We start from the raw sequence: 72,089 nt of genomic DNA, 5'->3' as shown, positions 1-72,089 counted from the left end.
CCATGAAAGAAGCATGTGGGCACATAACATTTTATCAACAGTGAAAAAATGGAGAAGAAGGAACAGGGTGGACACCTGTATACTGTGACTGCCCCATGTGTATTAGGGCAGAGGGGCATTTCGGTGTCTGTGGCCTAATTCCCACAAGAAGGGAAATGACACAGAACTGGGGGGAATTGGTTGCCATGTAATCTCCCCTAAGAAGAGTCTCCAGTCTGATTTCCCTTCACATCTGAAGACATGGCTCTGGAAAGCTCATCTCTAACCACTATGTCACAATTCCCAAAGGTCAGTCCTCTCCCACACTCAATGAACATTCCACACCACAGGTTCTTGACACCCATATCTCCACACCCATGCCCTCATTTGCCACCATGCCACCACAACCTCCCACACAACACACACGTTCAACCCCATGCCCGTACGGACTGGACAACTCCTCCCCTTCCTCTTCCCACTGCCAAGCTCTAGCGCCCCTTGTATTCTTGGATACAACGGGCTTTGCCCCTAGTTAAAATATATTGTACAAATCTAGGATAGTCTCCTGTTTGTTATTAACACTGTATCTTATGACAGTAAAATGTTAAGAATAATTACTAAAACCATTTTTTTTCTTGCACCTATTTTAAAGGAAATATTGAAAGGATAATCAAGTCCCATGGCACCAGCTGCTGGACCTGGTAGCCTACAAGGGTCTCAACAGCTCTGGGGGATTGTAAAAATGGGTAAATTCTCAAATAACAGGTAGGTATGATTGGTGAGTGGTGTATAACTGTAAGCTTGTAGGCTACCAGATAACTGTAGACCCTTGTAAGCTACCAGATACAGCAGCTGGTGCCATGGGACTTGTCACAAGACTGATGCTGCAATCCTCTCAAGTAATGTGTTTGGAATATATATATATATATATATATATATATATATATATATATATATATATATATATATATATATATATATATGTTTCAAATGAACAATATTTGGCACAGTTCATGGCATGTATCATCATGTATAGGGCTGCCATCTCATGGTGGGAGGCCTCTTGTTGGCATCCTGCATTACTGCTGCCACTCTGAATGGAACTGATTCTGTGACAGCTCATATGCTCTTTCCCCAGCAATGGCTTTGCTATATCACTTCCAAGGAAAACCCAAACATGATGTTGCGTAATTCTAGGGATTGTCAGACATTCTTTGCTAAAAGCATAGATTCCTAGAGATCCCCTCCAGAGATGTGTAGTTACATGACCAACCTCACATCCCCACACATACCATTTTCCTACCCCAACCCTCTAGCCAGTTTCTAGTCTTGGCTTGGCAACCCAGATGAGCAGGCAGCCTATAGGTGCTGCCGGTTTATATTTAGACCTTACTGATTATTGAGGTTACTGGGAATTGCAATTTTGTTTGACTTTCCAGTTCAATGCAAATCAACTGTGATTTTCAAACTGTGATTTTCAGTTCAACTCAACTCAACTGTGATTTTGGTCAGCCCTGACAATGGTCTGCATGAAATACATTTATTTGTAAAAATACAAACATTTTTAGATGTCCAACAAAGATGCTCACAAAGGCCTATAATGCACGGCCGCTGAAACGGTGGCATGGAGAACGTGGAGGAGGAAGAAGCGAAGCAAATTGCTTACGCACGGGACAGAACTCAACAGCGGCAAAACCCAGAGTATCCGATTATGCACGTGGCTACTCTGGAGCCGCTTCTGGTTGCGCCCTGGTCCCAGGAAGCTCCACTTTCTTCCGCATCTCGCTAACGTGGCTTTTTCGGCAGCATACGTTGACTCTGCGCCCGGTTGCCGCCTGCAGCGTGCATAACTGGTGATTTTAGCCGCCGCCATTCCGCCCCGAATGTGGACCTTCCAATCCGTGCATAATGGGCCAAAAAGAGCAATCGGGTCAAGGACCAGTCACTAGCCAAGAGTTATACATGACTGAGCCAGAGATTATTTTGTAAATATTTGCTATAGTATTTCCAGTGATTAATTCAAACAACCTTTTCAACTCTTTAATATTATATGAAAAAATCTTGTTATCTTTTCTATAAATTTTGTCTTTCTACCATTCCGCTGACATTAGGCAATCAAAACTCTTTTTTGTCCCAGGTCGGATGGCATACAAATATATTTTGATGGCAAATTAAACATATCATCAATGTTTAAAAACAGATAAAATTCAGATACATCAATTATTTGTATTGTGGAAATAATGCTTTAGAGACAAAAAGGGAGTCTTTAGTTTCAGTACCATTCTATTATAGTAATGCTTGTAAGAGTCTAGGTGTGGCTCTAAGAAACTGACCAATCAGGAGATTAATGTGCCCCCCCCATGTCATTGCAACACAACTTGGGGTTACTTTCCACATTAAAGTATATACCTTCAAATGGGTAGCCATGTTGGTCTGAAGTAGCACAATAAAATCAGAGTCTAGTAGCACCTTTAAGACCAACAAGATGCGAATAGTGCTTGCACTTGAAAGCTCACACCCTGAATAAATCTTTGTTGGTCTTAAAAGTGCTACTGGACTCTGAGTATATACATTGCGATTCTTGGGAGAAAAATTAGAGAAGAAAGGAAGGCATTCAATTTAACGCCATACTGACACAAATTCAGTGAAAATCAAAAGTAAGCTGTGCACGCAGAACAGGCCTTGCTTAGATTACAGTTCACCACTCTTGATGACTACACCATGCCGTCTCTCACACCATTACTGCACAAAGGATGCAAAGCCGCACTGCTGCCTGGGTTTCGGGGCTAGTCACGGTGAGTCTTCCCACGACTACAAGGCTAGCATTTGGCCCGCTTCCACCTGTCTGTCCTGGATTTTCACTACTGCATGAGGTAGCTGATGGCCAGGAAGTGGAAACTTCCTGCCGTTTGTTTAAGATGTCAATCACTGAGACATGGTAATAGTGGCAGTTTTCTCAGTATGAAATGGAGGAGAGGAGAATGATGAAAACCACTTTGGGTATAAATGAAGTAACAAATAAAATATATAAAATGCAGAGGAAATTTGTTTTGAAACATTCCGTTCCCACTGGCAGTTTGAAGTGTTACAGCCCAAATTACACAGAACTAGGCCTCAGTCTGGTGTTCCAGGCCTACTTGTCATACTTGTAAAAACTGAGGTTCACTGAGGCTAACAAGGACCATCTGAGGATAAAGCCTTTGAGAGTTGAATACACTCCATATAGCCAAAAAAGAATCACGCCTCTTCTTAGCCTTATTGGTTCAGTAGGTCTGGCAGAGGCTAAAAAACACTACATACCAGGGGGTGGGGTGTGTGAAAAGTGTGCATGTAAATATCTACAGGGAATCTGTTATGTAAGAAGGGTTATCTGTTTTCTTTCAGGGAAGAAATGGCTTTTAAAATATGGAGTGAGGATTTTATTCATTTAGCAGCAGTGTCCTAAATGTTCTTCCCCTGGATTATTTCAACAACATATGCAGCAGTTTTATAACTGAGGGCTAAACAGCAGGTATATGTTTTATTTCACATGTCTACCCCTAGCTAAAATCACTCTTCAGCTGCGTGCAAAAGGAGCCATCCCTCTCTCATGCTGTACTGCCGATATTGAAGCTGGGAAAGAGGGTAAGGGTTTGCAGCTGAAGTGAAATAAAGCATAGGGGAAAGTCCACTATCTTCTTCAAAATGCTGGTTTTGCTAACAGACAAACCCAGTTCTCCATTTCACATGCAAATAGAGCAGCTGTAAGATTAACATTAGGGTTGGGCGCTTTGGCCCCCAAAACAACCGTTCACTCCCAACGCAGCCAGCGCCATGCTGTGGGGAGGGAGGGGAAGCACGCAGCGTCAGTGTGCCTGCCGGCGCTCCGACACCTGCACCTCCCCTCCCCTCCTGTGGTTCGGAGCTGGCTGCGCTGGGAGTGAACGCCGAAGCACCCAGCCCTAATTAACATCCTGAGTCAAAGGTATGCATGGCAGGAAACCTAGCAAAACGTGTGCCCAAAAGACTTTAAAAAAAAAATTCTGCATGTGAAGTGGGTTTCGCCGTGGAAAAGTCACCGTAATATTGTTGATTCTGCACAGCATTTAAAACTAGCTTTAAAACGACTTTATTTTAACAATGGTCATGAAAATGCCTGCTTTTGCATGTATAAACACTAGCATGTTTTTGATCTCCTCCCCTTTGCCACCGTACACCAGTGGGGGAAATGGACAGCCTCTAGTCCAGTGGTTCCCAATGCCATGACCCTTTAATACAGTTCCTCATGTTGTGGTGACCCCCAACCATAAAATTATGCAGGTGTTCTTTCACAGAGATTAAACCCAAACTGACCAATGGTGTGAAGATCCATTGTTCATTTTTGTATATAAATTGTTTTTTTCAAGGGGTACTGCTGGAGCAGCTGGCGGCCAAACATAGGCGTATGGAGGAGGAGGGGAAACAGCGGTGGCACCCTCCCTGCCGCCAAGCTGCTTGCCCTGCCACGACCCCTGTGAAAGGGTCGTTCGACCCCCACAGGGGTCCCAACCCCCACTGCTCTAGTCCCTCATCCACCAATGGAAGCTTGAGGCATCCCTTTCTCGATGGAGATTCTCCCACCTCTGCTATGACAACATTACAACAGCAGAAATTAATTTATTAATTCCCTCAGAGGCATTTGCAAGCATTTCAATCCACTCTCTATGAGGAACAGCATACCTTTGAGGGGGAAAGGCTGTAGTGTTTTCAAAAGGCTGTGTGCCCCCACAAAAATTTCTTGTTGAGGGCTCCATTGCCATGAACTAAAATTCCCATAAGGCCCTGCAGCAGCATGTGCCAGAGTGGTGGTCATGTGACATCGCAGCTGATTATGGCCTGCCAATGAGCATCTAGCACAATGAAGGAATTGCTGTCCCCCATAATTTGCCATCATAAATCTGTCTTTCAAATGCATAATCCTTGCAGATAAATGAGAGTGTGATTTAAAAGGGTCAGCATGCTGACTTCGGTGAAAACCTTTACATGCATAGTAGCTCAAAGTCTGTATAGTCTGCTCTGACTGGGAATAGAGATCAAGAGTCTGCACCAGTCTTTTCCTTCTGTATTGCACCAGTCTTTCCCTTATGGAGTGGAATTGCTGGTGTCTGAACTTAAATACATGCACAGTACATGGTTTGCTGCTGACTTACAGCCTCAGCTCTTCACTGGAAATTAAGATGCATGATCCCAAAAAGATTATTAAATATAATTGAATTTTACATTTGCCGGCCTAGGGTTGCCAACCTCAAGGTGGGGCCTGGATAGGATTGCAGGATACCCACTGGGGAAGGAAGATCTCAAGCTCCTGTTACCCACTGCCACCCTAGCAGCTGGTGGGAGAAAAAATTAAATAGCACCGTCAACACAATGGTATTATAAATGTTCCAATTAATACCCAGAACTGATATCATGCCTTTCTAGGAACTGCTTGAAACTATAACAGGGATTCCCACCAAGGGGTCTGTGGACTGGAGGTTCGTGGGAGTTCTGAAGTGGCATGGTATGTGTGTGGGGGGTGGGAGTGGGCTGGGCTGTTTTCTCAGCTCTTATTCTTTCTAGCCTACATGTGGCAGAGCCACTGCAATAGTAGTAAAGGCAGGGGAAGGAGGCAAAAGGAGGCTAGGGGTATGGCTGGTGATGTCACTAGTGGGGGTGTGGCAAAATGACATCACTCTGGGGCTTTTCCATGTCTGAAAAATTATTTTAGGGGCTCCTCCATGTTCAAAAGGTTGAAAAAGGCTGCTCTATAGTAACACCAAAGAGTTTCTGGGGATTTCTAGAAAGGTATGACATCAGTTCCAGAAATGATTTAACAGCAGTGTACTAATGGTGGCCCCCTGTGCGTTTCCCAGATTCTGTGCAATTGCACTTGGATGGCAACCCTAGGTCTGGACTTCTCCTGGGGTTCTTCAGGCCACATGAATCAATTCCTGTGGAGGAAAAGACAGCTCTGGATGGTGGACTCCATGGCATCACATCCACACTGAGCTCCCTTATCTCCCCAAACTCTGCCCTCCACAGGAACTTCTCCCAAATCTCCAAGAATTTCCCAAGTCAAAGGTAGCCTCAAAAGTCTGCTTACATAAACTCTGTACAAGGACAAGGCACTCTGTACATGTTCAAATGAAATCTACTTTTCTTGTCTTGCTTAAAAAGGGACATTGCTGCTAATGGTGGTACAATGGGATGCTGAGCATTTTCAAATCATTGATGACTCATGCACACTGACTATGATGTTCCCTGAGCTATTCTGGGAGGGCAGTATACAAATTCAATAAATCATCATAATAATAAGCTCAACGTTGCATAGCTGGTGTTACATCCTCAAAGCAAATCCTCACAGGAGCTGAGCTGGCAAACTGTTATTCATTTCAGGACATCCAGGGGGTTTCATTGACCCAGCTGACCTCAGGCCAAGTCTTTTTATCTCCTATACTACACTGAACGATATTTTAGCTAGGTTATTTTTATATATTTGGTGTTTTTTTTAAATCCAGATAATCATGGATGCTCCAGAAAAAGTTACAGTATCTAAAAACAATCTTTAAAACAGCACTGCGTATGAAATTAAGCAACTATAGATTTACACTTGTTTTATCATCAGGTCACATATTATTAGCAGTATTTGGATGTTAAATTATCATTGATCATTTGTTCCTGTTTCCCTGGCATGCTTTAAAAAGTCATTGGGGGGGGGGGGGATGTAGCAGTTGCTGCTGTGCTCCTGCGATGAAATAGCTGCCTAGAGCACCCTTTTCCAGGTAGCAGCTTCCAGGATCCCTTGCTCAGAGGGAGAGAATGTGATGAAGACACTGTCTTTTGTCTCAGCATTGCCAAACAATGGTGAGCAGTAGCAATATAGTCTCCAGTGACGTAGCAGCATCATAATAAGCAGAAGACCCTTCTGTAGTTTAACTGGAATGACTTGTATATATTCTAACCATCTTGCTTCTAAAAGAAGTCTGTACTTACTGACATCTGTCAATAATTAAACATAGTTCCTACTTGTGGGGGAGAAGCTGAGGAACTCATCATTCTGTGTCTGTTCCCTTCCACCTTGCATCCTTATTGACCAGAAGTCAAATATCTGAGAAAGTAGTGGATGCATCTTGATACTGGGCCTGGTTAGGGTCCCAATTGTGAAATTTCTCACATTTTAGAGGTGGCTCCTGGGGAAAGCAGAGTTTGAAGAGGGAGTTCAATGGAATTGTCATGCAATTGTCATGAGCTGCGGGCCCTGCGGGATTTACCAGCTTTCTGTAGGGCCTCCAAGACGGAGCTCTTCCACCAGGTTTTTGGTTGAGGCCAGGGCCAGCAAATGAGAGCCAGCATCCCCCACCCCCCCTGGGTCTAGCAGGTTATATCTCCTCCCCATCCTTCCTGCCGCTCTGATAGCAGGGGGTGGGAATAATGAGAGTTTTTTCCCGCCATGTTGGGATTGTTTTAAAGTCTTTTAATGGCTATTTTAATGGGGACGAAGACTACTGTTACCCACCACGAGCCTACGGGGAGTGGCGGGAAATAAATCTAACAACAACAACAACAACAACAACAACAACAAGGTTTGCCCTCTGCAGTTGTCATATCCTCTGGAGCAGGGGTAGTCAACCTGTGGTCCTCCAGATATCCATGGATTACATTTGCTGGCAGGGGCTCATGGGAAATGTAGTCCATGAACATCTGGAGGACCACAGGTTGACTACCCCTGCTCTAGAGGAACTGATCTGTGTAGTCTCTATATCATTTGTAATACTGGAAGACCTCCAGCCTGCCCACCCCCAGCCCCAGTGATATGTAACTCTAGGCCACATGCGTGTAAACAGATGCACATAATGCCAGAGTGTCACTTCCCTTTCATTCCCCCATAATTTCCTGTACTGTCAAAAATGTTTTTAATGTGTGTTACAGTTATTCCATAATACTATCAACAAGATCTGCTATAAGATTAAATATCTGCTATAAGATTAAATATCATTTTTAAATAGGAAAGTGTTTATGATCATTTTGCTAACCCATTCTCTTTTGGAAAACAGTGCAAGCTATTGCAGAATAAATGAACAGCAGGCTGAAAAGAGCCTTTGGCGACATGTAGCAGCAGGGGTCAAATAAGGAACCTTAATATAAGATCATGTGCTGCAAGCAAAACAAGCGTTCTTGTTTTTCCACTATGGAGTGCCAGAGCTACAGACTCCATGGATGGACTTCACTTAAAATCTGACCTTCATATAATGTTGGTGGAAGTGGCCTCTTGGAATTCCATTTCTCTACATTTCCTTTTTTCTATATTTTTCAGGTCACTGCCTCCTTGGTTCCATAAACTCATTCCCAGCGCCTCCTACCTTCCCAACCCTATAAAAAAGCATTATTTACATTTACATAACCCACTAAGGAAAATAATAATAAAATTCAAAGCAGTTAAAGTTAATTGTATACTTACTCAAAATCCAATTTAAACATTTTAGTTATTTTATTCAGCAAAAGTTATGAACTTGATCCAGTGATACCAGCTTTTCAAAATCTGATAGTCATTTAGCAAAGATCTTAGATACCGCATTTAGTATCTATTTCACTGTTCAGTAAATTCTTAATGTGGATATATGCTGTATAAAGTGATTCAAGTTTCCCAATTTCTAGTTTAGACACTTAGCAGGAGTCTTAAATTTAGAGTTGATTTCCTTGCCTCTCTATCTGGATAACCACACTAAACCCATATTCCACCAAATATGATGTTGGAAGTGCTTCTTAACCATTGTCTGCAGTGCAGGATAGCAACCAGCAATTTCCTTCAGTATCCAAGATGGGTTGCCATATTTCTCTGTCTGCAGCAGTAGAAAAGAGCAATAGTCCAACAGCACCTTAAAGCCTAGCAATACTTGTGGCAGGGTATGAGCTTTCATGAGTCACTGCTCAGGTCCTGGAAAGGCTGCAGACAGCTGTTAGGGAACTCACCGGCAGGGGAAGCTCTCACGCGACAGGGATCTGCAGCCTCCAAGCCTCAGAGGGAAGTGGGAGGAGGTGAGGGACAGAAGGCGATTGGCTGGCCGCTGGACAGACTGACATGCTAGTGGGAGGAGGAGGCACTCAGGGGCGGGACAGCTGCCCTGAGTGGGTGTCAAGCGCTGAGTGGCACATAAGCCATGAGACACGCTCCTCCTCCAAGGCCTTACCAGAAATATTAAGTGAAACAGATATTCAAATGTTCACTCATACAAAAACCCCTGCAGATCAGTATCTTGTATCCCACTTTTCCCTTCTAGGTCAAAGAGATTTGGAAATGGGTACACCTTGCGACAACCCATATTGTATTAGAATTGTTAACGCTGAAATAAACAGAGAAGCAACTGCAAATTCATTTCATTGAATTTTGAAAATAGTTCTGCTAAGTAAACTAGGTCATGCCTGATCTCTTTGAGTTCATCGCTAATCAAAGTATACATGTCTTTAAAAAAAACACTGCCAAAAGATTGTTAAAACATCTCACACAGTTGCCTTCTGATAGCCAGCAAACTTCAGTATGAAGTAAAAAACATTCAACATCTTTAACATTCTCAACATAGAAATCCTGGAACAGTCTATCATTCAGAGCATGGGCTTTAATTTTATTCACTGAAATAATTACAGTGGGTAATGACTTATGCAGTTGATCACTATTGGCAATTAGATATTGAATGGTAAAGATATCTGGCACTGTTTTTTTAAAATAAGCAACACACCCCTCATAGCAACTAGACATTGATTTTGCTCCATCAGTTGCACAAGCAAGTATGTTAGTACAGTATTTGCTGGCGTATAAGACTACTCTTCCCCCCTGAAAAACATGCCTCCAAGTGGGGGGGTCGTCCTATACGCCGGGTGCACTTCAGTTGGGATAGACATAGCTGCCCATAGTGGCCCATAGTACTGTAATGTAATGTAACAAACTCTATATTTTGAGTGGAAATGTTGGGGGGTGGTCTTATATGCCCAGTCGTTTTATACGCCAGCAAATATGGTAAACAGAATTTCCTTGTCTTTAAAGGACAGCTCAACAACATGAAATATTGACTCACCTTTAGTATCTGCTCTTAGTTACCTTGCAAATAACAACTCTAGAGCCAAACTTTCGTCTTTTATAAAGTGCACATGAGCGAGAAACAAAGATTCACTGCCTAGCAAGTTTGACTCATCCATCTGCAGTGCAAATTCTGTTGTCCTTAGTATGCTGTACAATGTATCATCCACATTGGCAGTCATTTCATCTATGTGACTTTGCATTAAAATTGCAGAGAATTGTGGTGACTGATGCAAAACAATACTAAGAACCTCACTAACTACTGTGCAGCTTTCCAGATTCAGTAATCAACAATGAAATGTTGTATGAAGCACACAAACCATCAGTAATTTGTCCACTTTGGAGACCACTGCTGTACTGCACGTGGTTTGGCTTGCTTTCACTGCTCTGTAAGAAGTACCCAGTCTATGTTTTGTAGTTGCATCATGATCTAATTTACATTGGCTGAAATGTGGAGGGGGAGTAATGGCTTTTGGGTTGGGGGGGGGTTCTGTAGAGTCTCTGTCTCACTAAAGAAGGGGACAGTACCTTTCTGCAAACAGTGAAGAAGCTGGAGTGGTTTCATTAGTCAGAGTGCTAGACTAGGAACTAAGAAACCAAACTTTGTATCGTACTCTGCCATGGAAGCTCACTAGGGGACTTTGAACCAGTCTACTTCAAAGTGTAACATAGAATCATAGAATCATAGAGTTGGAAGGGGCCATACAGGCCATCTAGTCCAACCCCCTGCTCAACGCAGGATCAGCTGAAAGCATCCTAAAGCATCCAAGAAAAGTGTGTATTCAACCTTTGCTTGAAGACTGCCAGTGAGGGGGAGCTCACCACCTCCTTAGGCAGCCTATTCCACTGCTGAACTACTCTGACTGTGAATTTTTTTTCCTGATATCTAGCCTATATCGTTGTACTTGTAGTTTAAACCCATTACTGCATGTCCTTTCCTCTACAGCCAATGGGAACAGCATCCTGCCCTCCTCCAAATGACAACCTTTCAGATACTTAAAGAGGGCTATCATATCCCCTCTCAACCTCCTTTTCTCGAGGCTGAACATTCCCAAGTCCCTCAACCTATCTTCATAGGGCTTGGTCCCTTGGCCCCAGATCATCCTCGTCGCTCTCCTCTGTACCCTTTCAATTTTATCTATTTTATCTTTCAATTTTGTCCTTCTTGAAGTAAGGCCTACAGAACTGCACACAATACTCCAGGTGTGGTCTGACCAGTGCCATATACAATGGGACTATGACTTCTTGTGATTTTGATGTGATGCCCCTGTTGATACAGCCCAAAATGGCATTTGCTTTTTTTACCGCTGCATCACACTGCCTGCTCATCTTTAGTTTACAATCCACAAGTACCCCAAGGTCTCGTTCACACACAGTGTATCCCCCATCCAGTAGGCATGCTTTTCATTTTTCTGACCCAGATGCAGAACTTTACACTTATCTTTATTAAATTGCATCTTGTTCTCATTTGCCCATTTTTCCATTGTGTTAAGATCTCGTTGAACTCTGTCTCTATCTTCTGGAGTATTTGCCAGTCCTCCCAATTTGGTGTCATCTGCAAACTTGATGAGTAGTCCCTCCACCCCCTCATCTAGATCATTAATAAATATGTTAAAAAGTAATGGACCGAGCACCGAGCCCTGAGGTACCCCACTACTCACCTCCCTCCAGTCTGATGAAACACCATTGACAACAACTCTGAGTGCGGTTCTCTAACCAATTCCCTATCTACCTAACTATCTGAAAATCCAGATTGCAGTCCTTCAATTTATCCATCAGAACATCATGGGGAACCTTATCAAACCCACCCTCCCAGAGTATACATTATGAGTATACATCTGGAGAACAATTTTGTTAGCTGGGTTGGGTCCTCATTGGAGAGGAAAGTGAGTAGAAATATGTAAATAAAAGAAGGCTTTAAAGAGGGGAAAGTATTTCAAAGTTGCTATGCCTGATGGATTTCAAGTACAGTGTGTTCTTTACTAGAGACAACAAAAACAATTATGAATCCATACAAGAGAAAAATGTTTAGCACCTTGAAATATTCTGTAGGGAACAAGTCTAAGTAGCTCTACTCAGAAGTAAGTTTCATGTTATTCAATGGGTCTTACTTCCAAGAATCGGTGCTTAGGACTGCAGCCCTGAAATGTTTATTAATGAGTGCCAGATGGGAACTCATCACATACGTACCATGAAACAATCTACTTTAAAAGAGCCCTGCTGTTCCATGAATGTGCCAGTGTGAAATCATAATGGAGTGTGCAAATTTTATTCCAATTCTTATGTTAAAAAAGAGATGACATAATGGAAATGTATACATCTGGAAATATATACATCATTTTTGTCCTATTTAAAAAATTCTATAAATGCTGGGAGCTATTGATATTGTAAAGAATCCAAAACCTAAGCAAACAATCTCAAGTAATACAAGAATGACAAAAAAGTACAGCCTTTTATTCTCTTAAAACATAAAACAAATGGAGAGCATAATTGCATACATGCAAACGTGACAATATGTTCATCTTCAAAACACAGAAATAATAAGTATCTTATTTGGCCTTTCTAAAAGAATGTAAAAATTGTCTTCCTGGAATAGACTCAGGGTTCCTATTCTGTTTTGAACTGCAACCAGCCATGTGCCCTGTTGTTGTTGTTTTTTAATGTGGAACACATCTACTAGCATGTTCCCTAAAATGGAAATGATAATGGACATGACATCTGTTGTCCCACCTTAGGGAGTGCACCAGTAGATGACGGCTGTAGTGGCAGAGCTGTGAGGCTCAGAGCTGGGCCTCAGAGCTCTGCCATGGTGATACCCCGCTGCCCAGGCTGGTCCCGCCCTCCACAGTGCAGGGCAGGCCAGGATAGCAGGGAGATGCTGCAGCTGCCAGCAGAGGACTGCAGAACTCCTGCTGTGACAGGTAAGGGAGGGGGAGGGAGTGTGTGTGTGTGTGTGTGTGTGTGTGTGTGCATGAATGAGAGAGAGGGGGAGGGACCAGAAAGAAGAGGTAGGTGGGAGAGGCAAAGGGGAGTGGGGGGAAGTGTGTGGGAGAGGGATTGAAGGCCGTAGGACCAGGAAGAAGAGGTAAGTGGGGGAGGCAAGTGAGGAGTGGGGGAAAAGTTGGGGTGAGGGATTGAAGGGGGAGGGACCAGGAAGGAGAGGTAGGTGGGAGATGTAAGAGGGGAGGGGGAATGTGTGTGTGTGTGTCAGAGAGGGATTGAGCCAGGACCAGGGATTGGAGACCAAGACATATGAAGAAAGGTTGGGGGACCTTGGTCTGTTTAGCTTGGAGAGGAGACAACTGAGAGGGGATCTGATAACCATCTTCAAGTATTTAAAAGGCTGCCATACAGAGGATGGAGCAGAGTTGTTCTCTCTTTCCCCAGAGGAATGAACCAGAACCAATGGGATGAAATTAATTCAAAAGAAATTCCGTCTAAACATCAGGAAGAAGTTCCTGACAGTTAGAGCGGTTTCTCAGTGGAACAGGCTTCCTCGGGAGATGGTGGGTTCTCCATCTTTGGAAATTTTTAAACAGAGGCTAGATAGCCATCTGATGGAGAGGTTGATTCTGTGAAGGCTTAAGAGGGTGGCAGGTTACAGTGGATGAGCTATAGGGTTTTGAGTTACAAGGGAGATTTGCCAAGATCCCCTTCGAAAACAGACTATGCACCTGTGAATCAAGTTCTCCTGACACCATCCAACATATCCTACTGGATTGTCCCTTGTTCACTGAACAGAGAAGGCATATCATACCTCTCATACCAAAACGGAGAAACCATTCAAGAGACCTGATTTGCCAATTTTTACTGAGTGATAAGGATGCTGACGTCACTTTTATTACGGCTGAATTTCTGTCCTCAGTTTCTAAATTTAAACTGTCTGACGTATCCTGACTAACTTTGTTTATCCTGCTTATCTGCTTTATGCCAATAAAGGTATTGTATTGTACTATAGGGTTTTGAGTGTCCTGCATAGTGCAGGGGGTTGGACTAGATGAACAGGAGGTTCTTTCCAACTCTATGATTCTATGACCATGGAGTCCCACAGCAGGTATGTGTTCCACATATCCTGTGATAGTTGGATGAAGGCTGGGATGAGGGTTAGTGTCATCAGCCCACACTGGATCCTGGTTTGATGCTGTGCCAAACGCCCCTGTGACTGTATGCAATTAAAAGCTGTGGCCTGTTGGGTCTGTAATGAAAACCTGCTCTTGAGACGCAGGACAGCCTTTATAGAGCCATTCCCCTCAACCTGCATATTCACCAAAGTACATGAAGGATCCCTTTGCTGATCCCCTCTTTCTCATTCCTGTCCAAAAACTGGGACAGAAAAATCCCCTGAGGCCATTCAGGACTGGAAACTTCTCCCCTGACCTTTATTCAGTTTTGTAAGATGAATAGCAGCTTTCTTAAATGAGTAGAGGTGAAGACAAGCCATGCAACAACAAACCAGAAAGGGCGGGGGAGGGGGAGAATCTGGGACATCTAAAACACCTTAATTAACATTGACTTACTGGACTCACCTTCAAAACATTGTATACTTTCCCTTTCAGCTTCTGTTCTGCTGCCTGTGCTTGCCCACCCATACAGCGACCAAGCTTTCTCTTGCTGCTTGTGAATCTTAATTCTGGACCATCATTGGAAGTAAAACCATAATTTCTTTTGTGCCAGTCCTCAATAATCATTTCCCCCACTGAATCATTTGCTATTGTCTGTCTTTTTGTCACAATCAGGAAATCCTAACCAGTCTCAAATTATACCGCATTAGACCATTACATAACCAATCATTAGCAAAACAGGTTTACCCTCACCTAACACCAATTCTTCGTGGATGATGAGCTCTTTGTCCAGAGACTGTAGAAGAACCTCAGTCCTGTGGCAATTTTCTCTATTTGTTGAAAGATGCTGAAGTGAATTGTCTCTAAATGAAGCAGGCCTTGCTTTGTCTAGCCTTGGGGTGCGCCTAACAATCTTCCTCAAATTCTCTGCTAATTCTGCAAAGGGTCTCCCTTTCTTCCTCTTTCTGCTCTAGTTCTTCATTCAATTCTACTCATGGCCTGATTCAAATATCTGTTCTGAAACTCGAAACCTCTTTTTCTAAGGTTCTATTCTGGCAGACCAACTCCTATCCCTTTATTCCTCATTATCCCAGTCCAATTCACTTTCAGATTAGAGTCCAGTAATACCTTAAAAACCAAATATATATATTTGGGAATAAGCTTTGAAGAGTCGAAGCTCTGAGGAATCAAGCTTAGACTCTCAAAAACATATATTCCCAAAATGTTGCTGGTACCTAAAGTGCTACAAGACTCAAATCTAGATGTTCTATTGCATCATGGTTAACCTCTGAAATGAGTTTTATTGGATATGATCTCAAGCTGAGTAAGGAGGCATTCCCACTGGTTCTTCCTTTATAATTTGTACATTTCTATATCGCTTACCCAAAGGTGGCAAAATTATACAGAAGAACTATACAAGAGCGAGCTTAACATCCCTGATGACCAAAATGGGGTAGTTACTGACCTGGAGCCAGCCAGTCAAATGGGCCTTAGGAAGTCTGAGTAACAATAAAGCTAGTGGTGGTGACAGCATTCCAGTTGAACTATTCAAAATCTTAAAGGACGATGCAGTAAAAGTGCTACACTCAATATGCCAGCAAATTTGGAAAACTCAACAATGGCCACAGGATTGGAAAAGGTCAGTTTACATTCCAATCCCAAAGAAGGGCAATGCCAAAGAATGTTCAAACTACCGCACCATCGCACTAATTTCTCATGCTAGCAAAGTTATGCTCAAAATCCTACAAGCTAGGCTCCAGCAATATGTGGACCGAGAACTTCCAGAAGTACAGGCAGGATTTCGAAGAGGCAGAGGAACTAGAGATCAAATTGCCAACATACGCTGGATCATGGAGAAAGCTAGGGAGTACCAGAAGAACGTCTACTTCTGCTTCATTGACTATGCTAAAGCCTTTGATTGTGTGGAGCACAACAAATTGTGGCAAGTTCTTAAAGAGATGGGAATACCAGAGCATCTTATTTGTCTCTTGAGAAATTTATATGCAGGTCAAGAAGCAACAGTGAGAACTGAACATGGAATCACTGACTGGTTCAAAATTGAGAAAGGAGTTCGGCAAGGCTGTATACTGTCGCCTTGCCTATTTAACTTGTATGCAGAGCACATCATGAGAAATGCGGGATTAGAGGAGTCACAAATTGGGATCAAGATTGCAGGGAGAAATATCAACAACCTCAGATATGCAGATGATACCACTCTAATGGCAGAAAGTGAAGAGGAACTAAAGAGCCTGTTGATGCGGGTGAAGGAGGAGAGTGCCAAAGTTGGCTTGAAACTCAACATCAAGAAAACAAAGATCATGGCATCCGGCCCTCTCAATTCCTGGCAAATAGAAGGGGAAGAAATGGAGATAGTGACAGATTTTATTTTCCTGGGCTCCAAGATCACTGCAGATGGGGACTGCAGCAAAGAAATTAAAAGACGCTTGCTCCTGGGGAGGAAAGCTATGGCAAATCTAGACAGCATCCTAAAAAGCAGAGACATCACCCTGCCAACAAAAGTGCGTTTAGTCAAGGCTATGGTCTTCCCAGTTGCAATGTATGGCTGCGAAAGTTGGACCATAAGGAAGGCCGAGCGTCAAAGAATTGAGGCTTTTGAACTCTGGTGCTGGAGAAGACTCTTGCGAGTCCCTTGGACTGCAAGGCGAACAAACCAGTCAGTCCTAGAGGAGATCAGCCCTGACTGCTCTTTAGAAGGCCAGATCCTGAAGATGAAACTCAAATATTTTGGCCACCTCATGAGAAGGAAGGACTCCCTGGAGAAGAGCCTAATGCTGGGAGAGATCGAGGGCAAAAGAAGAAGGGGACGACAGAGAATGAGGTGGATGGATGGAGTTACTGAAGCAGTAGGTGCAAACTTAAATGGACTCCGGGGAATGGTAGAGGACAGGAAGGCCTGGAGGATCATTGTCCATGGGGTCGCGATGGGTCGGACACGACTTCGCACATAACAACAACAAATATCGCTTACCCAGCAGCATATCTCTGGGGAACAGCAGAAGTAAGAACATGATCCCTGCCATTAAGTCCTTCACAGGGTCACATGCTGTGATAAAATCTATAACAAGTTTTTCCTTACAACTTCAGGCTGCAGTTGATCCCCCTCTGCATCACTCACTTCCTGTGTGGCTGCACTCTTCCTTGTTCTTCTGATTCATGGAAGTGTTTCTCTGGCTTTTTAATTATCTCTGTTGATAGGCTCAAAGAAGAAGAAGAAGTTGGTTTTTATATGCCGCTTTTCTCTAACCAAAGGAGTCTCAAAGTGCCTTATAATCACCTTCCCTTTCCTCTCCCCATAACAGACACCCTGTGAGGGAGGTGAGGCTGAGAGAGCCCTGATATTACTGCTTGGTCAGAACAACTTGATCAGTGCTGTGGAGAGCCCAAGATCACCCAGCTAGTTGCCTGTGGGGGAGCGCAGAATCATATCTGGCTCGCCAGATTAGAAGTCCATGCTCCTAACCACTACACCAAGATTTCACACTGATCCAAATATAGACAAAAATAGATCCAAAACTCCCAGATATTTATGGGCAATGGAATCTGAACTCAGTTAGCCTCCTGTATAAGAATGACTAGCTGGTTTAGCCAATCCAGTTTAAATCCCCATCTTAAATGTTACAGGCTACTGTCACTAATCAGAAACTTATTAAACTGACATTCCCACCCTCCACACAGTAAGGATTCAGTTTGGCTAGGTGGCCCAATCTGGTATGGGAATGATGGATAGAGATGGGCACAAAGCTCATTTTTGCTTCTCAGAACAGTTTGTGGTTTGTGGCTGAACTGTGAACCAATATGAACGGGGAGGTTGGTCCACAAACTGGTTGTATTGGTTCATGAGCCTTTTCAAGTTTAAACTCCTGCTTTCCAACCATTTAAACAATAGGTTCAAGCCCCTGCTTTCTGCTCTTGGCAAACTGCTGTGAACTGCATAAAAGTATGTGAAACTTCATGGAGGTTCTTCAGTTCACAAACTTCGCTTCACAACATAGCCAAAATTCATGTTCATCATCAGCCAGTTATCCCATCCCTATGATGAAGTTATTGTATTGTAGATGTTCTAGGGGGCACTTGTGAGCCATAGGGCATCATGGGTTTTCTGCCATATCTTAAAATTACTCATCAAACAACCTTCAAACACTCCTTCATGTTTGCTAAAAGTTTCTCCTCATAACTGGCTTTAATACCCTTCTAGAAATACCTTCATTTGAGAGCATTTCTGTTAAGCAGAGCAGCTTTTATTCCACACGCCTACCTCCAATAAGGCTATTGTGTGCAATGTAGTGTGGTGATCTCAAATGCAAATACATTGGTGCATGGTTGTAGCTGGTTTCTTATCATTTCAAGGCCAGGTTACTATCCTGGGTATATATTTATGTGAAAAACCTGGGTGCCTGAGTGGGGTGGGAGGAAGGAGCAAAGAATTAGGCAATGCTGTGGCAATTTTCAACAAGTATGGCGCCTGATTACCCTCAGTGGACCATCTGACCATGCCAGGCCAATAAGATACATTTGGGCCTAGGCATTGGAAGACAGAAGCTAGCTTGGATTTTAGTTGCCCCATGTCTATGAACTGCTGCAGCTGCATAGAAAGACTTTTGAATTGTGGCTTGCTTTGTACATGGAATTAAGGTAGTACCACCTGATAAAAGTAAGATAGGTTGTAAGCTAGTATTCTTTTGTTTTGTGTTGTTTGTCTTGTGAATTGTGTATTGTATTAAGTACACTGCCAATTGAATTTATTTCTATAATAAACATAAAATATTTTAAATAAAATGTCTATTTATTTGTGCACTCTACCCTAGAGCCCAGGAAGTCTGGGAGACCTGTTCCATGACAATTTCTGATGTCAAGAATGTCTACCTTGTGTCATCCTACCTCACTCAGTTTCATTTCCAGACATTCTTTCCCGTTCTAGCACCCATACTAGCATCCCCTACCCTGAAGTGATTTAGTTTTCTTTGTATGAAAACTAGGGCAAATGGAGATTTAACACATATTTCTTAGCTATCTGTTTACAAATATTCAAGTATTATTTAAAGTCTTTTAAAAAGTATGAAAGTTAATGATTTTAAATGAAATTTCCAGAGAACAGCTGCTTAGACATCTGCAGGAATCCAGTTTATTTTCATCCCCCCCCCAACTGTATAAGTCTTTCTGAGGAGGAGAATCAATCATTGAGGAGAATCAACATTCTTTTAGTAAAATTCCTTACTACATTATTTGTACAGTAATAAACCTTTCATGAACACCAAGACAATCAAATTCCTAACATTATGCTGTATGAACAGTCCATCTTTGTTATTTCAATTTTGGTTTTTGCACCATTTGGACTACTATTGTAGGAATTATGATACAGTTGCACCAAACTTTCAGTATTTTAGGGGCCCAATCAGTAAATGACAGATGATCTCTAGCACCAGCTGGACAGGGATGGGTCAGTATTGCTCATGCCACTTGATCTGTCAACAGCGTCCAATGTTGTCGACCATGAGCTTGCAGGTTCATCCGCCTCACCAGAGCCAGGTTTTGGGGGACAGCCCTTCAGTGGCTGCACTCCTTTCTCTGGAATCGTACACAGAGGATTGCTGTGGAGGAAGAGCAGTTGCGCAGTTACCACCTCTCCTGTGGAGTTCCACAAGGTGTGCTACTCTCCCCCACATTATTCACCATATTCATGTGCCCTCTTGCCCAACCGGTCTGGAGCTTCAGGCTGGGCTGTCATCATTAAGCTGATGACACTCAGCTTTATCTCTTGATGGACAGTTGCCCTGACCACTACAGAAACATTTGCAGGTTGTTTGGAAGCAGTGTTGGTCTGGCTCAGGAAAAGCCAGCTGAAACTCAGCCCCTCCAAGAAGGGGTAAGAAGGGGCTGGATCAGGAAGTGCGCCTCCCCAACCTGGATGGTGTGCAACTAGAGACCGCACACATGGCACGGAACTTCGGGGTGATACTTTATGCATCCCTTACAATGGAGGCCCAGGTCACCAGAGTAGCTCAGTTGGCATTTTACCATCTATACCAAGTGAGGCTACTAGAACCCTATCTGTCCCAAAAACAGATCATCACAGTGATCCTGGCAATGGTCATCTCCAGGCTAGACTTCTGTAACTCACTCTATGTGGGCCTGCCCTTGTCCCTGACCTAGAAATTGCAGCTGGTGCAGAATACAGCTGCTAGGGTTGTCACGTGGTCATCTTGAAGAACCCATATCCAGCCTCTGCTGAAGTAGTTGCATTGGTTGCCAGTTGTATACTGGGTCAGGTTCAAGTTTTTGGTACTGACCTTTAGGGCCTTACATGGTCTGAGCCTCACATACCTGAGGGAATGTTTGACTCCCTATGCCCCTCACAGGTTGTCATGTTCCACAACAGCCAATAGAATGGAGATCCCCAGCCTACCTGAGATTTGCCTTTTCAGCCCTGGATCTGACCTGGTAGAATAAGCTCCCAGAAGAACTGAGGGCTCTATCAGACCTAGGTAGGTTTTGCAGGGTCCTCAAAATTGAGCTCTTCCACCAGGCCTCTGGTTGAGGCTGGGCAGATCATGGAGATCTGCCCCTCCTCCAGCATTCCCAACAAATGAGTCTATCTACTGAGATCCTCTACACAATTTGGTGTAGTAGTTAGGAGTGTGGACTTCTAATCTGGCATGCTGGATTCGATTCTGCACTCTCCCACATGCAGCCAGCTGGGTAACCTAGGGCTCACCACGGCACTGATAAAGCTGTTCTCACCCACCTCACAGGGTGTCTGTTGTGGAGAGAGGAAAGGGAAGGCGAGTCTAAGCTGCTTTGAGACTCCTTTGGGTAGAGCAAAGCGGCATATAAAAACTAACTCTTCTTCTTCTTCTTCTTCGTTACCAGTTCACTATCACTATTGTACAACCTGGAGGGGGGGGAGAGGGGGGTTGACTAGTGTGGGAGGGGTAGAAATTTTGGAGGTATTGCTTTTATCTGTTGTTAGCTGCTACAAGCTGGCCGGCCAAGAGGAGCGGCCCATAAATCCGACAAACGAACAAATGAATGACATTAATTTCTCTTTGGCAATCAGTAAAACCTCAGTACTTTCCATATAAGAGCCTCTTGTGGCGCAGGGTGGTAAGGCAGCAGAAATGATGTCTGAAGCTGTCTGCCCATGAGGCTGGGAGTTCAATCCCAGCAGCTGGCTCAAGGTTGACTCAGCCTTCCATCCTTCCGAGGTCGGTAAAATGAGTACCCAGATTGCTTGCTGGGGGGTAAACGGTAATGACTGGGGAAGGCACTAGCAAACCCCGTATTGAGTCTGCCATGAAAACGCTAGAGGGTGTCACCCCAAGGGTCAGACATAACCCGGTGCTTGCACAGGGGATACCTTTACCTTTTTACTTTCCATACTGTAGCATGATTCAGTCTCTGAAATCAAAAGTTGTCTGCTTGAATGTAGTGAGGCAGAAATGGAGAAGGATTGGTCCACATATGATGAAAATCATAAACAGCTTCCTTTTTTATTTGAACATATTTATTATTTTCAGAATACAGTAAGGAACAGAAAAAAAGGAAAGTTATACTGAAAGATTACTATAATTGTATTTTATCATATTATTTTAGCTAATACAGATTTTAAAGCTACCTAGATACATAAACAGCTTTCTGATGCAATGCCAATTCAGATGTAGTATGAATGCTTCCATGGTTGAATGTTTAACAGATTAAAAAATCTGCTGACAACTTTTTGTACATAGCTTGTGAGGGCAAATGTCAAACTAGAATCCTTCTATCTGATTGTGCTATTTTTTCTATATACAAATGTTTTTTTTAATGTTCACTTTAATTATTCATTTCTTGCACAGTTTAAGGGTTCAGTTTATGCACAAAATTAATTTATACAGCTCATATCATTTAATATTTCTTTGCCCAAATTAACTAAGAAATATGACAACATACTACAACAAAATAGCAATTAGTGCTAGAAAACATTATGCCTCATCTCAAATTAACTCCTAACATAAGACTGTGAGTTTTATTTTTCTTGTTAACCAAAAGTCAAATTCATGATATTAGTGCAGGGGATTGGTTTGCCTACCTCCCCCCATCCCAGAAACAAGGAAGGCATGAGATGTGAAGTAGCCAATAAGGAGGTATTAAGTTATATTGTGGGCATAATTAGTCTATGGAGGCTTTTCCACTGGTGGCTGAGGAAGATGGTTGGTGCTTTCTTTGCTGCCAAGGGGATGGAATTGATTTTGTGAGATTGGAAGTGACCTTTTTATATCATTTGTGAAGTTGGTTGTGTGTGCCAGTTGTGTGTTGAGGGTATGGTTGTATGGGCCCTGAGGATTTTGCCCCCTGCTTGCATTTGGGACTATTAAAAATGATAAAGAGATTTTGTCCTTGAGTGAATGCTGTTGATTGTAGGGGCTTTTTTTTTTTAAAGGAACTTCCATTCCCTCCTCCCCTAATCCTTGTTTGTCCCCCTTGGAGACCTTTTCATACACCCTTCTGCATTTTGAGTGGCATGTACTAGAGGGAATTTGGGAATGTGACTCCGGGTCACCTTTTCATGCCTTCCCATCTGTGGCTGTTGTGAGTAGGGCCTGCTCTATTACAAATTCCTAGGATTTCTTCATCAGGTAGAGTTCCAAAGATATCCCAAGGAGACTGCAGGGTTACATCTGTCTTCCCCAAGGGGTGAGTCAGTTAATGATGCGATTGAGATGAGCTTTGTTCTGTATGGTATGCCTCATTTGATGTTGTGGTGGACATGGTTAGGTCTTGTGATCTGGATGCAATGATGGGAGGTACAATGCAAAATCAAAATTTAGACTTCTACCCATGTACTCAGAAAATTTTGATTAGGTTTTCTGTTTGAGGGTCAGTTTTAGTTTGCTAAAGCATTGCTTATGGATTGTTACCCAAATTGCATAGACACGTGTCCTAAAATACGTATCTTTGAGCTTGTGGGGAAAATTAGCCCAAATGCTGCGAGAGGGTGGTAACTTAGTGTTTATGGATCGAAATGCCTATATATACCAGGGTTGATTACACCCATAGGAACTCAAGGCAAACACAGATATAAATAGTAAAATAGTAATATAAGCTTTATTGAAAGGAAAATAACAAAAAAGACACACAAATAGCTAACACATAGAGAAGGGGGAGGAAGAGTGGAAGGCTTGATAGTTACCTGTCCGAGGAGTGGTGGGTCAGAGGAAGAAGCACGAACCAGCATGGGAGGTCCCTGGTTGTAAGACACTCAGAGTGGCTGTGTGAAGCCACATTTTTTATAGGATTTTGGGAAGGGGGCTACGTCACAAGGCTCAGGTAAGCATGTGCTGGAAGTTTCCAGGGTCCCTGGAGATTAGGACAGTACCAGGCCAAGTGGGGGGATGGCCATAAATGGATTTGGATAAAGGTATTAATGACTCTGAGGAAGAGAGCCATCAGGTCTAGCTGGCAGGATGTGGGGAAGAGATTTCCCATGGCAGAGGGGCCAAGTGTGAAAAATGTTGCAAGACAAAGGAGCCCTTAGGCAAACAGGAGGAAGCCAGTCCACTCACTTAGAAATACAATGGGGGGGCGGTGAGCTGATGCGAGCTTGAGTCCAGAGGCACCTCTGGGTCAGGCAAAGGCTGTCATTCCAAACCTAAGGCAGAGAGCAAGATTTCTAAGATGGAGTCTGGCCTGGCTCGGCTGACCCTAGCAGTGTCATGGCTTTAGTGGTGGGGTGCCATTGGTTATAGAAGACAGTGTGCCTGTCAGTGAGGCAGGGCGCCCTGCCACACCTTAACAGGATGGCTCAATAGCTTGATCCCCTTTCAAGAGTTTTAGTACCAAAGTTAGATAAGCATTTAGAAGGAAAGCAGGATGTGACAAAGTTACTTATTACTTAGAGTTTTTAAGTTTACAGATCCATGTGGTTCTGATGGATGTGCCTGGCTTATGGCTGTATTTAAGGAATTGGTGCTGTAATTAGGAATTCCTTTTGGTGGAAGAAATGACTGAGAGCCTTGAGCAATGCCTTACATTCCTGGGCATAGAGATAGGTATATTGTTTGCCTGAAGAAAAGCCAGAATAGTACAGAATGCTTTTGAGAGAATCATGTGATAGTCATAGGGTGACATCGAAGCAGTTGCAGGTGGTGGCTGGGTATCCGCATTTTGCCTGCAGGGACTTTTTTCACTGAATGGCAGACACCACTGGTATAAGATGCGCTCATCACAGAATTAGAGTCTCAAGCCAGATTAAGGTAGATGCCCATATCTGGCTGGACTTCGTTTATTTATTCCTTATATTTTTAACCCACCACTCTCCAGGGGCTCATGGTGGGGTACAATATAATGCCCCCCATAAAACATGATAAAGGCCTCTTGTAGCGCAGAGTGGTAAGGCAGCGACATGCAGTCTGAAAGCTCTGCCCATGAGGCTGGGAGTTCGATCCCAGCAGCCGGCTCAAGGTTGACTCAGCCTTCCATCCTTCTGAGGTTGGTAAAATGAGTACCCAGCTTGCTGGGGGGTAAACGGTAATGACTGGGGAAGGCACTAGCAAACCCCGTATTGAGTCTGCCATGAAAACGCTGGAGGGCGTCACCCCAAGGGTCAGACATGACCCGGTGTTTGCACAGGGTATACCTTTACCTTTATAAAACATGATAAAACCTTATCCCATAACAAAATAACAAAACATAGATAAAAGATAAGGTGACCAGATTGTCCCACTTTTAGAGGGACATCTGGGGGTACCTGGCAAATTGTTGAAATTTTAAATGTATGTATGTATGTATGTATGTATGTATGTATGTATGTGTATATATATATACGTGTGTGTGTGTGTATATATATATATATATATATATATATATATATATATATATATATATATATATATATATATATATATATATATATATATATATATATATATTACAATACTATTTTTGCGTTCTATGCATTTTATGAAACTACCAATGTTAAAATCTGGTCACCTTAGTAAAAGAGGATAAAACAAGATTAGCGGTATAATCCCCCATCCCTGCAGCCATCCATACCCCACCCCCAGGGTGGGATACGCTGGATGTTATTGTGTAACCTGAAGAAAGCCCCCCATTGTTCCTGGTTCTGATTTTAGGGAATTTACTGGTTTATTCTTTTGGAGAAATTATTGGCTGGCAGGGCATGACTTTTAGATACAGATGCTGCAGGGGCACATAGTTTTGGAATTTATTTCCAGGGCCACTGGTTTGCCAACATTGGTTGATAGGCTGGAGGCACAAGGGATCTTACCTTTCTGAAGCTTTTAACTCCCTATATCCCCAATATTAGCAATATATATCTGGGAGAGTGTTTTAAAGAATTTGGTGGTTTTATTTTGTTGTGATAATAGTGCAGTTGTTTGTTTGTGTGTGTGTGAAGTGCATGTGTGAAGTCCTTTTGGTAACAGATGTCCTCGAGTCTTACAAACTGAACAGTAGCGTAGGTTATAAATAAGCAGACATCCAGGAGTGCTAGGTGTTGGAAAAAGCAATGTCTGTTGTACAAAGAAGACCACCCAGCAGGGCGGCGGCAAAATGTCCATTCGATAGGCTAGTGGGGTCAGCATCTTCTCTCCCGTTAAGTGTTAGCAAGAACGCCAGCTGGGCTCAGATCTGGCATTTGTAGGTGGAGCATCTGCAGCAATTTATGGTGCTGTTGAAAAGTAGAGGTTTGGTGATTAGGACCACTTAGGGTTATGCAGCTGCCTCATCTGTGATGGGCAACATTGCAGGTTCTGGATCTGTGCTTGTGACCAGACAAGCCACAATTAGTGATACATATTAGGAACCGCGGAGGATCCCCAGTTTTGCCCTGTGAGAGCACTCAGGGCATTCACGAGAATGCAAGGCTGTGGCCTGGGCCGCCTGTTCCAACACAGAGGCAGATCTCTGTGTTGCTCTCAGTCAAGGCTGATTTTCAAAACTGTCAGTTTTTGACTCTTCTCAGCTAGGGCTGAAATCAAACACAATCCAATCAAGGTAGAAATCCAACTAACTCTCTCCTCAGCATTGAGTCTTACTTTGCTCAACTGATACTAACCAATTAGATTGCTTGGAGCCGCCTGTAAAAGGCTTGCTGTTTCTGTGAATAATTAACCCTTCACAGTCCTTCAGTGGTTTGTACAGCACTTGTAAAGTGCATTCTGTCACACCATGATACATTAGCACAACTATGCTCATAAAAATGCTTGATATTCTAGTCAAAATAATTTATTATAATACAAAAATGAAATGTAAACAAGGAAGCAATTTTACATTCTTCGATGCAACTAAAGGTATACAATTTTTGTATTTAGCACGCATATTTCAGAATTTTTATTTAAACATTTCCTTGAGCAAACAGATAATCATACTTAATTGGGTTTGTGAACAAAAAGGGCAATTGCTAATGCTGAGGGCTCACTGCGCTGATGTTGTTATGTGCGAAGTCGTGTCCGACCCATCGCGACCCCATGGACAATGATCCTCCAGGCCTTCCTGTCCTCACTGCGCTGATGGGACATGCTAAATATATCCCTGTAAGAGTATTAATTTCAGTGAATCTTCAGTTGGAAAATGCTTCACATTTTTTAAAAGAAAGGAAACAAGTACTGGGATTTGAAACATATTGGAAAGAAATGAATTCTATAGTCTCTTTTTGGAAAGCAATAAAATCTAACAGTAATTTTAACTGACCTTTAAAATTCGATTCCCAATAAAATTCTGTTTAATTAACTGCATTGTTTGCAGTATATATTCAGTAAAGGCTGTAACTGATAGTAAACTTTTGCACAGCTGCTTTTATATATAATATAATATAAAAAGAATTGTGAATGTGTTTACTTTTAGTTTTCAGTATACAAGGAAAAAGATATAAAACACTGAATAGTCTCGACAATATAAAGTAAACAATTCCATGGCCAGACGTCTGTTAAAAACGTGTTGATAGCTATTTGGTGGAACAGAGAGTTGGAAACAGGTTAAAACTGATTAATAATTCAATGAGTTGTATTAAGCATTGCACATTTTAAAAAAGCCTGAGGCTTGAGACCAGAACCTATCGATCTTAGTAGGGGTTTTTTTTCTCAGTAAGCATAGAAATAAAGACTATATTAAAGAACTGTATTCTCAACCATTCATTTCAATGGGCTCATGCAGGTAGAATTCTCAACAAATTGTAACAAATCTTTAAGGCATTTCTTTGAGAGAAAAAAGTTTATCCCTCACATTCCATGTTCCATATACACACACATACATATGCACACACTAGACTGAAAGCCCATTGCAGCAGAGAATGCAACGGGCGCTAGGGCGGCTTTGGGGGGGGGCTGTTGGGATTTTCCCCAGCCTGGTGAGGGCCAGTTCCTGCTCTGTGCCGGGGCTCGCGAGGCAGGGCTGGAGGTGGTGGGCAGGCTTCGTCTCATCTCCAGCAGCACTGGAAGCTTTGCCGCATGCCCTGTCGCCGACTGGGCCTGCAAAGCTGCCACCACTGGAGTCCTAGCCCCTTCCGTGGGGAGGTAGGAAGTTCCTAGGAGACATCGGAACAGGTGGGACGGTGTCCGGGTGAGTCCAGGGCAGCAAAATAGCCAGGATGGAGGACAGCATGAAAGGCAAAGGGGCTGGGGGGAGGGCCATGGGGGAGGGGTGGTTCCCATAACATGAAGGCAGGAGGGGAAAGGACACTGAGCGAAACCCAGAAGGGCTGTGGAGGGAAGCAGCTTCCTGCCCCCCCCACCCAGAGCAGCCTCACCATGGCTTAGCAAGGCTGCAAGGGCAGCTTCTGAGGGTGGAGGTATATGGCATAGTCTGCGGCCTGCGCACTGTGAGGGATAGAATCTTACATGCTCTCCTGCCCTTGTCCAGGTGCAGAGTGGCAGTGTGGACTTCTGGTTGGGTGGGGGCCAACTGAATTTATGACCAAATTCCATAAGAAGGGGTACAGAACATGCTGGCTTTGAAAACTTAAACCAGCCGGGGATGGTAGGGAACCTGAAACAAGGCCTCAGTAAATGGTCCCAAGGCACCAAGACGCATATAGGAGAAAGGACTATTTAAAGATCAGACGCAGTAGTTAGAAATGAGCTTAGAGTTAAGGGTCAAATGTATATTACATTAGTAACCCATAAGGGCATTCCCCAAGTATATTTACCTTAAAAAGGCTTGTGAGTGACATCAATTTAGAGAAGGGTCACAGTACCAAGATTGGGAAGGATTTCCTTTTTACCCATGCACGAGTTCCTTAACAGAAAATACTCTCTTCCACGCTATTAACCACAGAAGGGAAAGCACCGCTACAAGTAATGTGATGGTTTCTTCACTATCAGTAATAATATTTTTGAGGGATATAGTTCTTTCTATAAGGGACTAATTTTCTTGCCCCATTAAAAATGCTGTTACTTTTTGAAAATCATGAATCCTCCCATAACATGTATTTTGACGCCAATATGTTAAAAGATTTTTTAATGGATGCATTTAGGATTGCTTAACTTTTATTGAAATTTATGGGATCTATGTACTAATGTATATGCTTAAATCCCTTGTGTTTTGAAGGAACTGATGCATACAGTTCCTGTATTGTTTTCCAGACAATTTCTCATCATGATTATGGTTCACCTAGAGGAAAATTAAAATTACCATCTCTCCTTTTTAACTAAGCACTCTGAAGTAGACATTCACTAGAACTAGAAAGATGTGGAAGAATGTCCAAAAGCAACATACTGTCTTGTACCAAAAATTGAAGTCCTCAGTGTTTCAATGTCGATGACTTTTTTCAACATATGTTCCTTTAACAACTAATATAATTTGCAGTGCAATGAGATAACTGTACTAATTGGTTACCAGATGTTTAGATGTTGGGTTACTAACTCCTTCCTTAGAAGAACTTTATGTGTCTTCAAACAGATGTCCAATAAAAAGCTGCACAGGTAGGAATTTCCCCTTCATAGAGAAACAGTGATGGGAAAGCTACATGTATAGCACTTCTTACTGACGTGGCTATCACTCTACAAAGAATGGATGCACGTTGCAATCATGGTGCTGGCTGACATTAAACAAGTCACATAATTCTTTTTAATAGGACTAAGTAAGTTGTGATACTAAATCCTTAAGAGCTGAATAGGGCCCTATACAGCAGTTAAGTGAAAGACTCTGCATTTAATGGGTTACAAAGATATGTCTGTAAATATATTTAAGAATATACTTTTTAACCTTTAACAAAACCAGTTCCAATGGTAAATAAAGCTGTAAGCAATTTGTTTCAGAGAATGTGGCAGCTATTAAACCAGCATTAGGTCAGATTTATCTTCTTCTTGGATGTAATTCACACTCACAACTGACCATAGTCCAATTATGTCTGATCTTATCTACTTCTGGAACACCTAGTCCTTTATACATGAAACTTTCCAATGGTCCTTGGTGATTCATCAAAATATATCACCTCACTTCCTGCTATCACACCTAGTAAAGTAACTACCAGTCCCATCTACACAGAGATTTTCCTGGAGTTCATGGTATGGGGTAGGGTGCTTGACTGTGACATCATTGAAAATCACTGTAGAACTGTGCTGGAGGGGAAGGAAAATGGGGTTTGAGTGACAAACATGTAATTTAAAAATATATATTTCTAGGTGACAGAGTTTTTTTGTCCACATTTCTAAAGCTGTTAATGGAAATATATTCAAACAAAAGATACTCCAAAACATTTTCCCGACATTTTTTAAAAAGTTAAATCCATCCATGTAAAATATATGGAGGGTTCAGGTTGAAACAGAAAAAAATGTGGTGAGGTCTTTCAGCAAAAAAATGTACCACTTTAACTGTAGCTCCATTTAGTGTTTAACAGCACTGGGCCATATGGCAGCTTTTCAAGTCATATTAACAGTGCCACCATTAACTTGAAGTACATAAGAACACAAATTCATTTATTGTGGTTCTGTTGTTTACAAGAAAGTACATACTGCTTTTTTTACATAAGACAACTTACATTCAGCTAGGAAGCTCCTCTACCATATCAGTTGAGTGCTACTTTATTTTTAAAATTCATTTAACCATGAAAATATATCAGTTTACAATGGCTTCTTCCAACAAAGATCATTCAAACAGAGACATAACAAATCCCAGTTTGTTATGATATATAAACAAAGTCTGAAAGTCTGTTGTTTTCATGAATCATAGTTCACATTAAGGTTCAACACAATCCAGAGTGTCACAGTTTAAAAATAATAATAAAATAAAGGAATGCAAACTTTTTGTGCCCATGACTTCAGATTTCCAAGTGTGGGCCATTTCTACTAAACAATCAGAATCTAAAAGATTTGGTTCTTCCAGGCATTTGTCTAGAACTATACTTGCAATTTTTTTTTTTATTGCCTTGTCTGCCTTCAAGCTTTTAATTAGAAAAATATATTCCATAGTTCAGGTATTAGACTCAGATTATTTATCTAGAAAATCTGTTTGTTATACTTGTATTCTGTTTCTCCTCTAAAGAACTCTGGGCAAAGATATTCCATTTTATACTCCCAACAATCCCTGAATAACCTATCTTGTCAGAAAGCTTGGCCCAAGATACCCACATTTCAGGCTTTATCCATTAAACTACTCGGGCTGTTGCAGTAGAATTATTAATAAGCTGAGACAAAGGTAAATCAAGGCTTTTGAATAAATGCCTTCATACTGATGGAATTTAGTTGGCAATGTAACTTATTCTCATCTATTACTCACCCAGCAAATCTCTACTAAAAATATCAATCATACTGTCAGCGGCAGCATTTTCCTCTGCTCTTTGTAAAATTTAATAGTACCTTTCTCCCATAACTTATCTTTGTCATCCTAGTCATGTTTACTTGGAATGAATTTCCATGGAATCATTAGGATGTTTACAAAGTATTTACAGCTGGAATGCCAGTCTAAAAAAAAAACAATAGAACAACTCGAAACCAAAATGCTTGTGCTACAGAAAACATATGGCACAACAGTAACAAGTGCAAATTTGCATCTCTTTTGTAAACTGTGAATCTGGTAACTCTGCTGACCCCACTTTTACTAATGCAGATTTACTTGGCTTTAACAGATTATTTTGCAGCTATGTGCCCTGTGGGCATGGATGGACCTGGGGAAGGATAAGAATTAAGTGTAGCAATGGTTCTGCTCCAGTGCTGTTAAATCCTAGGGGATGAGAGGGGAGAACATCCATTTACCAGTTGTAGTCCCCTTTTGAATGCAAATAGATGATGAAGATCCCTTAAGCCAGTTTTTCAAACTTTCAGTTTTCAGAAAATGCTTTCTACATTTAGATATCCTCCAAGAAATATTTGTGCTTTTGCAGAGTCTCTTGGGGAGTATTACAAGATACACATCCTATTTGGCTCTATATTCCTTCCATTAGGAACTGAGAATACACCAAAAATGCCCTATGGCTGTATATTATGAGCTAATGTTAATAATAACGGCAGTCTTTGCTGGTCTTCTATTATTGATCTTGACACTAAGGAAACACTTATAAGTTTCTGAGGATTCTCCAAAACAGTGTTTGAAAACCAAAACCGTAAGGAGATCTGATGCTAAAAAGGCATCACTTGGTGTTACCCATGGTTAATGGAGAAAACATCTTTTATTTATTTAATAACAATACCTCACTTTTCTTTCCAGTGAGGACAAGCAGCTTACATCTTTCCTCCTTTCTTCATTTCATCCTCACAACAACCCTTTGAGGTAGCTTAGACTGAAGGTGTGTGACTAGCCCAAAGTCACTCAACAAGCTTCCAAGACAGTGTGGAATTTCGAACCTAGGTGTCTCAGATCCTAGTCTAGATAGAAAACTGGCCTTTATCACTAGGCAAACTATGCTAACACATGCTTCAAAAGTGCTGATGTAGAGCTGACCCTGAAGATCTAGAAATTACAAAGGTCCATAGCTCATTGCTGAGATCATTTCACAGCTGTCTTGAACTATCTGCACTGACTGCCTCTGCTTCTGGCTTAAACTCAAGGGGTTGGTTCTTTATAGTTCTCCATAGCAGGGGTAGTCAAACTGCGGCCCTCCAGATGTCCATGGACTACAATTCCCATGAGCCCCTGCCAGCTCGCGCTGGCAGGGGCTCATGGGAAATGTAGTCCATGAACATCTGGAGGACCACAGGTTGACTACCCCTGCTCTGGCGGAACTGATCTGTGTAGTCTCTATATCAGGCTGGAGGTCTCCCAGTATTACCAATGATATAGAGACTACACAGATCAGTTCCTCCAGAGCAGGGTTAGTCAACCTGTGGTCCTCCAGATGTTCATGGACTACATTTCCCATGAGCCCCTGCCAGCAAATGCTGGCAGGGGCTCATGGGAATTGTAGTCCATGGACATCTGCAGGGCCGCAGTTTGACTACCCCTGCTCCATAGCCTGGGATCTACATATTTGAAAGGCCGTTTCTCTCTTCCTCTGTCTGTATGGCGACTTTCCTGTTTAGATCCTCTGTTAGGATAGGGATGCCAGTCCCTAGGGGGTCATGGAGAGCCTCCAGTTTTGCAGTTCGTCTCCAAGTGACAGAGGTCAGTTCCCCTGGAGAAAATGGCTGCTTTGGATGGTTGACTCCATTGCATTATACTGCATTGAGGTCCTTCCTCACCCCAAATCCTGCTCACAACCAGCTCCATCTCCAAAATCTCCAGGTATTTCCCATCCCAGAGCTGGCAACCCTATGTGAGGATGATTCAGTCTACCACTACCTGGTCCCTGGCTCTGACAGCTTATTTAGTACTACTTAGCTAAGAATGCCAGGAAGGTTCCTAGCCTAATAGTTCTTAGAAACTCTGGTAAATCTGTGTTATTCAGGGAGGCTTTTGAACAAGATTTTCATGAGGAGACTTAATTTATGGTCAAGTACTTAATTTATGGTGTAGTGATATATACTTATCGTTTTATGCTGCTCATTCTGTTTTAACATTTTAGCAATATCCAAAATTTTCTCAAGGTTCACATGACATAAGCCACACTTTGGAGGTCAAGGTAGAATAAAAAATATTCTACTAAATAGACACGATTTTAAGGGGAGAGCAGAAAGTGATATAATATAGCTGTACACTTGTTTCTTCATTGCATTCATGTTTATGCACCAACAGCTAATTTTCAGGCTTTGCAAACAGAGGCACTAGTGAGAAGGAAAAGGTGACTTGCCATCTTACCCTCAAAACTTTTCACATGTAAAATATCTGGTTGTGCAAGGACTATAACCCAATGAGCTTCTCTGAGCCTGCTCAAAGAGCTGTTTATGGGTGGGGCGGGGGGTCTTGATTCTCCCCTCTCGGAACTGTGGTCTTCCCCACTCATGAACACAAGTGTGAAGACTGGTATGCAATGTGAAACCTCATGTTAATGTTGAAAAAAACAAGCAACTAAATGCCCCATCCCTAACTACACAGAGCTAATATCTTGGCTCTTTGGACTGTGTGTACATTATGTTCCTGAAATCTCAAGTTAAAACTGACATTTCATAACTTTAAAAAAAATTTTTTGGAAAAAGGGGGATTGATTTGTTTCAAGTGCAGATGCTTGACCCTAATAATACAGCGAACCTGCAATGCTCACATGGGAGGATACTCTCATACTTGTTGACCCAAAGGAAATGAAACTATGTTTTCATCCTTCTGAATTTCACTAAGTCTGGACCAAAGATTTACCATGGCTGCTTAAAACTTCTTCCAAACCATTAAGCAGCCATTCTTCAGTTGGAGAAGGAACTTGTCTTCCTCCAATGGCACAGGTCTCTCAGTTCATCTGTCATTAACAAAGGATGGAACAAGAATTGGTTTTTCAATATTTTCTGCCAGGATGTGCAATATAGAAGTGCTATTATGCAATGGGATTGTGCTACTTAATTTAAGAATTCAGCAGAGAGGCTCCTGCCATACCTAGCGGACCGGAACTTGAGCTCATGGTAACATTGCACAAAACTGTGATAGATGAAAGTAATAGGCAGAGCCAATAAAACAATCCCACTGACCACGCAAATCCCTCCAAGAATCCGTCCAGGTATAGTGATGGGGCATACATCGCCATAACCCACAGTGGTCATAGAGATAATTACCCACCAGCAAGCAGCTGGGATGCTGGCATAGCCTTCATTTGGTGTTCCCAAGTTCAGCCCGTGTTCAAGGAGCTGGGACAGTGCGCTGAAAATTGCCATAGCAACACAGACGAAGACAAGCAGCATCACCATCTCCCTGTAGCATCGCTTTAAAGTCAGGCCAAGTGTCTGAAGGCCAATGAAGTGACGAGCAAGTTTAATCACCCAAAAAATCCTCATCATTCTCAAGACCCTCAAGGTGACTCCTGCCCTCTGGAGCTGAGAATTCTCCCCTGTAAAAATTGTCATCAGCACAGAGATGTAGTAGGGAGTGATTGCCAGCAAGTCAATGATGTTCAGAGGTCTCTTCACAAACTCACACTTGTCTTTGGAGATGATGAACCTCACAATACACTCTGCAGTGAACCAGCCTATGCAGACAGCTTCAATTATCCTGTTGGAGAAAACACAAGCACAACAATTTATTTCCTGTATAAACCTTCCTGGGGAAATTGGGAGGTAATTTGTACTTAGACATTACGCTTACATAAACACAGACCTTTAGGAGACATGCAAGCCAAATAGTTGTTTTGGAAACTGTTAACAGAATCAAATGGCTCCTGATATATACATCTCCTGATTGATCAAGTTTTATTAAAGCCTCGTTTTATATGCCCTATTTGGGGAAATTAAAATATTTTTAATTAGTACTTTTATTTGTATCCATTTACCTTTCCCCACTATGATAGTAATGTCTTCTAAGTTAAGCTGCTTAAGGTGCTATGTCAAGAACATTTTCCTGGGAGTAAGCTTGATCTTTGTGCTGGGTTTTTAAAGGGTTTTTTAATTTGATTTAGCAGCCTTGAGCCAAGAGGAAATGCAGGGTATAAATATTTCAATAATACAATAATAAAAATGGAATAAAAAATAACTTACATCAGAGTAGGCCTGATTAGGATCACTCCCTTGTATAAAATGAAAATTAATAAAAGATTATTGATATTAATAGTGCTGGTGAAATGGGGAAGGTGACTGGAATAGAATTTAAAATATTAACACATAGGAGTGTGTGTGTGAATATGCTCTCTGCCAGTTTCAGTGCTGAGGCATCTGGGACTGAATAGTACCTCACTTGTATAACCCTTCAGGACTCTCCTTTGGATTCTTTTCAAATTCTTCCCCAGGTGAATAATTACCAATCAGCGTTAAAATTCTTCCCCAAGTGAATAATTACCACCAGGTGCAAAAGCTCCCAAGCATTCCTCTTAAGTGGCTGGAATCACTCAACTGAGAAGAACACTGTGCTACTACATCCACATTTTAAAATCAGAGTACCAGGTAAAGTCATTATTAGATGACAAAGGGCTTTTAAAAAAAGCACTGATTGTATAAAATGATTGATTCAATTGGAATGCCATATTGAAATAAGTTGCAGGTTTTGAATAAAACACTGGCTTTTCATCATTATCAACACAAAGCCATTTGCCTTTCTAAAAATGGCCATTTACATTCATTCTCCCTCTAGTCCATTAATATGTTTTCACTTTATAGCCCTTTTCAAGTTGGTATAATTTTAAAAGATTCTACCCCACCTGTCTCCTAACAGGACTTAAGATACTATTTGAAGCATGTAGAATGAAAAGGAGATAGTAGTAGGATCCATTCCCAGCACCACCTCCAAGTTGTGTTCATTGGAATACACAGACCAAATCTATGTGGATATAGATATGAATCATACAATCTACAGTTCTACAGACACTGGGGACCATTCTAAAACTCTATCACACCAAAAGAAGTTTTTGGATTGGTCCTGCCCTGAAATTGTATCAGAACAAGGCCATAGCCCAACATCTCTATGGAGTTGAAATTTGAGGTTGGAATGGTGTACTCATCACAAACATGGAGACTGCTCAAAACCTTTTTTGTTTTACCCTAGTTCTGCCTAAGGGCACTCCAACTGCCTTGGTGCAAGCCGAATGTGGTCTTCCTTCAGTAAGAGTTTTGTGTACAGGAGCCAGTTTGGTGTAGTGTTAGGAGTGCAGACTTCTAATCTGGCGAGCTGGGTTTGATTTCCCGCTCCCCCACATGCAGCCAGCTGGGTGACCTTGGGCTCGCCACAGCACTGATAAAACTGTTCTGACCGAGCAGTGATATCAGGGCTCACTCAGCCTCACCTACCTCACAAGGTGTCTGTTGTGGGGAGAGAAAAGGGAAGGTGAATGTAAGCCACTTTGAGACTCCTTTGGGTAGAGAAAAGCAGCATATAAGAGCCAACTCTTCTTCTTCTACATGCTGCTTTAATAAATTTTTGGTGTAAGCCATTGAAAGCCTTGGCCTCCAATTTATCAAGGCAACATTTCACCCCTATCCAGAACAATCCAGAATCACTGAATATAACAGTATTCTTAATTGATATTTTTTCCTAGCCGAATCTCAAGGGGTACCTAAGATTAGCCCAATGAATGGATATGCACCTCTGAGGCCTTAATGGATAGGCATACAATAACAGGCTCAAAATGCTCTCCTTGGTGCAAATGACTAAAAGTAGATGACAAGAGAGCCTATTACTTGTCTGACATCATGTTTTATAACCTAAGATTGACCTTTACAGTCATTTACTCTCAAAGCATGCCCTTTACCACACTAAAAGGACATATTATCCATGCAAGCAGATTACTCAGCATATTTGTTTTTGTAGTATAGAATAGGTTGAGAATCTTCCTCACTACACGCTGTGCTGTCCTCTATATTGGGAATCCAGATATACATTTCTGGCACTGTCTTAGCCAATCCAACTGCATGCACAGCTGAGGAGAAAATAATATTCTTACATATGTAAAGGTATCCCCCATGCAAGCACTGGGTCATGTCTGACCCTTGGGGTGACACCCTCTAGTATTTTCATGGCAGACTCAATATGGGGTGTTTGCCAGTGCCTTCCCCAGTCATTACTGTTTACCAGCAAGCTGGGTACTGATTTTACTGACCTCAAAAGGATGGAAGGCTGAGTCAACCTGGAGCCGGCTGCTGGGACTGAACTCCCCGCCTCTCTCCGCCTTTCCCCGCCTCATGGGCAGAGCTTCAGAATGCATGTCTGCTGCCTTACCACACTGCGCCACAAGAGGCTCTCTCTTACATATGTAGACCCATACATTACATACATGGCAGCCCTATATGCTCTAGCTGCCATGAAAAATCCATGCAAGCAGTGTCTGAAACTTAAAATCTGTAGTTGTGTAATCTATTTAAATTGTTTTGATAAGTCTTTTTCTTCTATGTTTTATTTAGACCAACTTCACAATGGCTTTTGGACATATACAGTAAACATTTACAACTATAGAGACATGTACTTGCACAGCTCTTTCCACATGACTGGAAATCTGTTCCAACATCTATGCTCCACCTAACTTGTGTAGGTAGGAGAGGAGTGTGCTGCTACAGTATCTTCCCCTTTCAATGAATACTCATCAAGTGCTAATAGGGGCTCATTGTTTGTTTTTTAAACCTTCCAATTTAAATAAAGTTAAAGCTCCAGCTGAAAACCCCCCACCTGTGTTATGCCGGTTGCAGCACTGATCACATAGCATGTTCTTCACTGCAAATTCAAGTAGTATTCCATATCTATGAAGAAAATGTCAATATGAAGTAATTTAAAAAGAACAATGCAGGTTCCACTGAAGGACAATGGACCTCTGGCCTGTAGCCCAGGTGATTATATCAGTCAAGGATGGTACTAAACTCCATTGAACACTGTGCAGCTTACTAGATAGGTTCATCATGTGGTTTTTTTTTGGAAGTAAGCTGGTAAAAGAAGGAAAAGCAGAACCCTTTCTTATGTGAAGAGCAAATTTAGTCAGTCATGACAGCTCACTTCCAAGTAAGTGAGCTGAAGAACACAGGCAATCCCACAAGGAACATTAATGTAGATGCAGACAACAGTAATGTTCTTCTGCGTCCCACTGAATTTAATAACTGCTCCTGTTCATGAGGTCTCTCCATATAGAGTCATGTATCATGTGTTGGGTACCTATTTTCTTCCTTTTGATTTTATAAAGAGCAAGAAAGAGGGGGGAAATGAAACTCTAAGGGTAGAAAAATATATAAAGATTTTTTAAAAATAAGCATGTCATCTAAGTTGATTTGAGCAGTCACTCCTTTTCGGGGAGAAAATACTGCATAAAGCAATAACAATAATGAGAAGCAGACCAGTTCATTTGTGAAAAGAAATGTGAAATCACAGGAATACCTGTTTACTGAGAAATGTACTAAGAAGAATTCTTTAATGTTATCAATATAAATGTAAGAATTTCTTTATTATATTCCCCAAGTGTTGCTCAGTACCCTGTAGAAGAGAGTGTGACAGATTTTTTTTAAATGTTCTATTTTGCACCCTTGATTTGTTTTTCCTTCCCCTGTTCTCGCTTTTGTCCAGACTGCAGCCCTTTGGTTTTCCTTTTTGATTTTTGTCAAAGTGATAACTTTCTCGTCTTCTAACACAAGAATATCTGAGGTTCCCTCCCTTCACAGAATAACAACAGGCACAAGACAACAGAATGTCCTCCAGCATTAAACAGCAAATTGCTCTGTGTTAATAGATTAGTAACAAGATGGGCACTAACTTGATTAGAGAGGAATTAATCTATGCTCTTTGCTATTATGATTTAAAAGCTGATCTTCCCTGATATTGATTTTTCTTTCCAGTCTGTATTTTGAGAGCCTATTTTGACCACAATTACACCTTGCATGCACGAAGACCAGGATGCAATGTAACTCCCATGGGGGGGCACTGTAATTATCTTTCCCCCTGTTAAGCTACTGCAAGGTAGCCAATCTGCTGCTATGATCTCTGATGCAGTATAGCAATGCATGTGAATTGGAGGACCTCCCACATTTATCTTCTTCCCCAGCTCCCTGCACATGGATGTATAAGTGTCTCTCATCATTGTAGCATGTGTTCCAGAGAACCTAGGAATTCAGGAACTGCTGGATGTTCCAATTCAGATGAAGTATTTGACTCCATTGGGGTGTTGCTGGCACAGTAGCATTTAGAGAGTAAGAATTATGTAACAAAATAGCCCGAATGCTAAACCATGAATATCCAAGGCCATGGAATTATACAGCCCAAAAAGGATTTGCAGTGGCAGTGTTTCACCACAAGGACATGCATTTGTAAAAATCCCACAAAAGATTTATTGGAAACTGTCATCTCTTATTTACAGTTCCCATCCAAAATTCACTGGGGCGTTTTTTTGTAATCAGGAGGCCTGCACATCATTTTCTTCTACAAAGGTGATCAAATAGCCTCTTCTGTGTCTGGTACTAGTTTGCATTCCCCCCCCCTTTTTTTTCCTTGTGGTCTCTTGTTCCCCCTTTTGGCCCCAAGGAATTCTTGGTCCTATTAGACTAATGCCAGTATACTACCGAGTTAAATAAAACTTTGTTTTATTTAGTTAAATAAAACTGTGATCCCAGTGTACCAATTCAGAAAAAAAATAATTCAGAGGTACCAAAAAGGCACCTTTATTATTATTATTATTATTATTATTATTATTATTATTATTATTATTATTATTATTATTATTATTATTATTATTATTGTTATTGTTATTGTTATTGTTATTGTTATTGTTATTGTTATTGTTATTGTTATTATTGTTATTATTTAATTTTTAGGCCGCCCTTCTCCCAATAGGTCTCAGGGCGGTTTACAACATAAATAGTTAAAACACAATAAAATCCCCATAAAAACCCCAATTAAAAGTTACATATAACATATAGCGGTGGTGGTCACAATTCTGATCTTAGTTCAGCCTGGTGGAGAGAATAATGTTCAGAAGAGGGTGGCACCAATACAATAGATCTAACCATGATGTCGATGTTAGAGATCTCAATATTGGAGGGGATCCTCTGATGGATTAGTGGGAGAGCTGCCCTGGCCTCAACCATATGCCTGGTGGAAGAGCTCTGTCTTACAGGCCCTGCGGAAAGCTGGTAGATCCCGCAGGGCCCTTAGCTTTTCTGGGAGCTCATTCCACCTGATCTCCTGCATGTCTGTGACTAAGGACAGAAGTATAGAAAAATAGAAAGCTTGACTTTGTATAATTTTGTGACTATTGCTTTTCAAGCACTTTGTACTGCTAAAATATGCACGCATAGAAAATGTCCAAGTCTTCCTAAGCAAGGGGCAGGAAAGCAGAAAGCTAAAAATACAGCTACATCATAAGAAAATCATGCAGTGGTTTTGTACATTTTGCTGCAGGTTCTGAAATGGGCAATATGAATATTTGTTCCTTCAGGATAGATAATGCTTTCAATCACAATATAGTTCAGCTGAAGCATTTGTGTTTAAATATCCATGATTTAAGAAAAACTACTCTGATTTTAAAATTTCAGTCTTGCCGTGGTTTAAGGCTACAGTCCAGGCTTCAATCAGTTTTAAAAGCTGAAAGGTAGCTGAAATGCCAGAATGTCACCAGCAACTAGATAGTAGTCCAACAAACATGGCCATTCGATTTTCTTTTGTATCCACTGAACCTGAGCTGCATGCAGATTTAGTCCTCATCGAAAACTCTTTAATTAATGGTATTTATCAGTTTTTATGTGAAAGTTATTTGAATGTAATTCTTTGTCTGAAGATTCAAATTTGAGGTCTCCCACAGCTTCTCCCCCCCTTACTATAAACCAGTCATTTTGTTTAATTTTCAGCTCTAGCTGATAAGTCTAAGCAGAATAGCCTATTTTACATATAGACTGGTTTAGACAGCTTCAGAGTTCTTTAAAATTATTATTAAAGGTAGTTTGTTGTACATAAAGTAGTTACAATATGAACTGTCAAAGCATCTTTCAGCTGCAAATTGCACATTTTCCCCCTTATAAAATTGCCTAAAATTCTTCAACCAATTGACTAAGCACTAAAAATAGCAAAATCAAAGGATTGGCCTTATCATCCACTAAATGTCTGAATAAAACATAGTATACAAGACAAGAAACATGAAGGAAAAACAGAAGACAAGACAGCATGTGATTAAACTTGTCAACATCAGTTTGTGCAAGAAGATGCTTTTATTCCTTGCATCAAAGAAGCACTAAACTAGAAAATATCAGTACACTGCCCCCACATCTACATTTATTTTGTGAGCAAAATCCCAATGAATTCAGTATCTGGCATTTTCTCAGTTACTTATAAGTTTGCATGAATTTGGGCTGAATAATATTTCAGTCTTCCACACATCAGTGTGTTTTCAACCATTCAACTCAGAGCACTAAATGGCCCATATATTTTCTGAAAGGGAAGTGATTTCAGCCCCTTTCTCTCCCACAAGAGCCCTATAAACTCCTCCAGAAACATTGTGTTCTTGGGACAGGTCAGCAGAACAGCATTAGAGGCAAAGTGAGAGTTTGCAGAAATCACTATTCCCTCTTTAAGTACTTAAGAGCCCTTAAGACTTTGGAAGGTTTGGTCAGTTATAGATCATTTACTTGGAGGGAAGTCTCATATACAAAGAAGCATGCTTACGGTGTGGTAGCTATGATTTCTAATAGAATGAGAAATCAATTTTGTCTGAGCCCATCCCATTTTCTACTCACACTATCTCCTATCACCATATGGTTACTCTGACTGCATCAACCCTACATCAAACAGGGCTGCACAATGAACTTCAAAGATCTAGTCATTCTTTTGATTTAGAAGAAGAAAAGTTGGTTCTTATATGCTGCTTTTCTCTACCCGAAGGAGTGTCAAAGTGGCTTACAGTTGGCTTCCCATTCCTCTCCCCACAACAGACACCCTGTGAGGCTGAGACAGCCCTGATATTATTGCTGGGTCAGAACAGCTTTATCAGAGCCATAGAGAGCCCACGGTCACTCAGCTGGCTGCATGTGGGGGAGGAGTGGGGAATCAAACCTGGCTCAACAGATTAGAAGTCTACGCTCCTAACAACTATACCAAGCTTACTCCCCAAATTTAGTTGAGAAAGTATGAGCGCCTTGTAGCTCTTTTCTCACTCCCCCCCCTCCTCTCTTTTTGAACAGGAGTAATGTTGGGTCCTGGAAGCAATTTTGATTCATCACAAGTAACCATCATAAATAATAGCAAGCCAGATATATCATATAACAATATAAATTATTTTGAACGAACCAAAAGTTTACTTCAACCAATCACTTCCCATGATGTAGGAACAGTAGCCCTATCCCCCAAACCCATCATCAATATATATAATCCAGGCCATGGTGTTCAAAAAGCAAAGAGAATGCCTCCAATAAGAGGTATGTGTGGGAAAGGACAATGAGAAGTCATTTTCTTTATACAAATTGAAGCACCTCTCTCTAGTTGATCTTTGTGCAACAGATAAAGCTATGATGGAAAGGTACAATATCAACTCCATTCTGCTTTAGGATGCTTTGGGCTGATCCTGCAGGGGGTTGGACTAGATGGCCTATATGGTCCCTTCCAACTCTATGATTCTGTGATTCTGTGCTTCCCTCCATTGACTCTTGGTTACTAGTGCAGTCAAAAAATACTCCTTAAAATGAGGCTTGTCCCAAGGAGATTCAGTTGCAGATTAGTAGTGCCAGAGCATGATCAGAACGCGAACTTCTGGGTGAAGAAATGGGGACAGAGGAAGACAACAGCAAACTATCTCTTCCCTTGAAAGCCCTCTGAGGTGGAACTTCATGAGGTCATCAGGAATTGGCTGCAACTTGACAATAAGTTTTACCTTTACAGGGATAAATTTCTCATAGTCCCAATTTACATGTTTAAACTATCTTGTATAATAATGAAGACTAGGCCTCGCCACTGGAGAGTAAGATTGGTTCCTGATCCCAAATTCTGCCCTCCAAATTATTAGCTGGGTGCAAAGATTTAGATTAATAATGTTTTAAATCTATTTTGTGTAATGTTTGTATGAATTCTGTTACCTGCCCTGAGCAATTTTGGAAGAGCAGGCTAAAAATAATATTTTCATTATTATAATTCGTATGTTTAAAAACACCTATAGTTTTATTACCCACCCAGGGACCTCTATTTAGAGGAATTTCAAATTTATACCAAAAAGGGAGCCAAAGGCTAGTTATCCTAAAACAGTTTTTTAAAAATCATGTTGGGATGGTCTGAAGTCCTACCAGTTCTCTGACATGTTTATTGGTGCTCTTATGGATGCCAAGCCATCAGTTGAACTTTTATAGAGATCAATTTTACAAAAGGAATAAACATTATTCTTATGTCTGCGGACATTTGACAGCAGATGCAAATGAAAGCTTCTGCCAGTCTGTGAATGAACCAATCTGGTGGGCCAATTAAGGCCCAATCAGACTGTCCCATTTGGAACCAATCAGGGGCTTTGGCGGGCTGCCTGTATAAAAGAGCCGGAGCATGCCTGTTTTTCTCTGTTCAGTGTTTGGAGTTGGTAAATAAAAGAGCTTTTTTTTAAAAAAGGATTGGAATCAGTGTTTACCAAACCTGAAGTCTTAACAATTATCTAATCAGCTGTTTGGGCTTTAATTCAGTTTAAATGCTCACAGACTCTGTGTTCAGCAGGTGGTTTGCCAGACACAAATTTTGAAAATCATAGTTCAAACACGTGGAGTTGAGTTGGAAACACTGTCTGTTCTCGATGCTAATAACTTACCAATGCACATCCCTTGGAAAAGTCTTTTAGAAGCACACATGACAGTTTATTTGCATAAAGCTTTTTAAAAAGCTTTTTTTTAAAGACAGCTGCCACAAATGGCTCAAAATGACCTGTTATGGCAAAGCTTTAAAAAAACAGCCCTAAGATAGACTTTGCATGGCATGAATTTCAGCAAGTCATATCCAGGATTAATTAACTAATTAAATTGACTAGTATACCGCCACTCCAATCAAGCTGGCTTGTGGTAGTTCACTAAAAAGAAACAATGTACAGCAAGTCTCATCTAAAACATAACCTAAAACAATCCCCAATAATCTTAAAAACAATCCTCAACATCATAAAAGGCGGTATACTCTATATACTAATAAAACTTCTGCTCATACATTGGACCAGTGGTCCCCAACCTTTTTATCACCGGGGACCGGTCAACGTTTGACAATTTTACTGAGGCCCGGGGGGTAGTCTTTTGCAGGGACATCGTTGCCACCTGAGCCCCTGCTCCACTTGCTTTCCCACCGGTGCCCCTGACTTCCTGCTGCCCACTGGGGGGCGCTGACAGTAGCAACTGTGCAGTGCCCCACCAAGGGGGAGCCGCAGCCATTGCGGCCGCTGGAGAGCACCAAAGGTGAGCCGGTGGCAGAGTGGCAGGGCAGCCCCTGAAGCAGCAGCCGGAGAGGACAAGGAGGAGCCACGGCCCGGTCCCGACTGATCCACGTACCGGTACCGGTCCCCAGACCGGGGGTTGGGGACCACTGCATTGGACCATCGGGCCGGTGCTAATGGTAATATTGACAGGCAATACAAATAGAATCATAGAATCATAGAGTTGGAAGGGGCCATACAGGCCATCTAGTCCAACCCTCTGCTCAACGCAGGATCAGCCCAAAGCATCCTAAAGCAATAGATGACATAGGATCTCTAATGCTGCATAATACAGCGCAGACGGACAGAAAAGGGGCGGTGGGGGACCAGATCGTATACCCTGGGATTACCACCCGGCGCTAACCAAATGCCTGGTGGAAGAGCTCCATTTTGCAGGCCCTGTGGAACTCAAGGAATCCCAACAGGGCCTGCAGCTCACTTTGGCATTCATTCCACCAGGTAGGATCCAGGACCGAAAATGTCCTGGCCCTAGTTGAGGCCAGATATGTATCCCGGGAGCCCAGGACTTTCAGCAAATTCATACCAGCAGAGCAAAGTGCCCTGTGGGGGGCATAAGGAGGTAAATAGTCCCATAGGTAAGTAGGGCTCAAGCCACGTAAAGCCTTAAAGGTCAGAACCTGTCCTTTGAACCTGATCCGGAAGAAAACTGGCAACCAATGGAGATGTTTCAGCAAAAGCTGAGCATGGGCCCTCTAGGATGACCTGGTCAGGACTCGCGCAGCCACATTCTGCACTAGTTGTAATTTCTGGGTCAGTGATAAGGATAGGCCCGTGTAGAGCAAGTTACAGAAGTCTAATCTGGAAGTGACCATTGCATGGATCACAGTGGCCAAGTATTCTAGGGACAGGTAGGGCACTAGTAGCCGGGCTTGGTATAGATGGAGAAATGCCGAGGGAGAGACGGGGAAGATGGCTGCTTCAGCAGTTCTCCTAAGGGGCAGCTTTTGGTCCGTACAGGGGGCCGAACGTATCTACATCCGGCAGAAGCAAGCAAGGTATGCAAACCTTGCTAAATTCTCCTTATAAGAGCTTTGGAAAGCTCCAGAGCTCTAAAAAGGCCCGTTGCTCATCTGTGGAGAATGATTCTCAAGATCGTCAAAGCTGTACGTGACCAAGGTCAAGATGCAGTCTGCTGTCACAGCTTTTCCTAACAAGGATTGTCTTTTCTTTCTCATTCCTGTCTCATTTTCTGAACTGCTTTGAAGAGACTCCAGAGCTCTGTAACTTCAAGCATCTGCTATCAACAGTGAGTAACATTTTAATGACACTAAATTGTTTTCGTACACCTCCCCCTGTCTAGTCTACCAAGCTGCGGCAATGAGTTCACCCTTTCCTGCTTGTTTTTCTTGTCTTTTTTTTAACTCTGGGGGAAAGGTGAAACATATGAACAATTTTAAAGATAAATGAAGGTCTGTTTATATTTTTGGAGATTTCCCCTGATAACGGCTCTCGCGATATCTCTGCCACTTTGTGATTTTCTAAGCAATCAGAACTTCTGTGGGAGGACCTCTCCTGGCTGTTTGAAATACTGCACAAGCCTGGCTGGTGCAGGATTTTAAATCTGATTTTTAATATGGCTATTTTGACTCAGTCTATTAGCAAAACAAAGAGAAGATCTGAAAGCCTTCACAGAAAGTTTGTTGAAAGATATCTTTAAGAAGATCTGAAATGGCACGAACAGGAATGATGAACCAAATGATAATGATAATATTAACCAACTGGACCAAAAAAATAGCAAGAGTGAAGAATTACAAGACTTGAAATCTTCAGCAGAAGAGAATTTTGAAGCATTGGAGATGGAAAGGGGGATGTCAGAGTCCTTCAGAAAGCAAGACCTGCAACAAGAACTTATTATCATCACTGATCAAGTTCCCCCAGATGAGGTTACTTTTACTGAAAAGACATATTTCAAAGCAGAAGCACAAAAGAACCAGCCAAAAGACACATTGGTTTGTCCTGAAAGTAATTACTCTAAAAGAGCTTCCCAGGAAAAAAATGGTCCTAACACACCCCAGATTGGAGATCAGGAGGTGCAACTGTTTCAAGAATCATTGGCAGATATTCTGTGGAAAAGTGCACAACTTCATTTCCTAAGCCTCGAATTGAGACCTCAAGAAGATTGGGAGGAGGCAAGGGGGGAGGGCTGACATTTTTTCTATATTCCGTTCTGTATACTTTTATATGGATGGCATTAATACTTAAGGTAACTGCAAAGATTTTAAAACAATTTGAATTGAAGAATTTAAGAGCTGCAAATGCTATGATAAAGTGTTTCTTTTTCCCCCCCTTAAAAAACAATACAGAGCTAAAATAACTGCAAATGTCATGATAAGGTGGGTTTTCCCTTTTTTATATCTTTTTATAAATACCGGGTTAAAGTTCATATTGTTTTATAAGAAACACTTAACGTTAAGTATTTAAAATATGTTGTTGTGAACAAGTGCAGGAGCCAGCTGATTTTTTAGCTTAAGGATGTGCCTTGGTTCAAGTTTAAGGGTTATTTTTATAACACCCAAGGTTGACTGTAAGTGCTGTAAATGTTTTGTTAAAGTGGGTTTCTTTGTTGTGGCTTTGTTTTTATATTTACAGGCAACAGACATCTAGAGTATTCAGCAATACATAACTTCAAGCAAATGGAGACTTCAGGGGGAAGAGGGAGGGGTGATATTGTAATTAAATATATTTTTCCCTTGTTCTTTCTAAACAAAAATGTTTTAAAAAAGGGGGGAAAAGAAAAATGCCATCCAAGCTACCTTAGTGACTTGAGCCTCCATAGAAAGGGAGGCATCAAAAGTCACTCCCAAAATCCTGGCTTGCGGTACAGATGTCAGTTGCACCCCATCCAGGCAGGGAAGACACCTTTCCTGCTCCTATCCCCTTCAACTCAGCCACAGGACCACCATTTTGGAGGGGTTGAGTTTCAGATGATTCTTCCTGATCCATTCAGCTACCACTTCCAAATAACTGGCAAATGTCTCAGGGGGAACATCTAGCTGGCCATCCATCAGGAGATAGAGCTTGGTGTCATCTGCATACTGATGACATCCCAGCCCATAACTCCGGATCAACTGGGTAAGAGGTCCCATGTAGATGTTAAACAAGGTGGAGGGAGAGTACTGCCCATTGTGGCATCCCACATGGGAGTGCAAAGGGGTCAGAAAACTCACCACCTACTGCAACCCTCTGTGACCTGTTCTAAAGAAAGGAGGTCAGCCACTTAAGGGCTATTCCCCCTATTCCCATGTCAGCGAGGCAGTGGGCCAAAAGCTCATGGTTGACCACATCAAATATGGCCGAAAGATCTAAAAGCATGAAAATGGCCTAACCACCTCGACCCAGTTGGCACCGGAGATCCTCCATTACAGTGACCAGCACAGTTTCCACCCCATGGCCAATACGGAAGCCCAACTGGCATGGATCTAAAGTCAAAGTTTCATCCAAAAATGCCAGGAGCTGGTCTGCTGTGGCTCTTTCAACTACCTTACCCAGGAATGCGAAATGCAATACTGGGCAATAGCTGGCAGGATTTTGCAGGTCCAGAGATGGTTTCTTCAGAAGAGGGGGAACCACCGCCACTTTGAAGTGCTGAGAGAACTCTCCCAAAGAAAGGGAGAGGTCTATAATATCCCTCAAAGGCTCACCTATCAGCCGGTCACTTGACTTGAGCGGCCATGATGGACATGGATCAAGCAAGCAAGTGGTTGCCCTTACTGACCGTAGCAATTTGTCCACTTCAGATATAGAGAGCCGCCTGAAGCCATCAAACCTTATCCCCTGCATCAACCACAGAGCTTCTAGTTCACGCTCTGTATCAATTGTGGCAGTAAGTTCATGGCGGAGCGACAAGATATTACCTGCAAAATAGCTTGCTAAAGCCTCAAAGCCTAATTCCAGTTCACTACTATTTTAGCGCCCTTCCTCAAGGACGGTAAGAGTCCGAACTACCCTAAATAATTGGGCCGGGCGACAGCTAGTGGATACCATTTCTGCTGTGTAGTTGTCACACTTTGCAGCTTTCACCACCATCTCATATGCCCTCATAAGCATGTGATGAGATGTTCTTGCTACCATGACTGGAATATAATGGTGGATGGATATGAACTGTTCAGAAAAAACAGAATAGATCGAAGAGGTGGAGGAGTGGCACTGTATGTGAGGAAAGGGCTTACCTGTCAGGAAATTCTAGTGAAGGAGAACATATCTACAGTGGAAAGCATCTGGGTGAAAATAAGCGAGGGGAAAACAAACAGTGTGGTAGTTGGTGTCTGCTACCGACCGCCTGACCAACGAGAGGATGTGGATGCTGCACTTTGTGAGCAGCTTGAGAAAATATCCAAGCGGCAGGACCTTGTCATCATGGGTGACTTCAATTTCCCAGATGTGTGCTGGGAAACAAACTCTGCGAAGTTTTATCAAATGGTAGATGAACCCACAAGAGGTTCAGCCATACTGGACTTAATACTGACCAACAGGCAAGAGTTGGTGGATGAGGTGAAGGAGGTGTGGACCCTAGGGGGAAGTGACCATGTCCTCATAGAATTCCTTTTGAGATGGGGAGCCAAGGAAGCTTGTAGCCAGACGCGGATGTTGGATTTTCATAGGGCAAACTTTCATAAACTCAGAGACATGATGAGTGTCATACCATGGACGAGAATGCTGGAAGGGAAGGGAGCATGTGAAGGGTGGGCGCTACTCAAACAGGAGCTATTGCATGCTCAATCAATGACTATCCCAGAAAGACGAAAACACTGCAGGAGCTCTAAGAAGCCTATTTGGATGAACAGAGAACTTCAAGAGGAACTAAGAAAGAAAAGGAAAATGTTCAGGAAATGGAGGGAAGGACAGAGCTCTAAAGAAGAGTACCTACAGGTTACTAGGCACTGTAGATCAATCATAAGAAAGGCCAAAGCTGAGAGTGAGCTAAGATTGGCCACGGAAGCCCATTGTAACAAGAAAAGATTTTTCAGTTATGTGAGGAGCAAACGTAAAGTAAAGGAGGCAATAGGCCCACTGTTGGGTGCGGATGGACAAACTCTAACGGAAGATGCAGAGAAAGCAGAAAGGCTTAGTGCCTATTATACATCTGTTTTTTTCCCACAGGTCAAAGTGTTTAGGCACATCTAGAGATGGCCATAGCGAAAGGACAGTGTCTGGGTGGCAGGTTAACATGGATAGAGAGGTTGTCGAGAGGCATTTAGCTGCACTGGATCAGTTCAAATCCCCTGGTCTGGATGAAATGCACCCGAGAGTATTCAAAGAACTTTCCAGAGAACTTGCACAGCCCTTGTCCATCATCTTCGGAACCTCTTTAAGGACTGGAGATGTCCCAGAGGACTGGAAGAGAGCAAACGTTATTCCGATCTTCAAAAAAGGGAGGAAGGATGACCCGGGAAACTACAGACCAGTGAGTCTGACCTCTGTTGTGGGGAAGATAATGGAGCAGATATTAAAGGGAGCGATCTGCAAACATCTGGAGGACAATTTGGTGATCCAAGGAAGTCAGCATGGATTTGTCTCCAACAGGTCCTGCCAGACCAACCTGGTTTCCTTTTTTGACCAAGTAACAGGTTTGCTGGATCGGGGAAATTTGGTTGATGTCATTTACTTGGATTTTAGTAAAGCTTTTGACAAGGTTCCCCATGATGTTCTGATGGATAAATTGAAGGACTGCAATCTGGATTTTCAGATAGTCAGGTGGATAGGGAATTGGTTAGAGAACCGCACTCAAAGAGTTGTTGTCAATGGTGTTTCATCAGACTGGAGAGAGGTGAGTAGCGGGGTACCTCAGGGCTCAGTGCTCGGCCCAGTACTTTTTAACTTATTTATTAATGATCTAGATGAGGGGGTGGAGGGACTACTCATCAAGTTTGCAGATGACACCAAATTGGGAGGACTGGCAAATACCCCGGAAGATAGAGACAGAGTTCAACGAGATCTGAACACAATGGAAAAATGGGCAAATGAGAACAAGATGCAATTTAATAAAGATACGTGTAAAGTTCTGCATCTGGGTCAGAAAAATGAAAAGCATGCCTACTGGATGGGGGATACGCTTCTAGGTAGCACTGTGTGTGAACGAGACCTTGGGGTACTTGTGGATTGTAAACTAAATATGAGCAGGCAGTGTGATGCAGCGGTAAAAAAGGCAAATGCCATTTTGGGCTGTATCAACAGAGGCATCACATCAAAATCACAAGATGTCATAGTCCCATTGTATACGGCACTGGTCAGACCACACCTGGAGTACTGTGTGCAGTTCTGGAGGCCTCACTTCAAGAAGGACGTCGATAAAATTGAAAGGGTACAGAGGAGAGCGACGAAGATGATCTGGGGCCAAGGGACCAAGCCCTATGAAGATAGGTTGAGGGACTTGGGAATGTTCAGCCTGGAGAAAAGGAGGTTGAGAGGGGACATGATAGCCCTCTTTAAGTATTTGAAAGGTTGTCACTTGGAGGAGGGCAGGATGCTGTTTCTGCTGGCTGCAGAGGAGAGGACACGCAGTAATGGGTTTAAACTTTAAGTACAACGATTTAGGCTAGATATCAGGAAAAAGTTTTTCACAGTCAGAGTAGTTCAGCAGTGGAATAGGCTGCCTAAGGAGGTGGTGAGCTCCGCCTCACTGGAAGTCTTCAAGCAAAGGTTGGATACACACTTTTCTTGGATGCTTTAGGATGCTTAGGGCTAATCCTGCGTTGAGCAGGGGGTTGGACTAGATGGCCTGTATGGCCCCTTCCATCTCTATGATTCTATGATTCTCATCATGAGTCTTCTGCCACAGTCACTTTAGCTGTCTAACTTCCCTCTTCCTCTCCGTAAGCTCTGAGGAAAACCAAGGAGCCTGTTTGAGGCGAGGACGAAGAGGGTGCTCAGGAGCAATCTCATCAATAGAGGCTGACAGGCAGAACTGTCAGTCCTCCAGCAAGGCCTCTAACGAGTTGCCAAAGGGCATCGTGTTTCACAGAGCATTCAGGAATCCCTCAGATTCCATAAGTCTCCGTGGGTGGAGTAAAATACATCTGTCACCCAAACAGGGAGGGGTGGCATCCTCAGTCGAGCCTTCAGGGTATGGTGGTCTGACTATGGAATGAAGTTGTTAGCCACCAGATCCACCTTGATCCGAGCACCAAAGATCAAATCCAGGTTATGGCCAGCCTGATAAGTGGGTCCGGCAACAAACTGTGAGAGCCCCAGGGTTGCCATGGCTGACACTAGGTCCCGGCCACATCCTGGGGCCGACAAAACCGCATAGTAATTGAAGTCCCTCAGAACTAACAGCCTGGGGAATTGCAATGTCCAGATGGCTGCTGCCTCCAGCAGGCCCAGCAGGGCATCAGATGGAGTAGTGGGTGAACAGTACACCACCCAGGTGGCCTCATTCTCAACTGATTACTATATCAGGCCAACACATTTAAAGCACTGTGCACAGGTAAAAAAAAATACTAAGGTGCTGTGGGCCAGGAAACAAAAGGGAATCCATGAAGAATAATATATACAAGAATAACAAATTCTTCATGCCCCTATCCTATCTATGCTATATATTTGTATCAACTCTATACTGGATTGACCTTCCTCACACATTGGATAATACACTTTCAAAGTGCTTTTGCAGCTGGATTTTCCAGTGCAAAACACTACTTAAGTAGTACATTATCCAACTTGTGTGAAATGAGGTTAGGACTACCGGCCTTTTTAATCATCTGCTGTGATTGTGTCTTAACAAAAGGTAAATCTGCAACAACTAGAAGGTGACAATGGATTATCTCCATGGTATGGAAAACTTCATCTGATAATTTATTAATATCAAACTAGTATTTAAAGTTGGCAATCTTAACCATGGGTTCTTCAAAAGAAGTTCCAAGAAAAGTGGATGACCAGTAAACAGTTTTAAGTCTGTAATGCAGATATGTCTCAAGAATCTATAGCATTACATTTGGAAAGTTTAAACATTACTCAATTAGGCCTGCAACATTTCATTGTCTTGCTCTTCTGCCCTTAAGGCATACCTCCTAACTGTAAGAACTTTAATAGGTAAGGTACAGGTGACACTGAAATCAAGAATGGAAAAAATGTTACTGGTGAATTTCTGAGTTAGACTTAAGGGCACAGAAGTGAATCAGTAGAAAAAGTTTTCAAAGTATGATGAATATTCATGGGGACAGAATAAATGAAATGCGTACCTGTCCTTTACAGAGATTATTCCTCTTGAAATATTATTGGGATATAGGACTAGAGATGTAAAATTTCTGGAAATTTTAGAGCAATGAGGAAAAGTTTAAGCAGAATTTTTGGTAAATACTGAGGGCATTTCTGCATATCAATTAAAAAACTATTATGCCAGCTGAATGGCAAATTACTATTTTTTTTTCGTGCTTCCAAGCCCCTCCTCACCTTTTCTGCTGTCTCGCCTTTGTCTGCGCCTTTTGGCATGTCTCACCCTCTACAACTGTAGCTGGGAATGGTGGAAGAGAGCAATGTACCTTATACATGTTGCGCTTCTGCCTGTCAATCAATGCAGTCAACTAATCCCCTTTCTCCATATTTTAAAGATCCTGCAATGCCCGCTAATTTTTTTAATGCATACTTCTCTGTTGAAACACCTATGCATAGAATCATAGATGCATAGTGCTTTTTGAACACCACCCCTTATGGGATCATGAGTCCTTTGAGACATTTAAAAACTAATATTGTTCCCGATTGGGGGTGGGGGGACTTTTGAAAGGCATGCTTTGTGTTATAACTTTTAAAAAATTCTTCTATTTCTGGCATCTCCTGCACACTTGTCCACCTGTTTGTTGCTCCAGTAAGTTAAAAAAGAAATTCCCGTACCTGTGAACAAGGGAGAGAGAAGTGGGTATGAGGGCGGGACAAGGCAGGCACCATTAGAAGAAGAAGAAGAGTTGGTTCTTATATGCCACTTTTCTGTACCCAAAGGAGGCTCAAAGTGGCTTACAGTCGCCTTCCACTTTCTCTCCCCACAACAGACGCCCTGTGAGGGGGATGAGGCTGAGAGAGCCCTGATATCACTGCTCAGTCAGAACACTTTTATCAGTGCCGTGGTGAGCCCAAGGTCACCCAGCTGGCTGCATGTGGGGGAGTGCAGAATCAAACCGGCATGCCAGATTAGATGCCCGCACTCCTTACCACAACATCAGACTGGCTCTTAGTACGTTTGAGCCTCCATAACTTTCCTCTGCGGCTTGCCAGCTGGTTGCTCTCTGGTAGCTAGCGCTAAATAAATTGGTGAATCCACTTTATGCGTTTCCCCAACTAGCACTTTCAAATGGAGGATGTAGCTCAGACTCTGGATGTTGGTGACGTCATATAGAGGGGCCGGAATATAACGACTATGTAAGGAAAGCATGTAACTACATTTAACAGGCGTGGAAATGCCCTGAAATATTTGCAATGCTTTCTTTCCTTCCAACCTTCTTTTGCTGATTGAGCAAGATATAGACATTATTTATAACTTCGATTTTAGAACTGTACTATTTGGTTATTTATGGGACTTAGAAGTAAAAATATCTCCATTTAAGAAAAATTCTAAGTATACCTCAAATTAGAGAAAGAGTTGCACACTACTGCACCCCAACCTAACATAGCACTTGAATTTTTAACTTTTGCCAGCTGGGAGGCAGGAAAAAATAAATGCTGAAGGAAGAAGGAAAGTTCTTTAGTAAACAACAAAAATGAATTATTTGGATAAAGATTTTCTCAAAGAGTCACAATAGAAAAGACTGTCCATATGTTTGCATATTAAATTAAACTTTAGAATAATGAAACTCTAACAATGTATTATTAAACACATTGTAGCATATTATTTACATTTAAACAAAACAATCTTGAAAATGTTGTATAGAATCATCATAGAATCATAAAATCATAGAGTTGGAAGGCGCCATACAGGCCATCTAGTCCAACCCCTTGCTCAACGCAGGATCAGCCCAAAGCATCCTAAAGCATCCAAGAAAAGTGTGTATCCAATCTTTGCTTGAAGACTGCCAGTGAGGGGGAGCTCACCACCTCCTTAGGTAGCCTATTTCTACAATATAGGGTTGTCTTTTGAAGTGATCCTCAGAATTTCCCATTTTTCTCCATTGGACAAAGGGAGAAGGTCCTCTAACTTTTTCATGTTGTACACTGTTCTCTAAGATTCAAATGAGTAGCTGTGTTGGTCTGAAGTAGCACAATAAAATCAGAGTCTAGTAGCACCTTTAAGACCAACAAAGATTTATTCTCTAAGAGTTCCCTCAACCCCACCTACCTCCCAGGGAGTCTGTTGTGGAGAGAGGAAGGGAAGCTGCTTTGAGCAGTAAATGTTGGGTACAAAAAAACAGCTCTTTTGTGTAAGTCAAACATTTTCTCACCAAAAAAAAAGAGGAAAAGGAGGAAGAACTGCACAAAGCTGAGGAGCACCTAGGTAATAATTGTCACAATACACTATGGTTTGCTATTACTTCCTAAAAACATTGAAGCCCCTGCAGACCACGAAACTTACTTACTGGAAAATATTTTAAGTAATTTCAGGTCTACCATATAAATTATTCAATACAAAGAGACTGTCCTGACTACATTAGGTACTATTGTGGTTTTTAACACTTATATTAAAAAGCAAGAGTGCAAGCCTTTCTAAGACATAATATTGAATGATGTTTGTCTACAAACAGGAAGTGAGCTTTACTTATGGGACCAGAGCAATACAAAATAAGAGTCATTGCTGGGGAAAGATTATTTTTGACAGAACTGTGAGCATGGTTATAGAAACTTCTGGGAAATTGTAGATATAGATGGAAATATAGTAAATTAATGAAACAATAAGACGATTGGAAAACTGCCTGAAGAAAAAAAACAAATCCTGCCCTTTTGAAAGAGACTTAATAGGATATTATTTTCTAGATGATCTTCATCTCTACATCATGAGAAGCTCAAGTGCTCATTCCCATACATTAAACCTCTATCAAAGGGAGTGGACATTTTTCTCTGGGCTTGCTGACAACCCTAGCACACAGAGAGAGGAACAATATTGCTGGCCTATGCAGCTCTAAAGATCTCTCTCTCTCTCTCTTTATCCATCAATCAGCCAAGGAAAGGCAGAGATACAGGTCTTAAGAGTCCTGCTGGCTTTCCAGTTGAGAAGCTACAAAAACTTCCATGTCAACATTCATACCTGCCTTTGAATTTCTTCTGTCAGGAGTAATAACAGAATGAATGATCACTGAAGCTGGTAAGAATGGGCACATGACTCCCTGACTCTCACTGTTTGGCTAGGTACCTACCCATCTTGAGGAATTTAGCATTCAGATCGCCCTACTGCAACAATTGTCCCACACAAGAAAGTTATAGAAATGAGGTAGGTAGATTGATTTAAAACAAGAAGAAAACAGTTTGCATGCACTAACAATGATTTTGTAGCCTTTTGCCTACCAAACAGATGATTTCAATGGTGAAAAACCAGCACTCATGCCATGTTTCTTGCTGAAACACTATGCATTATGAGGTACTTCTGATATATATTCTTCATATTTTTCTGGTTGAGGGGAAAAGGCCTCAACTAATGGAACCATAATTTGTATTTTTAGATTATAAAGTAGTGCTCCATACTGATCCTCAATACATTAGTTGGAAGATATTTCTGCTCCACTCATGGGAACTTTTTCCAACTGATATATTACCAGTCATAGTACGAGGACATAAGGTAAAGGTATCCCCTGTGCAAGCACTGGGTCATGTCTGACCCTTGGGGTGACGCCCTCTAGCATTTTCATGGCAGACTCAATACGGGGTGGTTTGCCAGTGCCTTCCCCAGTCATTACCGTTTACTCCCCAGCAAGCTGGGTACTCATTTTACTGACCTCAGAAGGATAGAAGGCTGAGTCAACCTTGAACCGGCTGCTGGGATCAAACTCCCAGCCTCATGGGCAGAGCTTTCAAACTGCATGTCTACTGCCTTACTACTCTGCGCCACAAGAGGCTCTTACGAGGCCATAGAAACACTTAATTTGCTAACCTCAGTTATTATACAACTAACCTGAAACCTCATAAAAGATATTTTTTTTCTTTCACTGATCTCCATGATAATCCATTACACCAGTGGTCCCCAACTTTTTTATCAACGGGGACCGGTCAATGCTTGACAATTTTAACGAGGACTGGGGGAGGTAGTCTTTTGCTGAGGGACGTCGCTGCAGCTGCCTGAGCCCCTGCTCCACTTGCTTTCTTGCCGGCACCCCTGAGTTCCTGCCACCCACTGGGGGGCGCTGCCAGCAGCAGCTGTGCAGTGCCACGCCGAGGGGGAGCCCCAGCCATGGCGGCCACTGGAGAGCACCAAAGGTGAGCCGGCAGAAGAGTGGCAGGGCAGCCCTCAAGGCAGCAGCCGGGGAGGAGGATGAGGAGGAACCGCGTCCTGGTACCGACTGATCCACGGACCAGTCCCGGTCCCCGGACCGGGAGTTGGGGACCACTGCATTACACCATATATTAGAAAAATAAATCTGTATACACACACACACACACACACACTAGCCGTGGGCTTTGAACAGGCTTTGAAAGGGTCCTCCCTGTGAGCTTTCTGGCCGCTTTCCAGGCTGCCGAGAAGCTCTGAGGGCGAGGGGTGATGGGGGAGAAGGATTATATATATACTAGTAGAAAAGCCCATTTCTAAAAATGGGCATATGTAGGCCGGGCGAGAAGGCTGGGCGGGCGGACGCAGCCCCAGTGGCAGCTCTAGAGCAGGGCCAGCGCGCATAAGAGGCGCGGCTCGCGGCCAGGCCCATCCTCAGGTAAGTCCCAGAGCACGGGCCTTCGCAGGGCTGGGGAGAAGGATGGGCGGCCGACGGTAGCGGCGGCGCAGTGACCAGGGCTGAGTTGGTGGCGGCAGAGGTGCGCACATCCTCGGTAGGGCAGGCAGCAGCAGGCAGACAGTAGGGCCACCGCACGGACACAGCAGGCCTCCTGGCTGGGCTGGCGGCGTGCGGCGAGGGCCCTCCCCGGGTATGTCCCGGGATGCGGGCCTTCGCAGGGCTGGGGAGAAGGTGGGCAGTTTAAAGATAATCACTTCCATTTAGAAAAGGACAATTTCTGCTGATTTGCTCTCCTCTGTGCCACCATACCATGTCCTTTTGGAGTATCCCCAACCCCATGGGGCTAAGGTGGAAGGCAGGAAAGCCATATTCCATGATCAGAGCTCCACTTACAGTGGGATCCAAAACTAGAACTGTCATATACTGAGCGAGACTACTCCATCCCTGTATACATTTGAGTGGTTGTGGTTCTCCAAGGTCTCAGGAATAGCTCTTTCCCCGGATTACTAACTGCCAAATGTGCACTAGACAAGGAACATCAGGAGGAGAACAGGAAGCAGAGAGCCAAATATAGATGTATTTAAGCCCATTAGAAAAAATGGTACTCAAGTATACACATCATCAGCAAAAGGACAATCCAACGACTTCTTAGCCTTGCAAGCTGCAATCCTAAGGATAATTCCTTGGAAGTAAGCCCCGCTGAGTAAGATGGGACCCACTTCTAACTAGATGTGCTTAAGATTTCTCTCTTAGTCTTACAAATCCCACTGAAATGGCAACATAAGCAAAATAATTTTTAATGGGAGTCATATTCTGAACTGAGCAAGGTGCTGTACAAAACAAGTCATAGCTTGTGTCTTGGCCAGAGCAGCTTTCAGTAAACAAAACCAAATATTTAAACTCCAAAATATTTACAAAAAGGCAGGTCATTGTTACAGATTGACCAATGAGAAGGTTCACTGTTTTAAAAAGCTGGTTGAGTTGCACTTAAGCAGGAAATATAATGGTTAAAAATAAGACAGAAGGAATAGAACTGGCTGGTTCACCAGTTTAAGTTCTGGATTAATTGTGCCATGATAAAACTTGTTAAAGGTATAAAATAAAGTAAACGTTGTTGCAAGCAGGTTTACACGTTATACAGGTTTACTCAAAAGTAAATCCCCTGTTCTCACTGAGGATTACTCCAAGGAAAATGAGAACAGAACTGCACAGTCTTTAAAGTAGCAAAATAAAATTTCAACCCTAACAAAATAAATTAAATAACCCAGAAACAGTGCAGACATGGAACCAATTTACAGTGATGTCAAAGACAATATCCAACAGGGCCTGTGACATTTGCACAGCAAGGCTAAATGCTGCCCTCGCAATAGCAAAAGATATACGGGCAGCAGTGGTGGTATGTAGAGATGGGGAGAATCATCAAAACTCCACCAAAAACCAAGCACAATTTTAAACTACCTAAGCAACCAGTTTAATGAGTTGTAAACAGACTTTTAGTGTCCCACAGATGAATTCTCAAAATGTGTACGGAAGAAATTTATGATTTTGAAAGATTACAAAAGGAATGTATTCTGGAAAGGGGGCTCATTAATAAATGGGCAGAATTTTTCCTTTGCCTTTTATTCATGCAATTTTATTTAAAATATTAATGTCCCTTGCCTTTCCTCTTGGTTAAAGGAGGCTAATAAATGGGTGTGACAGTCTCCAGTCAGTAAAGATATTCTCTTCTACACTACAGTGGAAAGGGATAATGGAAGAAACAAAATTTTCCTTTTTTCCTCTTTGAACAACCTTTTTTCTTGTGCCTGAAGTTCAGTAGTCTTTCACATGACAGAGGCCATAACAACATTTTTAAAAATAACATTTGTGTTATTTATGTTCTTATCTGGAAGGTATATAATGACTTTCCTTAAAGCTGTGCACACAGCAGACAGAGTTAAAACCAGCTGTGGCTCTCTATGGAATACAGATGGTGTAAAAAAGAAAGATCTGTTGCAGATCTGTTGCAGAATAAGCAGACATGCCAAGGTTGTCAGCTCCTGGTACATAGAATCATAGAATCATAGAGTTGGAAGGGGCCATACAGGCCATCTAGTCCAACCCCCTGCTCAACGCAGGATCAGCCCTAAGCATCCTAAAGGATCCAAGAAAAGTGTGTATCCAACCTTTGCTTGAAGACTGCCAGTGAGGGGGAGCTCACCACCTCCTTAGGCAGCCTATTCCACTGCTGAACTACTCTGACTGTGAATTTTCCCCCCCTGATATCTAGCCTATATCATTGTACTTGTAGTTTAAACCCATTACTGCGCGTCCTTTCCTCTGCCGCCAATGGAAACAGCATCCTGCCCTCCTCCAAGTGACAACCTTTCAAATACTTAAAGAGGGCTATCATGTCCCCTCTCAACCTCATTTTCTCCAGGCTGAATATTCCCAAGTCCCTCAACCTATCTTCATAGGGCTTGGTCCCTTGGCCCCAGATCATCCTCATCGCTCTCCTCTGTACCCTTTCAATTTTATCTACGTCCTTCTTGAAGTGAGGCCTCCAGAACTGCACACAGTATTCCAGGTGTAGTCTGACCAGTGCCGTATACAATGGGACTATGACATCTTGTGATTTTGATGTGATGCCCCTGTTGATACAGCCCAAAATGGCATTTGCCTTTTTTACTGCTGCATCACACTGCCTGCTCATATTTAGTTTACAATCCACAAGTACCCCAAGGTCTTGTTCACACACAGTGTTACCTAGAAGCGTATCCCCCATCCAGTAGGTATACTTTTCATTTTTCTGACCCAGATGCAGAACTTTACACTTAATTTTATTAAATTGCATCATGCTCTCATTTGCCCATTTTTAAATTGTGTTCAGATCTCGTTGAACTCTGTCTCTATCTTCCGGAGTATTTGCCAGTCCTCCCAATTTGGTGTCATCTGCAAACTTGATGAGTAGTCCCTCCACCCCCTCATCTAGATCATTAATAAATATGTTAAAAAGTACCGGGCCGAGCCCTGAGCCCTGAGGTACCCCACTATTCACCTACCTCCAGTCTGATGAAACACCATTGACAACAACTCTTTGAGTGCGGTTGTCTAACCAATTCCCTATTCACCTAACTATCTGAAAATCCAGATTGCAGTCCTTCAATTTATCCATCAGAATATCATGGGGAACCTTATCAAAAATCCAAGTAAATTACCTCAACCAAATTTCCACGATACAGCAAACCTGTTACTTGGTCAAAAAAGGAAACCAGGTTGGTCTGACAGGACCTGTTGGAGACAAATCCATGCTGACTTCCTTGGATCACCAAATTGACCTCCAGATGTTTGCAGATCGTTCCCTTTAATATTTGCTCCATTATCTTTCCCACAACAGAGGTCAGACTCACTGGTCTGTAGTTTCCCGGGTCTTCCTTCCTCCCTTTTTTGAGGATCGGAATAACGTTTGCTCTCTTCCAGTCCTCCGGGACATCTCCAGTCCTTAAACATGTCCCAGAGAGCAGCACACTAGACCATTCTGCTCTGTTTACAAAGCTGGTTCTTTGTCCATGGGACTAAGGCTAAACATCTGAGCACTGATAGACCTGTTCCCTCTCATTAAGCATAGCCCTTCTCTCTCCACAAGGCTTTGTTTGCAGATACTCAAATATTTTCATAGGAGAAGTTGCAATGGGGGGGAGGTAGAATACATTGCTTATCCCTGGGCCATACACTAAAATTTTTAATGTGTGCTCACTTGTACTGTAATGTGTGAATTAGCCTGAAGATAGCTTTTCCACTTCAGATAAAAAACAAACAAACAGAATATTGATTTTTAAGATAACACCCATCCATTCACCTCCTCTGGAGTATCTACATGGGCTCCATAAAAATGTATCACATTTTATACTTCCTTGGTTCAAGAACCTCAGGGTCAGATACACCCTTCCAACAGACAACTCTGTCAGTTACATTAGGACAAGACAGAATGATGGGTCCAATGGCACCAGGGAGCTCTCTATTTTGGCAGGACTTTGAACCTCCATTTCCCCTGCCCTAGTCTAGTATAGAAATTATTGAGCCATACATTCTTCCACTATGGTTGTTTCATGTTCTGAAGCTAACCAAGTCACATTACTGTGAACCACCACAGACGCACATTCAGGTTCAATAATCAAACCTTAGATTAAAGATCCTCAGGGTCTATTTGGTAGATCCTACCTTTCAACAAGAGGCAAGGCTAAGGTAATATTTAATCTCTCCCAGTTTAAGGTTTTTTGCTACGGGCATGATACCATGTTATTATGATACACTTTACCTGTATTTCTTTCATAAAAGTTACCTGGCAATGGCTAGAAGAATGTTTTGCTTTAGGCTAAATATGTCCCTGACATTGACTTAAGTATATTACAGTATCTACTGGGATTATTTTTCCTACTGGATTTTAAGACCATTCTGTTCTCTTATTTTACCAAAACTATGGGTTAGATATGGAAATATACATATATGCTGCAACATATGCATGGACGTCTCATTGAGGGTATCACAGATTGCAGAATATCAAGCACTAGAGGCATACTCAGTATGGCGGTAACTGTTATCATCATTGCAAAATAAAACAGAAGTCCCACCATCTAACAAAATTAAAGTCTGGCATAATTTTTTCCAGCATAAACTGACACTATGAAGTGACCTCTAACTCATGATGGGATGAATTTTGTTAGTCTTCAAGGGGCCATTGATCTTCTGCTTTACCTTGCTGCAACAGACTAACATGGCCTCTACTCTGGAATTATTCACATTGCAGAATCATCCTAATAATTTTGCTACTTTGTGTAAGGCTACTGACTAAAGAGGAATAATTCTGGGAGTGAGTACTGCTGGCTCCAGAGGAAGAATGACACGCTGTAAAAGTCTGAGAATGGAATGACGGTGAGGCAATTCTCTCAGAAATATGAGAGAATTTATTCCCATTTACATCAAGGGGACACAAACAAAAACATACAAACTTTTTCCATTTGAATTAGGATTCCAAACCCTACTTATGAATCAGGAATACTCCTAGAAAGTTTTATCTAAAATATCTAACTTTGCAGCTACCTAATTAGTGTGTATCTCAGGATGTGGGAGGATTATTTAGGCAGTTTCCGTGCCCTCCCACAAAATGAAAGTGCTTATAGGAGCCTCCAGTTGTTTTGGTGGGGGGGGAAACAAGGGGAAAAAAACAGCAATTGAATCTGTTTATAGAAGGTACCTACTGCCTCTGAACTATAAGCAAAGGGGTCAGTGCAAAGCTGTGAAAGTAATACTTGACATACTACAATGATACCTACGAGATCAAAAATTCAGAAGTAACAGTAATGGTTTCTAAACTCCTAGTGCTCTGGTTTCCGAGACAACAGGAATCTCTTGTTTTCCAATTTTTGTGTGATAATAGACAACCATATTAAACAAGCACATCTGGCAACATTTCACAGACATCTTTATACTAGCCAAAGTGAAGAATGGTGTCTGTCTTCAAAGGCCACAAAGTATTCAGTACTTTTTACACTATGGGACCCGCTAGCAAAATACCTTAATTTAGGAGGAGAGTCATACATTGAATTGTCGGACAGGAACCCTGCACAACCAGTCCCCTACCTTGAAATCTTTCCAAGTAGCATTTCCAGATCGAAACCTTGAGATCTGTACACTGTAACTTTAACTGTAACTGAATTAGAAGGACTGAGGCTGGATGGTCTGGAAACTCTGTTGCTGTCTGAAGTAATTCGAAGGCACAGTCATATCTCTGGGTCACAATTAAAAGAGACTCAGTGCAATGGGCTTGGAATGATGTATGTCTGCTTGGGAGCTCATAGAATAATAGAGTTGAAAGGGACCTCATGGGTCATCTAGTCCAACCCCCTGCACTATGCAGGACAGTTAATCTAATGTAACCTGAGGTATAATTATATTTAAAGCATTTTTCATTTTAAAAAATCTACCATTATAGAGTACCCCCATAATAGCTTTTATATGAAAGAAGAACCTTCTACACATCTGCACTTGCTTCAGATACTGGCTGACATTGTAGGGTACACATGGCATTGGACAGGTATTAGATGTTTGTACAAACTGCATGTGTAGCCTAGAGCAGTGATCCTCAACCCCCGGTCCTGGGACCGGGACTGGTCCGCCGATCAGTTGGTACCGGGCCGTGGCTCCTCGTCGTCCTCCCCGGCTGCTGCCTCAGGGGCTGCTCTGCCACTCTGCTGCCGGCTCACCTTTGGTACTCTCCAGTGGCCACCATGGCTGGGGCTCCCCCTCAGCGTGGCACTGCGCAGCTGCTGCTGGCAGCGCCCCCAGTGGGCAGCGGGAAGTCAGGGGCACCGGCAGGAAAGCAAGTGGAGCAGGGGCTCAGGCAGCAGCAGCAACGTCTCTCAACAAAGGACTACCCCCCCCCCCAGTGCCAAGATCAGTATTGGCAGGTTAGCCATCTTGAAGGAAAGCTGGTCAACTATTCTTTTATTAGAAGATCAGCTGATAAGCTCTGAAGGACAGCAATGTTCCTCAACAGAGATGAAAATCCACATGTCTAAAGCATTCCCAGCAGATGCTTATCTAAGCACATCTTGAAAACTGCCAAAAAAAGGAAAGCTTGTCAATTATTCTTATAACTGAAGACCAGCAGATAAGTTCTGAAGGAACAACAGTGTCCCCCAAGACAAATGAAAACTACACATATGTAAAGCTTTCCCAACAGATGCTCATGTAAGCACATCTTGAAAAACTTCCAAGAAAAAGGACACTACATTCTTCCCTAATGCCAAAAGGGTTGCTTATTTCAGAAGAACCCTCTAATAGCCACAAAACTTTGTAGCTTTTTTCTTTTTATTTAAGCATGGTTTTTAAGCTTGTGGATGTTTTGCAGTGCAGGACTGAGATTGGTTTTGAAACTGCAACCTAGCTGCCCAAAGTGATCACTGCACAGAACTCCCGTAGTATGTTCTCTACTCTTCAGACAGTCCCATTTACTTTCATGGGACACACTTCCTAGTAAAGATGGTTTAATGGGGCCCACTTCTTGGTAAGTATGCTTAGAACTGTAGCCTTAGCCAAGTCTGGTCCCTCATATGCTTAAAAAATGTTTGGCACCAAGCATTATGATGCTGCCTCCTGAAATCCTTATTCCTATTATCTTGTCATTAGGTTTTCTTCTCTCCAGCCTTGCTGCCTCTCGGGAGGGCCCACATGTTCTGGGCAGATGCTGGTGTGCAGCAATCTTGCCAACTAGCTTGTCTAAGGTGGGCTGGGTCAGGTATGGAATGTGCAGTAGTAATGATGAAGGTACCCCAGCGCAATGCAACCACAGTGCGGTACGACGAAAGAGCAGCAGAGGACACACGGAGACTGGACACACTGGACGGGACATTGGGGTGGGGGAAAATAAGCGATTCCTCCTACCCGGAAGGCTCCCTCACTGACTCTGCTGTGTACCTGCTCTGCTCCTCCATGCTTCGGTTCTCCGCCGCCCGCCACTCGGGCATGGTGCTGGCACACAGCACCACCATGGACACAATGACAAAGATGATGGAGACGCTGGCCAGGATCTGGGCGGCTAAGGAGTAGGTGGGCTCCTCGAAAGTCTTCCTCATGCGCTCCAGCCACTCCTTCTCCTCGCCGCCAGGCGGGGGCGCTGCGCGGCTGCTGCCCTGGTCGGCGGCGTCGCTTCTGCCGGGCAGGTGGTGGCAGCTGCTGCTGCTGCTGCTGCTGCTGCTGCTGTTGTTGCTCCAGCCGCCCGCCGGCTCCGCCTGCAGATCTTCGGCCGAATAGAAGGTGTAGGTGTCGGACATGCGGTCGTCGAGGCGGCGCTGGCAGCAGTAGTCGAGGTGGGAGCACTCGAGGCCCCAGTAGATCATCTCGTTGTAGAAGGAAAGCTCGCACATGTGGGGCACGAAGCGCAGGTGCCCGTAGCGCACATAGAGCATGATGAAGCCGAAGGCCTCCGAGTGCCGGTCGAAGAAGTACTCGTTCCGCTCGCGGTCGTAGTCGTCGCACACCTCTAGCACGTCCTGCTCCGACAGGCAGCCGTGCAGGCGGCTCACGCGGCGCAGCGGGAAGTCCTTCAGAACCTCCCGCGCGAAGGAGTAGCGCGTCCCCCCCACGTTCAACACCACCACCGGCGGGCCCCCCCGCCCAAAGTTCATGGCTCGCAGGGGCGGGCGAGGGCAGCACGAGAAGGGAGGCTCCGCCGGACGCCTCCGGGGGCTCGCGTTTAGGGCGGCTCCCTTGGGCCAGCTGGCCCCGGAGGGCGGCGACGAGACCCGCCGGACAGCCCGGCCGCCCCCTCGAATCGCCGGAGTCTTCGGGCGCCCGAGCGGCGGCGGCTTCAGCCCCGCAGGGCTCCGGGTGACGCGGCGGAGCGCTTGCAGCGCGCGGCTCCGGCGGCCCCCGGCTTGGGCTGGGCAGAGGCGCAGCTGCTTGGGCTGTCCGCGCGGCGCGGAGGAAGAAGCGGGGCAGGTGCGCGGGGCATGGTGAGGCAAGGCAAAGTCCTGCCAAGTTTTGGAGAGCCGCGAGCGGCCGGCCGGCAGGGCAGAGCTTTCGAAGCGCCGCGACGCTCTCTGTGCGGGGAAGCCTCTGGCACCGCCGCTCGGCGGCTGAACGAGATGCGGGCGGCTCCTCGGAGTGAGGGCAGAGGCGGCGGAGAAGGGACACGCCTCCTCCCTTCCCTCCCCTCCCCTCCCCTCCCCTCCCCTCCCCTCCCGGCCTCCGAGCGAGCGGAGCTGCCGCCGCTGAAGGGAAAAGACGAGCGCTCGAGTGGCGCTTTCTCGGCGGGGCGCGCCGGGCCGATCCACGCTGTGTGGACCGAGCGATGCAACGGAGACAGGGCGGAGAACCAAAACTTTTGCCCCGGAGTTTGCTTCCCCCCCCCCCCCGGGTCCGAGCCCATTAGGAGGGGGAAAGAGGGGGCGTCGGCCGGCGAGCCGGCAGAATAGTCGTGTGAGTAGGCTGACCTGAGTGGCTCGGGGATCGCAACCTTGAGACCATTTCCTCCCAATCTGCCCGTAATGGGACTGTGTGGAGAGAGGAATTCAGCACCGGGAAGGGGCATCCCCTGGGGCTTCCGGCAGGGAGGGGGGCCCTGATTCGGTACACGTTCACTGATGGAGGGGCACGGGTGCCCCCCAGTCAAAGTTTTGATTTTTGTAGCAGCACAGATTGAAGAAATTAAGGAAGAGCTGCTTATCTGAAATGTGCCTAAGGATTGATGAAGCAGAAAGACTGGACCCCCACCTCCTCTCCTGTTTGTTTAAAGGAAGATGTGTTTGCATACATGGTGGTTTCATGTTCCTATTTCGCCTGACCTGCATACAGTCAAGGGGAGACCGGACCTGAGTCACACCTCCTCTCCACCACCCGCCTCCCACACTTGGATATTCATTATTTATTATTTTTATTTTCATTTTAAGATTCCTCTTCCTTCTTTTCAGCATACCCCCAGCTCTGTGTCATCGTGGACAGACAAAATCTTTGATATCTTTTCAAAGTACACCTGGTGGGGAGAGAAAAACTTCATAAATCTGCTTTTTGCCTTGTCTTTTTATTTATAGGCATTGTTGCGTCTTATCTTTGTGGCTTTTGTCCTTGCTTTGTTTAATATTATATTTACAGACTTTCTTGTCTCTCATCTTTACCATCAGTTTTCCCCCTTCCATACTGTAAATTATAACAGTGCTTGTACTAATGGTTAATCGGTGTGGTTTCCCTGTTGGGGTGGCTAACTTGTTTTGAACAATATTATTTGTCATTTTACAGCTAGGAGCTGCCTGAGAGCTCCTGTGCTATAGTGGATACCACGTTGGATAGAAACTCAGCGCTGGATTATCTACCTACTAGGTGGAAATTGTAGATGTGTGCTCGCTGCACGGAGCTTGTGGCTCTCAGGGAGCAAGTTTGTTCTCTTGAGGCTAGGGTTGCTGCCCTGGAGAAACCCCAGGGATTTGCCAGAACAGTCCCACTTCTGTGCTAAATGTTCTTCTACTGTGGAGAGTCTTGAAGTCAGAGGGCATCAATCTGAGGAGGGATGTGATCCCTTAGAGGAACCCCTTCCTTGAATGATGGAGTGATAGCCTCTTGCTGAAGAGACCCCAGTGGGCTAGGGAGGAGATAAACTTCTGGTAGTGGGTGGTTTGATCTTTAGGAATATAGAGGGTGGGTCTGTGACAGATGTTTTGACCACATGGTGGCTGGTGTGAGAGTTGTGGGCATCATGTGCTGTCTAGTTAGGTTAACAGATGGTGCTAGGGAGGAATCAGCAGTCCTGGTGCACATTGGCACTAATGACTGTGGGGAATGTAGTTGTGTGGTCCTGGAGAGGCTTGGTGAAGTCTTTCAGAGCAGCAGCCTCTAATCTGGAGGGCAAGGTTTGATACCCCACTCCTTCACATACAGCCAGGTGGGTGACCTTGGGCTAGTACCATTTCTGTTAGAGCTATTCTCACAGCATAGTTCTGTTGGAGCTCCCTCAGCCCCACCTACCTCATAAGGTAGGGGAGAGGAGGGGGAGAAGGAGAAGCACAGTTGCTACAATGAGCAGCACTTTAAAAACAAGCCTCAAAGTGCTGAAGTAGCAGAAAACCAGGAGGTGATGGATTAAAAACCTTAACACAGCTAGAGAGTTTGAGTGACGGGTTGTTCCACACTCTGATTAGTCAGCAACAGCTGAGAGAGTCCTATGAGAGCCCTATGCTGAAGGAATTGGGATTCTGACAGAGTAGGTATTCTGCACCTTAGCTATTAAATATCTGCTCTGCTGAGATTTGAGTCTCCCAATCAAGGGAGATGAATCTCTGCTGAGCTAAACAGGGAAATTAGCTCTGAGGATTTCCTTGGACACTATATTAGAGACCTCAGGACTTAGAGGGAAAGGGTGTTTCATAGGAAGGGAAATTGGGTACTTGGAGATGGTACCAACCTTCTGAAAAACAGAGTAAAGGTAAAGGTATCCCCTGTGCAAGCACCGGGTCATGTCTGACCCCTTGGGGTGACGCCCTCTAGCGTTTTCATGGCAGACTCAATACGGGGTGGTTTGCCAGTGCCTTCCCCAGTCGTTACCATTTACCCCCCAGCAAGCTGGGTACTCATTTTACTGACCTCAGAAGGATGGAAGGCTGAGTGAACCTTGAGCCGGCTGCTGGGATCAAACTCCCAGCCTCATGGGCAGAGCTTTCAGACTGCATGTCTGCTGCCTTACCACTCTGCGCCACAAGAGGCTAAAAAAACAAAACAAAAACAGAGTAAGGAACCTTAAAGAATACCCATGGTGTTTGGGAATACACAGATACAATTGTAAGAACCAAGAAAATAAGCTTCTAAAAACCTCAACATTTTCAGTTCCTCATTCCAGTTGATCTTTTCCCTCTGTTAAATAAAATATTTTATTTTGCTTGACCATCAAGTGCCATTGTAAAGGATCTTCAGTAAAGGAGGCTCCTACATACATCTTCCAAGAGAGCCAGTTTGGTGTAGTGGTTAGGAGTGCGGACTTCTAATCTGGCATGCCGGGTTCGATTCTGCACTCCCCCACATGCAACCAGCTGGGTGACCTTGGGTTCTCCATGGCTCTGATAAAGCTGTTCTGACCAAGCAGTGATATCAGGGCTCTCTCAGCCTCACCCTCCCCACAGGGTGTCTGTTGTGAGGAGAGGAATGGGAAGGCGAATGTAAGCCGCTTTGAGCCTCCTTCGGGTAGGGAAAAGCGGCATATAAGAACCAACTCTTCTTCTTCTTTCATGTTCTAGGACTGACACTTGTTAAATGACAGGAAATAAAGAGTGGGAATCAAGGCACAGTTCTCACAACAGAGGGAAATAAATTATCTGGAGCTAATAGTGAGTAGTGTAGCAGCAAAGTTTTCAGATGACACAAAATTATTCAGGATGATGAAAGTACAGAGGAGGGCAATCAAGATGTTTGTGGGAGGCGGTTTGGAACAACTTCCCTATGAGAAAAGGCTGAAGAGTATGGAACATTTCCATTTAGAAAAGCAAAGGGGGGCATGATAGAGGTTTATAGAAGTTTTCATGAGGTGGGGTCCCAACATTCTAGAACTCGAGGGCATCTAGTTAAACTGATGGGCAATAGGTTCAGGACTGATAAAAGGAAATACTACTTTACACAGGGAGTGATTAAAATGTGGTATTTGCTGCTAGAGAACGTACTGATGGCCATTGGAATAAACAGTTTTAAAAGGGGATTAGAGAGGTTCATGGAGGATATGTCTAGGCTGAGGGAACCTCCACATTCAGAGGGAATAATTGTCTGAATTCCAGAGCAAGGAAGCAACATCAGGATGTGGCCTCTATGACCAGTTTGCTATCCAGAGGAACTGGTTGGCCATTGTGTGAAATAGGATGTGGGACTAGGTGGACTATTGGTTCTTGAAGGCATTAATGGATTTTTAGATCCAAACAAAGATAATATCAGAAAATCATAAATGTGGGAAAATATTTTTTATTTATTTTATTTTATAATTATATTTATATGCCGCTGGTCTCAGATTTGCCGTCTTGTGGCAGTTCATCTGTACACAGCCCGTGGCGCCACGGGCGCCACGGACTGTATAAAGGAGTAAGGGGTGGTGGGGAGGAGTTAGGGCGGGACCGGTCCGGGATAAAAACTCGGAGGGGTCCAATCAGGAGCCGTGAAGCGGCTCCTGATTGGCCCCTCCAAGTGTCCATCCCGGCCCAAGCAGGCAATGGGGAGCCGCGCGAAGCGCGGCTCCCCATTCCCTGCTTCACTGGCAAGGGAGAACCCGCCAGCCGCACATAGCGCGGCTGGCGGGTGCTCCCTGCCTGGCGGACTGACGCGGCTGCCGGGGACTCCCGTCCGTTCTTCCGACGGACCTCTCAAAATGGCCGCCGCCCCCGACAGCCAGCAGCTGCCTCCGCCGCCGCCAGCTGGCCGCCGCCGAAAATGGCCGCCGCAGCCGCAGCTCCAAGCCGGCACGCCCACGAGAGCCAGCAGAAAAACATTAACCCTGTAGGAGCCTTTCGCAGCTCCAAGCCGAGAGCCAGCAGAAAAAAAAACCCTGTAGGAGTCTTTCGCAGCTGCAAGCCGAGAGGCAGCAGAAAAAAAAACCCTGTAGGAGCCTTTCGCAGCTCCAAGCCGAGAGCCAGCAGAAAGAAAAACCCTGTAGGAGCCTTTCGCAGCTCCAAGCCGCCACGCCCACGAGAGCCAGCAGAAAAGCATTAACCCTGTAGGAGCCTTTCGCAGCTCCAAGCCGAGAGCCAGCAGAAAAAAAACCCTGTAGGAGCCTTTCCCAGCTCCAAGCCGAGAGCCAGCAGAAAAAAAACCCTGTAGGAGTCTTTCGCTGCTCCAAGCCGAGAGCCAGCAGAAAAAAAAACCCTGTAGGAGCCTTTCGCAGCTCCAAGCCGAGAGGCAGCAGAAAAAAAAACCCTGTAGGAGTCTTTCGCAGCTCCAAGCCGAGTGTCAGGATTGTAGGATCTCTGTCATAAATTAGCCTGAGTTCCTCCATGTCAGTTATATTGTTTAATTGGACCTGGCGCCTGCTAGCCCCGGCCTTGTAGTTTGTAAGCAATAAAATAGAATAGTGATGTTATTTTAACCTTATCTTGTTATGGGCTCACAGGGTTGTTGTCACTTCTCTCAAGGATGGGAGTTTGGAATCCTGTTGTTGTTTCACATATGTCTTTCCTCACTAACCCCCCTCCTTGGGAACTGTCAAGTTTTGGGCGGGAGAAATGTATTGATAAGCTGAGGCAAATCTGGCTTCGAGTCAGATTTGACTTTCAGTCCAATGCGTATAGTGCTAATCAATAAAACTATTTTCTTTTGAATAAGTTTTGTTGTGAGTTTCCTGTGCGTTTGACATCAAGTCAAATCTCACAACTCCTTTCACCTGCAAAATGCAGGGCGAGGGACATACTTTTTCTGAGCAGGGAGAGGGCCTGGATTGGGACCTCTCCCAGGGCGACGGCGCGGGTGCCGGCCCGCACAGCTCGGGCATGATGCGGGCAATCTCGGGGACAACCCCGGGGCCCGAGGAATTTTTGGAACGACACGTCACCCAGCGCAGGCGATTGTCTAGATACGACCGCCCTACTGGGGATGAGAGGTGGCCGGAGCACCTGGGACTGCCTAGCTACGCGCTGGAGCCTGTGGGTGAGACGCAGGACTTGCAGTACAAGCTGGACAGGGTGACTAACTGGCTGCAGGATCTTTCGGGTCGGCTGGATCCGGAGGAGAAGCGCCGAACGCAACGCCTGCTGAAGGAAGTGCTTGGTGGTGGTGCGCACGATACCAGCCTGCGAAGAGCGAGTGGTGGGCTTGCACTGCGGGAACACGGCATGGCGGACACGCAAGCAGCAGCGGATGCTGAGGCGTTGGCCAGGGCCAGGGCGCAGCTGGAGATCGAGGCGGAGGCAGAGGCTCGAGCGAGAGCGCAGAGGGAACGAGAAGGCGAGGACGAGGAGCGAGAGGACGAAGGCGGCGCGGGAGGTGATGGAGCCGGAGGGGACGGCGCGGACGGAGGCGAGGATGCAGCAGCGGCGGCGGCCGCGGCGGCGGCGGCGGACGTTGCGGGAGCCGAGGCGGCGGCGGCAGCAGCGGCGCGAGAAGCGGCACGAGCGGCAGCGCGAGCAGCAGAGGCGGCACGGGCAGCAGAACGAGCAAGAGTGGCGGCGGGTTGAGGACGAGGCATCGGCCGTGGTGCAAGACCCCTCGTACCGGCCCCGGCACCGGCGGATTGGGGCCCGGGGCGCCTACCTGCCCACCTCCGGGGTGTGGAGATGCGGAGCACCTATAAATTCAAGGCTAAGTTTTCTGGGGACCCCTCCGATTTT

The 72,089-nt window shown here is 43.6% G+C and overlaps 1 protein-coding gene across 2 annotated transcripts; it reads right to left on the bottom strand.

Moving 5' to 3' along the window:
* Positions 1 to 32,479: 32,479 nt before the first annotated feature.
* Positions 32,480 to 65,892, bottom strand: KCNG3 (potassium voltage-gated channel modifier subfamily G member 3). Of its 2 annotated transcripts, none has more exons than XM_077337819.1 (2): positions 64,690 to 65,892; positions 32,480 to 34,629 (listed from the first exon to the last, which is right to left on the bottom strand). In XM_077337819.1, the coding sequence occupies exons 1-2, from the start codon at positions 65,430 to 65,432 to the stop codon at positions 33,984 to 33,986; spliced, it is 1,389 nt and encodes a 462-aa protein (XP_077193934.1). In that variant the 5' UTR covers positions 65,433 to 65,892; the 3' UTR covers positions 32,480 to 33,983. The 2 variants fall into 2 exon arrangements, with proteins under 2 accessions (XP_077193934.1, XP_077193942.1); XM_077337827.1 differs by having other exon boundaries at positions 64,723 to 65,892.
* Positions 65,893 to 72,089: the final 6,197 nt, after the last annotated feature.

Source organism: Paroedura picta, chromosome 1 (assembly GCF_049243985.1).
Source record: "Paroedura picta isolate Pp20150507F chromosome 1, Ppicta_v3.0, whole genome shotgun sequence".
In the NCBI taxonomy this organism is placed as follows: Eukaryota; Metazoa; Chordata; class Lepidosauria; order Squamata; family Gekkonidae; genus Paroedura; species Paroedura picta.
Note: the sequence above shows the minus strand (reverse complement) of the source record. Positions and strands in the feature narration are given on the sequence as shown.

Bases quoted from the DNA above. Each gene is read 5' to 3' on its own strand.
- KCNG3 (XM_077337819.1), bottom strand. From the start codon at position 65,432: ATGAACTTTGGGCGGGGGGGCCCGCCGGTGGTGGTGTTGAACGTGGGG. The intron at 34,630-64,689 runs GTAGGAGGAATC...TTTCTCCAACAG, and splicing joins TCAGTGAGGGAGCCTTCCGG to GATAATTGAAGCTGTCTGCA.